A 69741-nucleotide genomic window follows, 5' to 3' on the forward strand; every position below is an offset into this window, starting at 1 on the left:
TTGATCCCTGGGTCAGGAAGATCCCCTGGAGGAAGGCATGGCAACCCACTCCAGTATTCTTGCTGAGAGAATCCCATGGATGGCGGAACCTAGCGGGCTCTATACCATCACAGAGTCCGGCGTGTCTGTGGCTGAGCACGCACGAACTGGCACTTAAACTCTGGGACCTTCCCTGAGGTGATAATGATTCTGAGCTTGCGTCTCACTCTGTAAAACAGGAATATTAATGCCTGCCTTCCTGATTGTGAGGATTAGCAATTGTAGTTGTAAAATGTCAGGTAACTCCGTGGATGGTGCCTAATGTTATTTGAGAAATTTTTTTAACATGAAGGAATTTATTCATTGGAACCTTTTATGATAATCCTCTGAGTTCAGATAATCAGCTGACTTCAAGATTGGGGAAAGTTTTCATTTCTCATCTTTACATTCTCAAACTTCACGAAAATTTAACAGTCTTTGTAACTCAGTGAATGAATATAGGATTATTTAGACTTTCAGAAGGTTTTCATTTCAGCCAAAGATTATGGTTCTAGCTGTCCATGGCATAGTTGCTTTTTGAACACAAAGAAATTGCTTGATCTTATTGACTAGGGAAAGGAAGGTAATCAGCCAGATTGTACCTCTGTGTAACTTACTCTGTGGGATTGAGTTTGTTTAGAGACCACACTGATATGAATTAGGAATTTGGGGTATACTACTACATAGCTAATAAGGGTCTTCAAAGATTTATGTGCTATCAGGAACCACAGCCATGTCTGGCCAAATTTTAGAGTTTTTCTCAATAGAGAGTTACAAAATCTATTGGAAAGGTCCAGTATTAATATCTATCTGGAGACTGCTGCAAACAAATGGCTCTTTAGTTCTTGGTAAGAACAGAGAATATTGGGCCAGATTTCTGGCCCTTAAGAAATGTGGCGTCTGATTCCATTTGGCAGGAAGTTTAATCTGGTATGGAACTTTAGCCAGACTTCTTGGAGAAATGTTTTTTTAAATGCAACACATCCAAAACTTATTGCAAGAAGTGGTATCCATTTAGTCTATCTATTCTATTAATAGTCATTTAAATACTTTGTAAATATTCACAGTGCTGTTTTCAGCAGCATGTAATAAATGCTTGACCTTTTGGTTCCTGGATTTGTGGCCATAAACTTTTATGTAAAATAGGGGGAGATTCATTGTAGTCTGCTGTTCATTTAAATTGCAAGCAGAGAAGCAGTAAGTGCTACAGTTTCCTAACCAACTACCAAACAGTAAGTTTTCTTTTTCCTTGCAAGTTACTGTATAATTCGCCTTTAAGAATATGGCAGTATCTGTAGTATATAGAACACTTGGTTCAAGATTAAACACCTCATTTAGAACAGGAATATATGGAAAAGAATTTCAGACAGGAAGGCAGAGCCGTATAAGAGAAAGCTTGACTTAGGCAGACTGAAAGGAGCCTTCCACTTGGCAAAATGATACCCTAAGGCAGGGCGTGATAACAGTTCACACATATTTGAAAGATGGAAAGACCAAAGGGGAGGAGATTATTTTGCTTGCTCATTAGAAATAATGGGAAGAAATATAGAAGGGAAATTTCAGACAGAATCAGTTGGATTTCCTGACAGTAAAAACTGGTCACGAAAGGAGTGAGAGCTCCAACCACAGAGAAGTTCCTAAACAAATCTGGCAAATCAGAGCATTTCATTAGAAGATGTACCTTAACAGTGGCAGAAAAAGCATCTGAATGGGAGATAATATTTTGTTGACAGTCACTCTTTTGAGGATTTCTCCTCTTCCCATTTATCAAAATATTTCTTCTATGTATCAGAAAGAAGACTTTGACATGTTTTTATATTTACTTGCGTATACCCTGACTTAGAGTACATAAAGGCTGTATATTGTCACCCTGCTTATTTAACTTGTATGCAGAGTACAGCATGAGAAACGCTGGGGTGGACGAAGCACAGCTGGAATCAAGATTGCCAGGAGAAATATCAATAACCTCAGATATGCAGATGATACCACCCTTATGGTAGAAAGTGAAGAGGAACTAAAAAGCCTCTTGATGAAAGTGAAAGAGGAGAGTGAAAAAGTTGGCTTAAAGCTCAACATTCAGAAAACTAAGATCATGACATCTGGTCCCATCAGTTCATGGCAAATAGATGGGGAAACAGTGGAAACAGTGTCAGACTTTATTTTCTTGGGCTCCAAAATCACTGCAGATGGTGATTACAGCCATGAAATTAAAAGACGCTTACTCCATGGAAGGAAAGTTATGACTAACCTAGATAGCATATTCAGAAGCAGAGACATTACTTTGCCAACAAAGGTCCGTTTAGTCAAGGCTATGGTTTTCCCAGTGGTCATGTATGAATGTGAGAGTTGGACTGTGAAGAAAGCTGAGTGCTGAAGAATTGATGCTTTTGAACTGTGGTGTTGGAGAAGACTCTTGAGAGAGAGTCTTCTCAAGAGAGAAGAGAGGCTTCTCAAGACTCTTGAGAAGACTCTTAAGAGTCTCTTGAAGTCCCTTGGACTGCAAGGAGATCCAACCAGTCCATTCTAAAGGAGATCAGTCCTGGGTGTTCTTTGGAAGGACTGATGCTAAAGCTGAAATTCCAATACTTTGGCCACCTGATGCAGAGTTGACTCATTGGAAAAGACTCTGATGCTGGGAGGGATTGGGGGCAGGAGGAGAAGGGGACGACAGAGGATGAGATGGCTGGATGGCATCACTGACTTGATGGACATGAGTTTGGGTAGACTCCGGGAGTTGGTAATGGACAGAGAGGCCTGGTGTGCTGCAATTCATGGGGTTGCAAAGAGTTGGACATGACTGAGTGACTGAACTGAACTGAACTGAACCCTGACTTATTAGATATCTTCAGAAGAAACAGAAATAAATGAGTATTGAGAGGCTTTTAAGTTTCCACAGTGTAAAAGTAGCCTCACTTTTTGTTTGTTCTTTTTTTTTGTTTTTAGTTTGCATTTTATTTAGCTTAAGTTAGTAGAATCTGAAAGCCACCAAGTGGTAGCTGCAATATAAGAGACAACTCTCACTGGAGTTGGGACCTGAAGGCCTAAGTTTGAATTCTGGCTCAAGTACATACTCATTAGTTGGTCACCTGAGCAAGTTAGTTATCCCCGCTGAGCATCAATTTCCTAAAAATTGGGAAATTTTAGGAATAAAGGGGGACAATAATCCCATCATGCTTGGGAAGATTAAGTGAAATGATGTGTGGGAGAATGCTGTTGTAGTGTGAAACAGTTTTAATTTTCTGTTTGTGTTTTTTATTGCTTCTGTGACACATTACCACTAATTTAGTGGCTTAACTTGACACATATTTATTATCCCACAATTCTGTAGCTCAGAAGTCTGGGTGGGTTCAGCCGGTTTCTCTGCTGCAGGTCTTATCAGGCAGAAGCCAAGGTGTTGGCTCCCCTGAGTTCTCATCTGGAGGTTCTGGGAGAGGATCTGCTTCCATGCTCATTCAGGATGTTGGCAGAATTTGGCTGCACGTTGCTGTGGAACTGAAGTACCCGTATCTGTGCTGGCAGCCTGGGATTGTTCTCAGCTTCTAGAGGCTGCCTACATTCCCTTCATCTCTAAAGCTAGTCAAGTCCTTGCATTTCAGGTCTCTCTGATCTCCCCTTCTGCCTCACCTCCTACCTCCAGCGAGGAAAAGTTCTCTGCTTTTAAGAGCTCATGTGATTAGGTTAGAATCATCTGGCTAATCCAGGATAATCTCCTTATTTTAAGGTCTATAACTTTAAAACACATCTGCAAAGTCCTTTTTGTCATATAATTTAACTAGGGATTAGTGTATGGACATCCTTGGTGGTTCATTCTGCCTACTACAATGATGCTATTTTAGGGCTAGAAAGGGGCCTTACAGAACATGAGATGAGGTTCTTGCCCTGGAGGGTTTACAGTCCAGGGGGAAAGAGATGAGAAACATAATATTCAGCAAGATAAGTCCAATAATAAAGAGTTTGCATGGAAAGTTATAGAGCCCAGAAGACTTTTCTGTACCTGACTTGGCTTGTGGTTTTTCTATCATTCCCTGCTTGTCCTTTGATGTTTTTTTATCAAGATCCTTCAGATGGAATCCATATGTACAGAAACCACCATGCAATTTGATTTCTAAATGTCCAGAAAATTAAGCTGCTGCCATAGATCAGTATTTACTCTGCTACTTAATAAGGAAAGATCTTGAGGTTTTGAGTAAGAGGAGTTATTTTCTTCTCTGATGATGAAGTAATATAATACCACTTTATCTCCCCTTACTTTGGTCCTGATTGCCTCTTTGTCCTCATCAGCTCCATCTTGAGAGCCTTCTAGTCCTTCATTGCCAGCTCTCTCTGCCCCTGTGTACATCTTACTCCTCCCCTCTTTGGAGTTTTCTTGTTTTGTATTGTTTTGAATCAGAAGACGCTTACCCAGGCCATGTGGAGGTTTCTGATTAATTCTTGCTACTTGTCCTTCCTGCTTTAACAATATTTCTTGGATGTTTAGTCAGATCTCAGTGATAGTTTTGTAATAATATCAGCTGCCATTTATGGAATGCTGACCATGTGCCAAAGCCTGTGCAGAATCCTGTACTTCCATCTTCTCACTTACTTTAGACATTCTGTGAGGTATAGGTAATATCTTTATTTGAACCCAGCTGGGATTTGAACCCAGATCTAAATCCAAAGCCTGTACTTGACACCAGGCACTGTAGGAATAGCAGGAGCTGAAAAGGAGGGGCAGCATGAAGGCACCAAAGCAGCACAAGCAGATTCAGAAAACTCAAGTCTCAACTTCCACTCTGTCTTTCCGGCCCTTGTGCAGGTTAGAGGATCTGCTTCTAGAACACTAGGATTGTCTCCATTTTCCACTGGAAACACTCAGAGTGGTTCAGACAGATGATCTGAGCTTGTGCCTATGCACTGGGCCACCACAGAGCCTGCGTGAGCCTTACCTTGGCATCCCACTGAACAGCCTACTTCTCTGAGGGGAGGGGATGGGGTAGGTGGGGCATGTGGTGTGCCCTGTGGCTGGAGAATACCTTCCCTACCAGGCTGCAATGATTAAAGTCTTCATGAATTTAACACACTAGGCGCTCAGCATATGTGCTGATTCTCAAGTCCTTCAAGAAGGCAGTCTTTAGTTGATGTGTATTCAAACAGCAGAATCTTGCTGTTCTAGCTCCACTTGAATCTAGGCTTAATGTTGAGAAGACATGAGATGCAGCTCTGTGTTGGCTCCTGTCCAATCCTGTGAATCATACCAACTCTCATAAGTTTAAGCTCTGAGAGAACTGGAATTTGAGGCCAAAGAAGGCAAAAATATTTCCCTTTCCCATTCTTCGGTTCTTGGTGTAATGGAAACAGACAGTCCTGGGTTCAAATCCAGGCTCTACAATTGCCTGCTTAAGTTACCTGCTGATCTCCATCATGGAAAGAACTCCAGTTGTGGGGGAAAGTACACCTGGCCATTTTACGCAATCATTTATCCTTTCTAAGGATGTCTCTGTATCTGTAAACAGAGGCAGGTTCTTGTCTTAGCAGGGTTGTAAAGGTTAGAGAGTAATGCATGTGGTACAATCAGGATCCAGTAGCAGCTGCAGTGAAAGGTCTGGAGCCTTTACATGAGCTGTTCATTCATTCAGGGCTCTGGCAATTGAAGTTGAACAAGTTGTCCCAAGTTTGAGTTACTTATCCTTTCCCCTCTGCAGCAGAAGGGCAGCCAGGTAAGGTAGCTGTGGGTGCTCTGCCACAGGCCAGGGCAGGTATGAGGGAGAGCCTAGTTAGGCAGTGGAAGTGCCAAGTACCACCTAACCTAGCCCCATCGTGTTCTACCGCCAAAGACCCTGGCGCCAAACCGTGTTGCTTCAGCTGCTAGTAGTTAATACTCCTTGACTTGGAAACGTCTTCAGCTCCTGGGAGCAGTATGGTGCCACGAGGGCTCACGGCTCACCCACTTAGTCTCTCTGCGACTGGGATTCCCATGCACCCTAGTCTCAGCCCAATTTATCGTCCTTCAAGGCTCACCAGGCTGTGGGCGCAGGGCCAAGGTGTAGGGGTGGAGGGTTGTTGGGGGGAACTTTTCCAGGAAGGGGCACAGCAGTGTCTTGGCTCGCTGCTCAGTTAGCCACGGCCCAGGACCCCAAGGTAGGAGAGTGAACGGAAAGGTACTCTTGTCTGGAGCTGTTGCAAAATCCTCTCCCCGGAGGGAGGTAGAACTCAGACGCACTTGGTGGAAGGGGCCCGCTCTCTCGCCCGCCCTTCAGGTGCTGGGGCCCGGAGGGGGTCCGGTTCCACTTGGGAAAGCTGGGAACTAGGAAGCGTCGCCCCGCCTTCCCAGTCTCCTAGAGAGGGGTCGGGGCGTGGTACGGCGGCCCCGCCAGGGCGGAGAGGGGTGAGGGGTCTGTGCGGCGCCTCTTCCTCCAGGGGAAGTGGGGCTCAGCCCGGTCCAACGCCGGGAGGGGCAGGCCCTCCCCTGCCCGCGCCTGCCGGGACCCTGTGCCTGTGTCCGGAGGAGGCCGGCGTCCAGCAGATGCACGCGGGGGGGTGGGGGCGGGGGAGAGGCGGGGAGGAGAGAACCCACAACAAAACTTGCGTCGGTCGCCGAGCGCACGGCTGGACTTGAATGGAAGGAGCCCACGCCCGCGGAGCGCAGCCGAGACTCGGGAGAGCGCGGTGGGCCGGCGGGCGCAGCAGGTACCGGGCGCAGGCGGCCGGGTGGGCCGAGGGCCGGGACCTGGCTGGACAGCGGATTCGGACTTCCCGCCCTGGTACGATGGCCCCAGCAGCTGGCCCGGCGGGGCCACGCATCTCGCCCCCTCAGTCGAGCCCTACCCGGAGGGCGCAGCCAAAGAGATCTGCCTCAGGGGCGCGACCCTCCGCGGTCCCGACCCGGCAGGGGCCTGTTCTCATCTCCGGCGGGAGGCTGGTCCCAGCCCCGGCCCCTCCCGCTGCGCACATCTGGAAAGAATCTGCGGGCGGATGGGAGGGGGGAGTGGAAGGGGGCAGGCGACAGGGAACGTAGGGGGCAGGTGGAACGGGGTGGGTAGAGGAGCCCTGTACTTGGAGCCTGGTCGCTGAGTATGCCCGTGTCTTTCCACGTCAGATCATCCCAGGTAGCCCACTCTTCGACCCCTTTACAGACAGAGAAACTGAGGCCTGTAGCGGGGCAGAGATCTGCTCCCAGGACGCGCGGACAGGTGAGGCGGAGCCCGCGCGTCCCTGTCCCAACCCGCTCTGGGCTTGGCTCCTCAGCCCCGCGCCGCGCAGTCTCTGAGCCAGAGCTCTCAGCTGGTGTCTGGTGTCTGTCTGTCTATCCCGCTGCCTCCCCGCTGGGACAGCGGGACTGAGAAGGGGGTTGGGGGATGGCGGCGTAGTGCAGGGTCCGGGGCGAGGTGGGCGCGCCCCGGCGAAGGCGCTCAAAGCTCCTAGGTCCTTAAACCTCCAGGCGGGCCTGGGCGGGGGATGCGATCCGGCATTAAAATACCTGATGCGCCGTCAGGTGGAACAGGGGGCGGCGGCGAGCTGCTGGTGGCCTCCGGGGCTGGGGCTGAGGCTGGGGGTGGGCGGTAGCGGCAGCCTGAAGTTCAGGAGAGGAGCAGACACAAGCGTGCTTGCGGCAATGATCGTCCGGATCCGAGTCTGGGATGCACAGAAGGATGCGCACCCTGCACCTTGCAGAGCATCATGGAAAGATGGAGGGACACACACACTGGAACGTCTACCCTTGGACTTCAAGCTGGTCCGGGAAAGTGATGCTGTGGTCAACCCAGCTACAGAAGGCCCCACTGGGAGCCCCTGGGAGGTCATGTCCCCTTTTAGGGTCCAGGGCCAGCCTTTTCAAGTTAAGAAATGTCAGATTCACATGAATGCTTTCATGAAATCTTGAGGGAGCATCTTTGTCCCTTCTATCTGAGTCTTGGGACAGGGGTGACTTAATGGTTGCACCTTTAGGCCTGGCAGAGTCCTACATAAGAGCTCTGACCATGATCTCCTTAGAACCCTTGATAGCTCCCTATCAGCAACCCCTTAGCAGATTGCCTGATACCCTTGGAAACTTGACTTTCCCTTCCCTGTTTACCCTTAAACACATCTTCCTCTTTACCCTCCCCACATTGTGCCTTTGCTCATGGCTTGCCCTCTGCCTTGAGTGCCTTTTCTTTCCCTTTGTCCACCAGGAGAATCCCTACTCAGTCTTCAGGACCGGCCCAAGGCTCTGAGCAGGAGTCAGAAGACACAAAATCTAATCCTGGCCTTGCCTTTAAAATACTAATGAGTAAACTGAGGAAATCAGACCAGATGATAATATTGTAGCTCTTTCCAAGTCTGCCTTTCACAAATACATTCCTTCATTCAGCAAACATTTCCTGAGCACCTGCTCCTTGCCTAGGGAGTCAGGGAAAGCTCAGCTGAGCCCTGAAGGGTGCTGCGGGAGCATCACAGAACTCCCTAACCCAGCAGGAGTGGCTTCCCAAGGCAAAAGCATTAGAGTAGCAGCTTGCTGGGAGTGGGCAACAGTGGGAGCCTCTTTGTGCTTTAGTTTTCTCCTCTGCAAAGTAGGAAGACTCATTCTTAGTCTTGGGATTTCTGTTGTAGTCAGTAAGATACAGCTTTTGGGGCCCAGCACAGAGCAGATGCTCAGCAAATCTTTACTGAATTTGAGTGGAGGAGGGAGGTGGTGCTGGGGGTTGAGGATTGACCTCCTGATTTGGATCTCCCTTCACCCTCCTTCTTCTAGTCCTGCCTTAACCCCTCATTTAAGCAGTTCTGGGCCTTAAGGTTTGGTTCCCGGGGGGTAGGGGTGGATGGGTGACAGTGGGTTCCAGCTATTTCCACAGTAACAGTAACCCCAAGTATGTTGCACTTGCTGGGTTCCAGCATCAGCTGGGCACGTCTTTTCATTGACTCCTCATGAGGAGCTCTTATCTCATTGCTTAGACTAGTAAACAGAGGCTCAGAGCATGGAAGCGACTCATCCAGGTGCACACAGCAATTCAAATTGGAACAACTCCAACAGACTGAACTGTCCCTCTCGCCCAACAGTGTGAGCTCTGCTCATCAGGACTGCTCACTCTGGGGACTTCCAAAGCCTCGAAAGGCTGTTCTTCCACACACAGCTCCAACATGGCTCAGCACAAAGAAGGGACTTGGGGGCTTATCTTGCTCCACATTCTTAGAGAAACAAAACAAAAAAATTGAGACTCAGATGGGTCAGTGATGTCACCAAAGTCACAAGCAAATGAGGTGGTGGAACTGGAGCTACCCAGGATCCCAAGGCCCTCAGGGTGGCTGGCCAAGCTGGAAGAAGGGGGACATAGAACTGGGGCCACCACTGTCCAAGCCCTGTTACTTCTCCCACTCCCTTGAAACCACCTCTTCCTCTCCATCCTGCAGCTCAGCAGCTCCCTCCGCCTAGACCAATCTTATTATCCCTTGCCTGCAGCACTGCACAGCCTCTATGAGCTCCCCACTGGTCCCTCCATAAGCCTACCTATGCCACACTCCAGTTCTTCAATAACCTCTCATCTCTCCAAAGATAAGGGATACTCTTCCTAATCTGGCTGTCTACTTTTTTCTTGGCTTGGACCATGGCCACTGCTCAGTCCTCCAACCCCCACCAGATACTCTAGTGAGCTTTGTAGAGGTCACGTGAGTGCTCTTGCCCCAGGGCCTGTGCACACACTGACCCCTTTGCTTGTATCACCCATTTCCTTTTGCCTGATAGTCATCCTTCATGGCTAGATAAAGCATTGCTTTTTCTTGAAGTCTTTTTAGCCTCGGACATACTTAGGCCTCCTCTGGGCCCCTGTGGACTCTAGGTTCCCTCTATCACACCTCTGATGACACTGGTATTATAATACTCAATTTACACAAAATGTCTAGACCAGCACTGACCAACAGAAATATGAGAACCACCAATGTAAGCCTTGTGTGTGACATAAAATTTTCTAGAAGTCATGTTAAAAAGAGTAAAATGAAACAGGCAATGCATTTTAAAAAAAATTAATTTATTTTTAACTGGAGGATAATCGCTTTACAATATTGTATTAGTTTCTGCCATATAGCAACATGAATCAGCCATAGTTATAAATACGTGCCCTCCCTCTTGCACCTCCCTCCCACCTCCCACCCTGTCCCACCCTCTAGGTAGTCACAGAGCACTGGGTTTGAGCTCCCGGCGTCATACAGCAAATTCCCACCCTGCTATCTGTCTTACATGTGATATTGTATACGTTTCAATGCTACCCTCTCTATTCATCCCATCCTCTCCTTCCCCCACAGTGTCCACAAGTTTATTCTCTATGTCTGCATCTCCATTCAATTCAGTTCAGTTCAGTTGCTCAGTCACGTCCAACTTTTTGCGACCCCATGAACCACAGTGTGTCAGGCCTCCCTGTCCATCACCAACTCCCAGAGTCCACCCAAACCCATGTCCATCAAGTCGGTGATGCCATCCAACCATCTCATCCTCTGTCATCCCCTTCTCCTCCTGCCCTCAATCTTTCCCAGCATCAGGGTCTTTTCCAATGAGGCAGCTCTTTGTATCAGGGTGCCAAAGTATTGGAGTTTCATCTTCAACATCAGTCCTTCCAATGAACACCCAGGACTGATCTTCTTTAGGATGGACTGGTTGGATCTCCTTGCAGTCCAAGGGACTCTCCACTACTATCCTGCAAATAGGTTCATCAGTACTATCTTTCTAGATTCCACATATATGCATTAATATATGATAGAAACAGGCAAAATTTTAATAATTTAGCTCAAAATGTGCAAATATTGTCATATAATACTATAAAAATAAATGAGATATTTTATGTTATTAATATTAATGATATATTTTACATTTTTTGTACTGTTTGAAATCCATATATACTACATTTTATACTTATAGCACCTCTCAATTTAGTGTAGCCACATTTCAAGTGCTGATAGCCACATGCAGCCACTGTATTGAGCAGTAGCTATGTGAGGTTTTTAAGGGCAGCAGCCATACCTGAGTCACTTGTTTGGGTCCTCAGTGCCCAGCTGTGCTTGGCCCAGGGAAAGGCTCCATGGCTTTGTGGTTAAGACCAAGGCTGGGAACTTGGCCTTGCCACTTAACAGCTGTGTTATATTGGCCAACCCCATTGGGCCTCAGCTGCTTATCTATAGTGTAGTGGTGATAACATTTTTAATCTGGCTCATATGTTAATATAAATTAAATATTTGTATAGATACAGTGTGGAGAAGGCAATGGCACCCCATTCCAGCACTCTTGCCTGGAAAATCCCATGGACAGAGGAGCCTGGTAGGCTGCAGTCCATGGGGTCGCGAAGAGTCGGACACAACTGAGCGACTTCCTTTCACTTTTCACTTTCATGCATTGCAGAAGGAAATGGCAACCCACTCCAGTGTTCTTGCCTTGAGAATCCCCGGGACGGGGGAGCCTGATGGGCTGCTGTCTATGGGGTCGCACAGAGTCGGACACGACTGAAGCGACTTAGCAGCAGCAGCATAGATACAGTGTACAGATCCTTACAGATGCAAAACTGAAGGTGAAGGATGAGAACTAGCTGGTCTAGTGAGTGTATAAGATTTGTGGGGAGGATCCTTCTTGGCCTCCTGCCCTGATTGAATCTGGGGCCTGGGCCTGTGCCCGTACTTCGTCTCCCAGAGTTTGGATCTGCAGTGGGGTCAGACAGGTGGGCAGGCAGGCTAGGGAGACTCAGGTCTAATGCAGATGCTCCAGGGGCTGGAAGCTGTTGAGATAGCTGGGGGGTTATAACGAGCCCTGGGAATAGACGGTCAGTAGACTGGCCAAGGATTTATTGCCCATTTGGTCAGGGCGTGAGGCAGAGGGGTGTGGTAGGGCAGGCAGGGCCAGGCTGTAGCATGCATCCATCACTGCTGCTGATGGAGCCTGGGAGCCGTGTGTGCTTGGGCCCCCTGGTTCTCTGCTGCCTCAGGGGCCTGAGTCTGCCGAGGCCTTGTGGACCTACCTATGGGTCAAGCTAGTCTGGCTGCCGGCCATCTTCTCTCTCCTCACAGCTTTCTTTCTGGGGCCTCATGCCCCTTTTACAGGGCTTACGTAGGCTGGTGGGCAGTGGTTATTTTACTGGGGTCTGCTGCCTCTTGGAGACTAAGGGCATGGACCTTATCTACTTTACCTGTATCCCCTAGGCCTAGCACAGGGCTAGATGGGGCCTCACCTTCAAGAGCTGGCTGAGCCAACAAGTGAGGCTAAGCAGTATCTGAAATACCGCAGCAGCCACGGGGCAGCAGAATTCGCTGAAGAATGGAATGTGCAAATCTTCAGTGAGGAGGTGGGCCTAGCACTGGGCCAGAAAGGCACAATCAGGAGCTATGCACTGGAAGGGGAAGAAGCAGGGGCTTCTGAAGCCGACAGTGTTGTGGTTGGGACATCAACAGTGCCCATGGATTGGATGTTAGTGGTGGAGCTAACTAGCAGGGAGCTAACATTTATTGAGCACTTACTGTGTGCAGTACATGCATCCCACTGACTCTCACAGTCCCCCCAACAGGAGAGCTCTGGGGCCACCCAGTTGGATGGGGAGGAATGTGAGATTTAGAGGGTGGCAAAGCTTGCCCAGAGTCACAGGACTGATGAGGGCCAGAGCAGAGGTCACAGCCCCGGCTCTCTGGCTCAGAGCATGCCTGCTTAACCAGACATCAGTATCACCATCAAGCTCCCTGTTTGCTCAACCCTCCCAGACCCAGCATCTCATCAGAGCTTTCTAACCACTGGGCTGTGATCCCTGGGCTCATGGTGGGAAGAGATCCTCAGGCTGCAGAGTGGGTGCACCTAGGCTTGGACGCCTGTCGTGTACCTGCGTCGTAAGCATCACAATAGTGAGAGCAGCTTCATCATCCAGTGGGTGCCGGGGGCTTTGCATCTGCTTTCTTGCTGATTCCCTCCAGGAGTTCTGAGGTTAGATCTGTTATCTGCATTACAAGATGAGGAACAGGCTCAGCAAGGTCAGAGGCACTGAGCAGTAAAGGGGACCTGACCTGGGTGTGTATGACTCCAGAGTCCGCGTACCAGAGCTACTGCTTGTCCCAACTTACCGCACCCCAGAGATGTTTGCTAAGTGAGTCTCTTACAGGGAACTCCAGGGACCAGCCCAGAGCTAAGCCATGCCCATGGCTGCCTGGATGATGGAACCCCAGCATCTTCCCCAGTGGCCTAAGGCCACCCCTCTACCTGCTCCTTGCTGCCTTAAGGGACCATGCTGGGGAGAGGTCTCTTGCAGGTGGCAGTTGACCAAGAGCACCACAGGTTGCTGGTGAGGGCAGCTGAGGGTGCAAACACCAGAGACAGGACTTGAGTGTTTTTCAGGCAGTAGCTGCTCCATTCACTAATGACTACTCTGTGTGAAGCACACAGGGACAGAGAATGGCTCACAGCTCTGTGTGGGAGAAACACAAAACATCACATTTTCAACTCATGCCAAGCCCTGGGGGAACAAAGTGATACCGAGCCCTGGGGCATCTCATATGCCAGGGGACCTAACACTGGCGTTAGTTCTTGGAGAAACTGCTGATTGCACAAGAGGCAGGGCGGGGAGAGGGGGGCGGGTGGTGGCGGTTCTAGGCAGAAGGAACAGCACATCCCAAGGCCTGGAGGGAGGAACACGAAACAGACAATAAGCAGGGCAGGTGAATGTGGGAGCTGGAGGAGAGGCAGGGCCATGTCCTGAAGATCCTGGAATGGCAATCTGAGGTGCTGGGACACCTCAGACCTGTGGTGTCCCAGACCTGTTGCTGGCCCACCATGACCTGTGGCTGCTCAACGGACAGGCCCCTTCCAGCACTGCCTGTGCCAGGACAGCGAGAGCTCAGCCAAGTCCAAGCCAAGCCCTGCAAGTCCAAGCTCTTCCCAGGCCTCAGCTTTCCTTTCTGTGAAATGAGGGCACAGATCCCTTGAGGCCAGGCCCAGAGAGGGTTCTGGGAGGTTTTGCAGATCTGCTTAAGGACAGGGATTCAGCTCACCTGCCCCCCACTCCCACCCCTGCATCCCCCCTCCCCAGCCGCCAGAGGGCAGAGCTGATAAGGGGGTGTGGATGGGAGGGCGGCAGCCAGCAGAGCTGGTGTGTGCAGAGGACAGGGTCTAGAGGGGCTCTGCCCTGTGGCGTGGAAGGCCCCAGCATGACTTCCATGGGCCCTAGTCCTTTGGCTGCGCTACCTGATAAGTTAAGTCAGCCCCGGTCTCTGGGTGAGTCTGAATTGACCCCTCCTGCAGGCACCATGGCCCAGGGCTGGGCGCTGCTGCTCCTGCTGCTATTGCCGCGGCAGCTGGGAGTGGTGCTCGCCGTGAGGGCCCCAGGATTTGGCCGAAGCGGCGCCCGCAGCCTGAGCCCCGAAGAGAATGAATTCTCGGAGGAGGAGCCGGTGCTAGTCCTGAGCCCTGAGGAGCCGGGACGTGGCCCAGCCACCATCGGCTGTCCTCGAGACTGCGCCTGCTCCCAGGAGGGGGTCGTGGACTGCGGCGGCATCGACCTGCGCGAGTTCCCGGGGGACCTGCCCGAGCACACCAACCACCTGTCCTTGCAGGTGAGGTTGGGACGCTGTGCCAGTGGTCACGGTCACCGGGGGCTGCCCCACACATAGTGGCTCCCATCCTGGAACCACCCCACCCCCACCACAGTCCTTGCCTATGGCCTCCCACCCTCCAGACGCAGGGCGCTAGGGCAGGTCAGACAAAAGGATGGCTCCACCAGGGGCATCCCGGCTCTGACATTCCGGGCACAGAGCCTTGTGATGTTATGACCTGCTTTGTCTCGTGGCAGGGTCTGGGCTGAGGCTGTCTGTAGAGTCAGGACCTGTCTGAGCTCCAACACAGACTTGTCCTCAGCTGACCCTCTGGGAAGACAGGGTACCTCAGACACCATTATGGACCAGGAAAGTGAACACACAGCAGACCCCCAAGGAGCACCCTGGGGGCTCGGGGGGTCTAGTGCTGTCCCCAGCTGAGGCCCAGTCTAGATTTTAGAACCTCCCGAAGTGGGACACAGCATCCCAGATGAGAACTCTGGGGGCATTGATGCGACCATAATCACCTTCATGTATCCCTGAGGGACAGGGAGGGGCTGCTGCGCCTGTTTCCAAAGGAGACCAGGCCCAGAGAAGGACAGTGACCGGCCCATGGTCACACAGCCCCCATGGGTCTGCACTGGCGGTGGTGGGAGCCCAAGACCAAGGGACCTTGAGGGAAAGAGACAAGCCGAGGACAGGACTTATTCTTGGTTCATTCACCAAGTAGCTCCTGTGAACCAGCTCTATGCTTCTGGTCCTGTGTGGGCTGCTGGGCAAGTAGGAAGGTCTCGGACATATATTGCCTGTGAGGTGCTCACTGTCTATCTGGGAGGCAGAGACCTAAACAGGTAGAAGGAATAGACAGAGATTGAAGGACTGGTGCTGTGAGGCCAGAGCAGCTCCTAGTCCAGCCCCCAATCCAACCCAGGAAGGCTTCTGGAGGAGGTGCTACCTGACCCAGGTTTTAAAACATCTCAAGGGGAAGCGGGATCCCCTGGGCCAGGAACCAAAGGTGGGTTTCTGGCTTGGGGAAGGGGGGAATGGGCTGGGGACACCTGTCACTAAGTGGGAACAGTTCTGGAGGGAAGACAGCATTCTAAATTTGAACTGCCTGTGGATATCTGTGTGTGTGTGTGTGTGTGTATATGCCTGCACTCTTAGAAGGGGGGCCTGCACCTCTGCTGTGGATACTGCTGTACCTGCAACACCCACATGTGGGCCTGGCTCAGAGCCCGTACCCAGGGTCTGTCCACCATGGGGCAAAATCCCAACGGAGGGGCCCAACGGAGGGACTGGCTCCTGCGAATGGACTGAGCTGGGTGCAGGCCTCTAATGGGGCAGGAGCCCTGGGCACCCCCCCTTGTGTTGTCTCCTCACCGTCTCCACCTCTCCCCACCTAGAACAACCAGCTGGAGAAGATCTACCCCAGGGAGCTCTCCCGGCTGCATCGGCTAGAGACGCTGAACCTCCAGAACAACCGCCTGACTTCCCGAGGTGAGGGATCGCCCAGGGCTGGGGGCTGGGACCCCAGACAGGAAACTAGGTGCCTATGGGGAAAGCCCCGCCCTGCAGACCCTGGCATGTGGGAAAGAGCAGGCCTGGGCTGGGCTGGCCTCCAGATCCACAGCACGTGCTCCTGTGGTTGCCTAACAGCCACCGCTGGGTGTTTCTGAGACCGGGGAGTCTGATCAAGGGAGAGGCTTCGAGCAGCTCAGACTCCAGCGTCCGAGGAATCACAGAGGCCTTTAGAATCAAAGAGTGTAGAATCCTCAAATTTTAAAAGTTTTTTTTTTTTTCCTGATGATGAAAATAGTTTCTAATTATAGTAGAAAATTTGGAAATATAGAAATTAGAATACAAAAAAACCCACTCATTATCCTGCCACTGCCACCTGAAAAGTGAAAGTGAAAGTCACTCAGTCGTGTCCGACTCTGCAACTCCATGGACTATACAGTCCATGGAATTCTCCAGACCAGAATACTGGAGTGGGTAGCCTTTCCCTTCTCCAGGAGATCTTCCCTACCCAGGGATCGAACCCAGGTCTCCTGTATTTCAGGCAGATTCTTTATCAGCTGAGCCACATGAAGTTCATCACTATTAACATTTTGGTATATTTCTTTCCATTAAAAAAAAAAAAAGCATAATTTATACACCATAAAGTTTATCCAACTCAAAGATATAATCTGATGAGCTTTTATAAGTTTATATGTTGTACAGCCATCACTACAATCCAATCCAGTCTTTTTTCTTTGTGTTTTTAATTCATAGCTGTACCGATAGTATTGATACTATAACTGTTATAATTGCTTTGTTTCACTTAGCTGTTAGCTCAGCAGCATTTCTCATGTTGCTGAAAACTCTCCACGGCCATCATTTGACACAAGGTATTCCACAGAGGGATGCAGCACAGTTTATGTAACTGTTCCCTCTTGTTAGATACTTGGGTGAGTCCCAGCATCTGAGGGTCTGGGAGCTCAGAACTGAGTGTCAGAGGCCGACCTCAGGACTGGAGAAGGGCCAGCCTGGCTGGGCTCCCGGTGACAGCTGGGTTCTGACAGCGCATCTGCCAGATGGGGCAGGAGAGGGCCAGGTGCAGGGCGGGGGTGGGAAGGGGCTCAGAAGCCATTGGCCTGCTCTACCCTGCCTGGGGCTGGGTGTGAAGATTCTCTCTGACCCTCTGGAGCTGTCCCCAGGGGCACACTCCTTCTTGGCAGGTCCTCTGCCCTGTGGCCTGATCTTTTGGGTGCCCATTCCCACCCAGGCTGCCCTGAGAAGGTGAAGAATCAGCCATCTCTCAGCGGACACTTGTCATCTGCTCTTCTGAGCCTGGGCCTCTGAGAGCAGGGTTGGGGGTGGGGTGGCACTGGGCAGGCCTGTTGGGACTGGCTGGGTAGGGGTCAGAGCCGCATCTGCCCCAGGCAGTACCTCCCTGTCCTGGCAGGCGGGGTGGGTGTGGGGTGGTCAGTGCTCACGTGCTCCCCTGTAGCGTCTCCTTCATCCAGGGCTCTGACCGATGCCTGTCCTTTGAAGGGCTCCCGGAGGAGGCATTTGAGCATCTGACCAACCTCAATTACCTGTACCTGGCCAATAACAAGGTGAGGGGCCCGCAGCAGGGCAGGGTGTCTGGGGCTGAGCTCAGGGAACTTTCACCAGGGCCTCTTTGGGGCCAGCTGCTGGGTTCCTACTGGTGCTCAGACACAGTCCAGACCCCACACTTTAACACAGGGCTTCAGAGTGGTCAGATGATGACTGAGGCCAAGGCCTACATCGGTGTAGTGGGGTGAGAGCTCATCCCCACGGGGAGGGGGCATTGGAGGGCTTCCTGGAGGGATAGCATTTGAAGGGCCATGAAGGGTAATGGGATTTCAACCAGAGGCCTCAAGGGGGAGGGCACTGCAGTAAAAGGGACAGCATGAGTGAAGGGACAGAGGCACTCAGCCTCGCAATATTTAGCCTGCCACAGGGCTCTGTCCTGGCCCTTCTCTCCAAACTCCTAAGGTGGCTATCTCCTCCTTGGTCTATAACACCCATCTACATCAAGGCCACGTCCAGAGGTGGTCTCCAGGCTTTCCCCTACTCCCACATGAGACTCAAAGATCCACCTGCCTCCTCAGCATCTCCCTGGATGTTTGATAGAAATAGAACTACCTGCTCCCCATCTCTGGAAGGGGCATCTCCAACCATCTGCAACGCCCGCCACTGGTCAGAGCCATGAATCCAGGAGTGCTTGGCTCACCCACGTCTGCTCTCTCCACAGCTCCCCAAACCCCTGCCCTGCCCACCAGCACAGGACAACCACCTTCTCATCTGTGGCCCTTCTCCTCAGAGCAGCCAGAGGGGTTTTTCAAAATCTTGCCCCACTCTAGCTCTATATTGTCCCTTCCCCACTTAAAACCCTCCCAACGGCTTCACCCTCTGCCCAGGAAGAAACCCACATGTCTCCTTGAGGCCTGCAGACCTGTGTCCCCGGCCCTCCTGGCTTTCTTAACTCATCTCCCCACTGGCTCCCACCCCCCAAACCTGGCAGATCCCCCCCATGGGCCTCTACTCACTGTTCTTGCTGTGTGGGTGCTCTCCCCCACAGATGGCATTTAGAGTGCCGTCATCTATTCTCCAAGCACCCCACAAAGTCGTTCATTGTCTTCAGTCTGTTTGAATTCCTGGCACAGCAGTGATCACTCTCGATGCTTTTATTCCTTGTGTATCATCTTCTCCACTAGGATGTAAGCTTCTGGTGTGGGTGGTGTGGGCAGGGATCTGTGTCTTGTTCCCTAGGACATGTCCAGGGCCCGGAACTCTGCCTGCATATTGCAGATTTCAGGGAGTACTGTTGAATAAGTGAAGGGTGGATACCGTGGACTGAGGCTGGAGAAACGTGGGTGCTCACTGTGCCTGCACAGAGGGCCAGTGTCAGGGGGCAGTGAGGGAAGAGGCCAGGAGAATGGGCAGGCCAGGGGACAAGATGGAGAGATTTGAGTGTCAAGCTCAGGACTATGGGGAGCCATAGACGTTCTGGTTTTGTGTTATTGGAAACTTTAGAAAGATGGCTCTAGTTGCAGAGAGGAGACAAACTGAAGGGACTCAGATGAGCAGCAGGTAGTGTGACTCCATACCGGCCTCTCACCCTCCACTGGTCTTTCTACCCCAACTCTTCCCTTTCCAGCTGACCTTGGCACCCCGCTTCCTGCCAAATGCCCTGATCAGTGTGGACTTCGCTGCCAATTATCTCACCAAGATCTACGGGCTCACCTTTGGTCAGAAGCCAAACTTGAGGTCAGAGGTCAGAGGGGGACCCTGGGCTTAGGTTGGGGAAAGGGGGAAAGCTGAGGCAGAGGTTTCAGGCCCTGAGTGGGGTACAAGCAACCCAGAGAGGAGGGATGGGCAGTGCAGTGCAGCCCTGATGCCCCATGCTCAGGGCTGAGGTGGCAGACACCCAGGGCTGCAGGGGCACAGGGTCTGGAAGGCTGACCCCTAAAGGAGGAGAAGGAGTCAGTCCAGAGGTAAGGACAGAGGGTGATGTCTGGGGAATTGTGGGGAGCAGGTGAGGATATTTCCCTCCTTGCCCAGCCCCTGGGAAGAGAAGCCTCTTCCAATAGGCAGAGCTGCCCTTGCTGAGAGCTGCTCTGGGTGAGGCCCCACAGCACAGGTATGTGAACAGGGGTGGGGTGGGGGTGCTGGGGAGGAGAAGGTGCTGACAGCCTCAGGTGCCACTCTGTTGTCTTCTCTCCTTGTAGTAGGTTAGCTCCATGAGGGCAGGGACTTGTTGGTTCTGTCCACTGCTGTATCTTTAGGATCTGGAACAGTCCTGGCACATAGGGGCACTTACTGTATGCTTGCTGAATGAATGAGGGGTCACCTCCTCTGAATCCAGATCCTGTGCTGGGCACTGGGGACAAAGAGGTGACAGGGACAGGCTCCATTCTCAGGAGGTCCCACAGAGCTCAGAGCCAGCTGTGTGGACAGGCAGGGACTCCAGGGCTGCAACACTTGGGGAACAAGTGAGAACCTTGAAGGTTATGGAGAAGCAGGGACTGGGGATCAGGAAGTCTTGTTTCTTCCACTAACTTGTGGGGTGGTTCCTTCGTCCCCTCGACTATGTAGAGGGAACTGGATTTGGTGGAGTCTGAGGTTGTTGGGATGGGAAGAGGGTGCCCTGGGCCACAGGCTCAACCTGAGCAAGGTCTGGAGGCTCACCAGGTGAGCTGGTGTGGGGATGGTTGAGAGAGAACCTGAGCCTCGCCCCCAGGTCCGTGTATCTGCACAACAACAAGCTGGCGGACGCCGGGCTGCCGGACAACATGTTCAACGGCTCCAGCAATGTTGAGATCCTCATTCTGTCCAGCAACTTCCTGCGCCATGTACCCAAGCACCTGCCACCTGCCCTCTACAAGCTGCACCTCAAGGTGGGAGGGAGAGGGCAGGAAGGAGCACTGCCTGAGCAGGGGGAGAGCCCAGGCCCACATGGGCATAGCCGTGAGGCTTCGGGGCCTCGGCACGAGCTGGGGGGCACCGAATCCACTGCAGACAAGCAGACAGAGACCCAGACACCTGGCCGTCAGTCCCACACTAAGTCATTTAGGCCTGGGCCCTCTCCCCATGGCTCCCCCAGACCCCTCTCCATATCTCATCTCAAGGCTGCGTCCTTGCCCCTTGGCTGTCCCTCATGCCCCCTTTCCCACCCTCCCACCCATCTCTCAGAACAACAAGCTGGAGAAGATCCCACCAGGTGCCTTCAGCGAGCTGAGCAACCTTCGTGAGCTGTACCTGCAGAACAACCACCTGACTGATGAGGGCCTGGACAATGAGACCTTCTGGTGAGCCCCTGCCTGGCCTCCGAGTGAGCTCTGCGCTCAGGAGGCCCCTCCCAGGGCTCACCTGGCCGGGTCCTTGCCCACCCGCCCCTGGCCAGTTTTCTCGGAGAAGGAACTTTAAGGCTTGTGCCTTTACTGATACTTCTGTCCCAAAGAATAGCACTATGTAAGTCCTGCCCAAATTCTAGTAAGGCAAGGAAATGTTTGCAGAGGCTGGATTCTTGGTACAACGTAGAAACTCAAGCATTCTTGTTGAAGGCAGATCTATTTTCAGCTTTTTAGGCCCAGGGTAGCCTAAAAGGACAAAAAGCTTTAAACAGTCTTCAAACAAATCCTGTGTCAGAAACCATGCTAGATCCTTCTTACACCAATGTATCATTGAGTCAAACCACTGAGAGGCTGGGAGAGGACTGAGTTCCCCAGTCAGCTAGTGGCAGAGCTGGGATGAGTTAGAGGGAAGTCTCCTGCCACCTTCCTTGGGAGTAATGCTGGAAACAAGTGCCACGTGGGCTCCTGCCCACCGACCTAATCCCCCGCTTCCCTCCAGGAAGCTCTCCAGCCTGGAGTACCTGGATCTGTCCAGCAACAACCTGTCGCGGGTGCCGGCGGGGCTGCCGCGCAGCCTGGTGCTGCTGCACCTGGAGAAGAACGCCATCCGGAGTGTGGACGCGGACGTGCTGACCCCCATCCGCAGCCTCGAGTACCTGCTGCTGCACAGCAACCAGCTGCGCGCGCAAGGCATCCACCCGCGGGCCTTCCAGGGCCTCAAGCGGCTGCACACGGTGCACCTGTACAACAACGCGCTGGAGCGCGTGCCCAGCGGCCTGCCGCGCCGCGTGCGCACCCTCATGATCCTGCACAACCAGATCACCGGCGTCGGCCGCGACGACTTTGCCACCACCTACCACCTGGAGGAGCTCAACCTCAGCTACAACCGCATCACCAGCCCGCGGGTGCACCGCGACGCCTTCCGCAAGCTGCGTCTGCTGCGCTCACTGGACCTCTCCGGCAACCGGCTGCACACCCTGCCGCCTGGGCTGCCACGCAACGTGCACGTGCTGAAGATCAAGCGCAACGAGCTGGTCGCCCTGGCGCGTGGGGCGCTGGCCGGCATGGCCCAGCTGCGAGAGCTCTACCTCACCGGCAACCGGCTGCGCAACCGGGCCCTGGGACCCCGTGCCTGGACCGACCTCTCTGGTCTGCAGGTAAGGGGCCAGGGCCGTGCCCATTTGGGTACTACTGGTCAGGCTGCCCTGAGCCCACCCATCTGCTGGGCCCGGGTGAGGGGGGAGCAGGAGGGCAGGGCCTCTAGAGAAGGGCCTGCTGGGCAGCCTGGGCATTAGGGTATGGAGCCTGGGCCATGCCAAAGGTCTGGGCTCATGGTACAGCAGCACAGGGCAGAGTTCAGCTGGCAGGCAAGGCAGAGCTTTCCACCTGCAGGGACAGGCTTGAGGAACTCTGTAGGGACAAGGGGAGGTCATGGCTGCAGGTGGGGGGCATTGTCCCAGAGGACTGAAGGACAGGGACAGTTCAGGTGGCATGAGAAAGCGGAGCTCACCCACCTGTGGGCACAGGATAGGTGCCTGGAGAAGGCTGGGCTTGGGGGAGGGGAGGATGGCAGGTGCCTGAGGTGGGTTAACCTCACCAGGCTGTAGAGTCTAGAGGAGTGAACTTGAGGTTTCTGGGACTGACCAGTGGCTGTGGCTCCTGTAGCCACAGCCCGAGACAGGAGGGCTGTCTGGCCATGTGAACTGAGCCTCCTTGGTTATAAGTGAAGCCTCCCGACCCAGTGAAGGGCTGAAAGGGACCTTCATTAGGGAACCTGGGAGGCTCTGCTGTTTTACCAGGTCGCCTCTCCCAAATGTCCTCAGGCCTTGCTCTGCCCTTTTTCGCAGGGCTCTGCTCACTGGGAGGCCTTCCTTCACCGCCTGCCACCTTCCTCTGCTTTGTTGTCTTCATAACCTCTTCCCTCCGACAGTAGGTCATCTGTTTACTTGTTTGTTCCTGCTCTTCCTGCTGGAACACGGCGCAGGCGTTTTAGTCTGTTGTGTGCACTGCTGGACCAGGGCCCTGCTTGTGGGAGGCACACAGTACATGAGTATCAGGGGAGCTGTCAGGGTGGGGATGTCTGAGGGGAGTGCAGGGGAGAGGCCCTGAGAGTGGGAGGCAGGGAGGTGGGGCTGAGCCCCGAGGATGAGAGGTGGGAGGCGGCTGGTCCTCCAGGAGCAGCCAGGGTCTCCCCCACCCAGAGAGCGCTGCTACGTGTCAGACATCAGGGTCCAGCCACCTGCGCCAGTCTCTCTTGTGCCAGTTCTTAAGGGGTCCCAACCCCATTGCCCTCTCCTCCACACCTGCTCCTCCTGCTGCATTGGCTAATTTGCCGAAGGGGGTGACACCCACCTGGGTGTCCATAGGAAATGTGGATGCTGCCCTGCTACCCCCTTTTCCACACCATCTGACCCCCACTGCCCACTGTTACTGAAGCTGCCCAGTCTATCATGACATCTCCCCATCTCTCCACTTCTCTCCATCCTACTGGTCATATCAGAAAGTCAAGTCACCCCCATTTCTTCCTGGACCTCAGCTTCCTAGGAGCATTCTACTCCTATATTCCACATGCAATCAGCAGGTATCTTGAAAAAATAAAAACACAAACGTGCTCACTGTACACCCACCCAGAACCCTTCTGTGGCTCCCCTTTAGAACCCAGACCAGAATCCTGGCCATGACCTTCAGTGCCTGGTCTGCCTCTGCTCCCAGCTGAGCTTCTTGGTTTCCCAGATGCCCTGGACTTTGTTTATACTGTCCCCTTGGCTGGAAGGCCAGTGACACCTACTCATTCATTCATTCTACCAGCTGATACCAAACCCTGACCACATGCAGACCCAGTTCTAGAACTGAGGACCTAGAGGGGAATAAGACAGATCCAGGGTTACTGCCCTCCTAGAGCTTATCGTATACCTAGGACTCAGCTCAATTATCACCTCCTCCAGGAAGCCACCAACGATGGGCAGGTTAAATGGCTGTCTGGGTGAGTCCAGTCAGGAGTGGGGTATTTGGTGAAGATCTTCCTCAGCCTGTTGGATCTTTGCACAAGCAGCTGCTCTCACTGCTCCAGAGCTCCCACCTGTGTTGGCTGCCGTCTGCTCCCCCAACCCTGATTGGGCTGAGTCGGTCCCCTCCCCGGCCCCCGTATCACAGCCCGGTTCCACTGCTGTCATTGTCAGATTGTGGTGTCCATCTCTCCTGCCAGCCTGGCTTCCCGAGCACAGAGGAAGTGTCTCGGTGGATTCCATGTCCCCAGTGTCCACGGGCACTGAGGAGGTCTAGAATGAATGAGGAAGTACTGGATCCGTGGGGAGCAGGGAGTCCTGCTGGTTGAGAAGGTGACAGGGAGGCTCCCTAGGGTGCCTGAATTGTGTGCTCCCCTGAATCTGGAATCTGGATTTATGACCCCCAGTTCCCTGGCCCTGAGCCCCAGCCTGTCAGGGTGAGGAGGGAGCCTGAGATGATGGAAGCCCACCCGTGGCTACACAGGTGTGTATCAGGGCGAGGGTGCTGACAGCCTGAGGTGCAGGCAGTGAGCCATACCCGGGCATGTCCAGGGCTCCTTCCTGCTGCAGCTGTGCTCTGCTCCCTGGGAAAACCACCCCATGTCCCTGGCCACCTGCTTCCTGGACTCTAAGCCTGTGGTGAGTCTGACACTGACCAGTCTGGGGCCTGGTTGCCATGCCAGGGTCACTGTGGGCCTTGAATTCTGGCCCTCAGCCCCTGTCCACATGGCCCTGAGATCTACAAAGGAGCAGCCCCGCCCCCATCCTCATCCGACAAAACTGGGTTGTGATTTAAAGACTGGAGGACACCTAGTCCCTGCCCTTCTGGGGTCTTTAGTCTGAGGGAGGTGACAGGTGTGTTAAGGAGGACGGACTTTAGCACCCAGACACTGTGGCCATGAATTCATGTGGCCGGATGGAAGGAGCAGGGTAGGATATACGCCAATTATAACAAGCATTCGGAGTCACAAGCCCCAGCTTCCAGGCTCTACGGGCCCTATGGCCTGCAATGGATCTCTGAACCTCTCCAAGCCTCTGTTTTCCCATCTGGAAATGGGGAGAGTTATAGAGCCCGCCTCACGGGGTTATGAGATTTAGAATGCTCCGGGTCAGTGGGAGCTTGGCAAGCTGTCAAGTGCTGTATCTGCCCTGCTCATCCCTGCAGCTGCTCGACATTGCCGGGAATCAGCTCACGGAGATCCCTGGGGGGCTCCCAGAGTCGCTGGAGTACCTGTACCTGCAGAATAACAAGATTAGTGCCGTGCCCGCCAATGCCTTTGACTCCACACCCAACCTCAAAGGGATTTTTCTCAGGTAGGAGGCCCTGCCCCTACCCCTCAGGGGGCTGCCCAGCTCCAGCAGAATGGTTAGGGCCCATGGGAACCACTCGCAGGTGGAGGCCAGTGCTTGAAGCACGTCAGTGCTTGAAGCAGTGCTTCCACTGAGCAGAGCACTGGTTACATCAGAGAGCCCCAGTGAGCTCCTGTTCCCTTAGCTCTCAAGGGTGGAGACAGTCCTGGCCAGGCCTGGTGAGGTTCACTGGTTTGTGAAAGGGCTTTGGAAACTTTAAAAAGCAGAACTTGTGGGTGTTCTTGATGTTCCTATGGCAGGAAGGGACCACAGAGAGCATCTTCCCAATTTACAGCTGGGAAAGCTGAGGCTCAGAAAGCACAGTTGACTGCTGTGTTCACAGCTGGACAGGCTGGGCCTGGGCCTCAGACCCAGGATAGCAGATGTTCAGGTCATCGCTGGGTTCTGGGGGTTTAGGATGATTCAGGGGACCCAGCTCCCCAAGGAGAGCAGAACCAGAGTGGTCCTTCCCACCATCCCCCTCCAAGTCAGACAGATCAGAGAAAGGCAGCATGTATACTCCCAGGGGTTTGTGGCCCAGAAGGCTCAGGCTGGGTGACATCAGGGTGCAGTGTGACCTGTGCCTCGGCTCCTGCAGGAGACTGAGGTACAGAGAGTTGAGGGGGCCTGAGATCAGAGCCCAGCCTTCTCCTTCCCAAATGTGTGTCCCCAGCCCACTGTGGCCCTGGCCTTTCCCGTGCCCCTCTACACCCAGCACCAAGGTGACTTCAGGCTGGCCACAAAGCATCCTCAGACCTCCAGGTTAATGCCAATGGGCAGGCAGGGAGGACTTGCCTGTGTCTGCCACCCTCAGATCATAGTAAGAGCATATACAGTGGAGGCCTTCTCTCCTCCTTAAGACGTCACCCTTCCCCGCTGCAGTAGCCACACAATACCTTGAGCGCCCTGTGATGGCCTGGACTCCTAAGCCCCCTTCTTTTGTGCTTACTGCATGTCTTCCTGGAGGGCCCGTCCCTACCACTCCACTTCTGGGCTGGGTCACTGTGGGGACACTGTTTGGCTCATGGCACAGACCTCACTTGGGTGCCCTGAACAGGTTTAACAAGCTGGCTGTGGGCTCCGTGGTGGAGAGTGCCTTCCGGAAGCTGAAGCACCTGCAGGTCTTGGACATAGAGGGCAACTTTGAGTTTGGTGACGTTTCCAAGGACCGGGGCCGGTTGGAGAAGGAAGAGGAGGAGGAGGATGATGACGAGGAGGAGGAAGAAGAAAGGCGATAGGGACTGGGTGAACGGGATCTGACATAGGTGGGTGGTCTGTGTGGGGCGCCCCAGCCTGCTTCACCACATTCCTGCCCCTGACCCCAGTCTAGGGTCTTTCTGCCCATTCTCCACCCTCTGTACCCTGCTTCATTGTTCATTTTGCAAATCTGTTAGAGCTCTCAGTGTGCTCAAGGCCCTGGGTGTGAGGTTGGGGATGACAGCATGCCAGCGGGAGGCTGGCCCGTGCCAGGGCCTCCATCCACAGCGATGCATCCCCGATGGGACACACCCAGGGACTGGGAGGGAGGAAGCAGGGAATGAATATGGGGGCCCACAAGGAGGCTACTGCTGCAACCCAAGCCAGAGATGCTGGAGGTGGGCAGTGAGGATGCAGACAAGCAGATGAGCCTGAAAGAGGTCTGGAGGTGCAGACTTGAGGGCCCAGCTAGTCCTGCTGGACGTGGGGTGAGGGAGAAGACAAGATCCCAGTTCTAGCTTGGAATTCCAGGTGAACGATAGTACTATGGAGGAGCAGGTCTGGTAAGGGGAACTGTGAGTTTGGAGGGCACTGGGGAGCTGCCCAGGGTGGACTGGCTATTTGCATCTGGGGCTCCAGAGTGAGGTCTGGCTGGAGAGGGAGGTCCAGGAATCGTAGGCCTTGAAACAGTCCCCGAGGCCACGAGAGGCTGGGGGAGCTCTCCAGGGAGAGAAGAGGGAGGGGGATTGCCAGCTGGAGGGGAGCAGCGGGAGGAAGGGGACAGAGCACCAGGGGAGGGAGGCAGAGCTGCAGACAGCCCAGGACAGAGAGTCATCACACGCGCACATAGTGCACCAATGTGCACACACTCACACTCATCAGATGCACAAAGCAGACACTCAGACACACACTGCACATGTGCACAGATACACTCGCATGTACTTTACTGTGTATTCACAGATGCAGGACAAGTACACCATTGCATATACTCATGTGTGCACGCGAGTACATACATGCATGCCGCCCCAGGCACATATGCCCTTGTGTGCACATGTGCACACACACATATACACGTGCATGCCTGTTATGCATCCATGCACAGGAAGTGGAAGGAATCAGCTGTGTGAGCATAACAGAGACTGATGGAGCTGAGCATGACCACGGACCCACTGGACTTATCTACAGGGAGGTCAGTTGTGGGGAGCAGTTTCAGGTCCTTGTGGGGAGCAGTTTCAGGGGCAAAGAGGGTGGAGAAAGTGGCTGGAAAGGAGAGGGCTCAGGGATTATAGACAAGTCTGTTGAGAAGTTTGATTGTGAAGAGATGAGTGAGGCTGGTGGTGGGAAGGATGCATGAAGCTCAGCAGGATTCTGTTCACACTGGGCCTTTTTTAAGCAACGGAGCTGGTTTGAATGCCAATGGGGAGAGGCCCATGTTGAGGGAGGAGTTAAAGGCATAAGAGAGGAGAGCTGGGTGTAGCCCCACCTGTGCAAGCAGGAGGAAGGACTGACTTGGGCAGGAGGGTCAGTTCTCCAGAGGCTACAGTCACATGCAGATCAGCGGCTTTGTGGCTGGATGTGAACTCACACCCGCTCGATGCCTTCTGGTTTCTTTGTGCAACAGGTACTCAGCAGACCAGGGTGGGTGTGGAGATGATGGCCAGTTGGATCCTTCCATGGCTGAGGTTTTGGCCAGGAGTGTGAGACAGGAAGGCAAGGAACAAGGAAACTGAGGGTGCTGGCAAGAGAGAGGCTGCCTTGCAGATGCTGGGGCTCAGGCTGGAAAGGGAAAGGGTGCAGATGGGAGGGGTTGGTCTCCTGGGGGAGGAGGTCGGAGGGTGGGCATGGTGGTGAGGAGTAGCCATGAGGGGAGGTTTGGTCAGGAGAGATATCAGAGTAAGCTGAGCTGGGGGTCCAGGGGCCACTGGGTCACTATTAGGATGCTGAATTGAAGTAGGGTCTGAGACAGAGAGAAGTCTGAGTGGGGTTGAGGATCCTGTGGAGGACATAGGGAGGAGGGAACAGGGGTCCAGCTGATGGCAGAGAGAGGGGTGAGTGTGCTGGGCTTGCTACCTGACTGTGGAGGGCGACCCCAGAGGCAGTGCTTGGGAGTCACCTTTCTTGACTCCTGGACCCAGGGGCGTGAAGGCAGAGCCCCTTATCTCCATGCATTGTCCTCGGGCAGAGCCAGGGGCCAGTGACTGGGGTGACTAGCCATTCAGTGGGGTGCTGGGGCCCTCAGGAAGGCACTGTGGGTCCTAGGGTGGAGAGAATCTACCCGTCTGGAGGACGTCGACCACAGTCAGCAGCCCCGGGAGAGGCCAAAGGGGTCCAGAGGTTTCCAGTCCACACCAGGCCCCCAGGAGCACCTCCCAGTGGGCGCCCCCCACTGGCTCTGGACTCCCAGGGCAACTTCCCCTTGGGCCTGCGGTTGCTTGACCCTGCCAGGGCCCCAGCTGTAATCCCCTTGGCCCCGGCTGGGTTTGGTGGGCAGGTCTGCCTTGGCCTCCCCTGACGCGCCCGCGTGTTCTGCAGGACGACGGACCGCTGGAGCCTTTCTGCAGCACGTGCCTGAGCCCTGCGTGCCCCTACTCTGCCTTGCTCACAGACACTCCCAGCACAGCACCCACCAGGCCCCACTCCACACATAGGCTGGACCCAGTCTCCCCTCCCCACCCCTTCCTGCAGTCCATCCACAGCCAGACACCCACACACAGCCAGCTGCATAGCGTCCTCCAAACTTCCCCCTGTCAGCCCCACACTCAATGCTGCCCTCAGTCCCTGAGTCCTACAGACAAGGCAAAGGGTCTGACCAGCCCCAGCACTCATGGGTACCTGCTCCCTGCCCCGTGGACACATGTACACACACACACACACATACACAAGTCACATGCAAATAGCTCTTCTCAGTCTCTGCCACCAACAGCTCTTGCCCCAGCCAGAAATGGCCAGCTCACTGTCTGTCTGTCTGCCCTCTCCGTCTGTCCCTCAGAGAAGACAGAGAGTTATCTCCATGCTGTCTGTGGCCAGGTGCCCGCACCCTCTGGAACTCACAGACTGGGTCTTCCTTTCTCTCCATTTGAGGAAAGGAACCCTCAGGACTGCTGCCTTGGCCCACCGGTCATGCTCCCCAAGGCTGGGGCAGTCATTCCCCTCCAGGCCCTGGCCGGGCCCAGACACAGCTTTGCTGGATGAGCCCCACTGATGCCAGAGGGAAGGTCTGAGGCTGCTGATGTCTTGGGCTGGAGCTCGGCGGAGGTGGCGGGGCTGGGTGGAGCAAGAGCGAAGGGCCCAGCTGCACCGATGAGAGAACTTTTTTATTCTTTGAGCCTGAGGGGAGTTCTGGGTGCCTTTTTTTTTTTTTTTTAATTCTTTTTTAAGGAAAAAAAAATGATAAAAACTTCAAAGCTGATTTTTCTTGTTACAGAAAAACTAATATAAAAGCATTACCCCTGTCTGGCAGCCTGTGGCCGTGTCTGTGTGTGCTTCCTGCCAGGTGCTGGGCTGAGGCCTGGCCGGCCGGGCAGGACCCAAGCACTTCAGCACCTTCTGACCAGCAGGAGTCAGCGCAGAGTGCAGTTCTGGGGGCCCACAGAGTCATCCCATGGAAAGAAGTCCAGGGATGCAGGGTTTAGGTGAAGGTGAGGTGGCCTGGAGGCACGTGCAGCCCCTCAACTTGCTGGGGGTCAACAGGTTGGGCCGGGACCACCACACAAAGCCTGTGAGCCCACTCTGTGCTCCCGAGGGGCTGAGCATCCAGGCAGAGGACCTTCAGGCTTTGGGCTGCTCAGAGTTCCTGGGCACTGAGTGGGCATGACTGATGGGGTCTGTCCCATAGCAGATGCTGGGATGCGAAGGGGGCTGGAGGCAGGCCTGGGAGCTGGAGCAGAACCCTCCTCAGGGCCTTGGTCCCTGCAGGCTTGCCTAGAGGTGGCAGACTGGCCCAGTGTGTCACCGTCACCAGCGGGGCCAGAGCTGGCCAGAAGAAAGCAGCCCCCAGCTCAGAGCAAAGAAGAACGTCTGCCAGGCAGAGCTGCCCCACAGAGGATCACATGTCCCGGAAGTGGTGGCCCCCCACCACTAGAGGTGTGTAAGCATGCTGCTGTTGAGCCCAGTAAAGAGCAGCTTCCTGATCCGTATGGAGCAGAGATGTGCCACAGGAAGAGTTATGATAGCTGGACATTTGATCTGTCATAGGTGATTAGGCCTTAAGGAAGGAAGGATGCTCCCAAGATGGATTCTATAGCCTCTAGCCCTATAGTGGGAGGGGGAGCCTAGGGCCCTTCCCAGACTCTTCAGACTATGACCCTGGGAGGAAGATGGAGGTAGTTCAGGAGTGGAGCCTGGGAGGCAGGTGATTGTTGTCGTTCAGCCGACTCTTGGCGACCCCATGGACTGCAACACGCCAGGCTTCCCCATCCTTCACTGTCTCCTGGAGTTTGCTCAAACTCATGTCTATTGAGTCAATGATGCCGTCCTACCATCTCATTCTCTGCCGCTCCCTTCTCCTCCTGCCTTCAGTCTTTCCCAGCATCAGGGTCTTTTCCAATGAGTCGGCTCTTCGCACCAGGTGGCCAAAGTATTTGGAGCTTCAGCTTCAGCATCAGTCCTTCCACTGAATATTCGACTTGATTACCCTCCTGATTCTCTCATCCCCTCCCCCAGCTTCATGGGCTCCATGGTGCAAAACCCTGGGGCTGTATCTTCTCCCCAAAGTGCATCCAGAGCAGGCTGTGTGGCCAGGGTCCTCTGTGTTCCCTGTGAGCCTCCTAGAGACACTGTGAGGCTGAGGAGAGCGAGGGAAGGAGAGTCTGAAAACTTCTTGGGCACATCCCCTGCTTAAAGCAAAGCATTCACAGATGGGAGCCAGGCTGGCTGAAGAAATGTATTTCTTTTGTGAGGAAGGACCTGAGAGTCCTGCCTGTAGAACCCAGGCTATGAGCAGAGTGGTCTGTCCACACCGTGGTTCCCAGACAGGCCCCTGGGCAGCCCAGCACGTGCTCTGCTTCCTGCATGTAATGGCTCAAGCAGGCCTGTCCTCGCTCTGGACACCAGGACAGGCTCATCCACACTCTGGCTGCCCAGGCAGGCCCATCCACACACTGACAGCCCAGACAGACCTGTCTACACTCCAGCTATGCAGACAAGGCTGTTTACATTCCGGCTTCCTGGACAGCCCCGTCTGTACTCGCACTGCCCAGACAAGCAAGTCTGCGCTTTGCCTGTATTAACCCAATAAAGAAATGCTGGTTTGGGTATGTCACTAAGCCCACAAGCCTTGAAAAACAAAATACCTTTATTTAGTTATCACTGAACTTGAAAACACAGAAAGGAATAGAAAATCTAACTCCTCTTCATCACATGGGCTTTGGGGTGGGGGGTGGGGAGTGCTGACCCCAGGGCCATCTGGGCAGCTTGACTGAAACATCCCAGGTGAGTCTGCATCCCCAGTCCTGGCTGGCTCACCTGTCCAATGGGAGACTAGCCCGGGGGTTTCTAGGGGCCTTGAAGCTCTGGTGAAGACATCTTCATCTCCACATCAGATGAGCTTTATGAGACAGAACCGCTAGGCCAGGAGATGGGACGGGCTGTGGCACGTGGAAGGCAGTGGGTCTCAGCTTTAGGCTGGGCCCGTCCTTGGGGAGAGCTGTTGGTCTGAGGCCACGTGTTATGGGGCTGGGTGGGGGCGGGCCTGGGCTGGGACGCAGCTGGGGCAGAACCAGGACATTGCTATGTCCTCATAAACTGAAAGCAGTGATGGCTCTGGGGCTCCTGGAGGGGGCAGAGCCTCCCTCTCAGCATCTGACCCTGCAGCCATCCCTGTCCTCTGGCAGGGAGTGGCCAGGGCTTGAAAGCCTTGAACTAGAGTCCTAGTCCTGATATCACTTGTTCCGAGACCTGGGGCACGTGTTTTCAGCTCTCAGAGCCTCAACTTTGTGATCCAGAAAGTGGGGACTGTACCCCTGCCTGCCACCTGCACAGGCCAACCCAGTGGAAATGTCACAGTCGGGGCTCAGGCTACGCCTGCCTGTAACTCTCCAGCTGGGACCCCCACGTGCAGTCTTCCCGCTTGCCGTCAAGTGGAGCCCATTCTGGACCCTCAAGGGTGGGGAGATAGTGTGAGTCTGGCCCTTGTGCTCAGGAAAGTAGTGAATTGAGATCCTGCCCTTGGCCCCTAACCCTGGAGGCCTTCCCCAGGCCCCGCAGTTCCTCAGGCTCAGACGTTGGTCTCGAGCTCGCTGATCTCAATGGTGCAGTGGTCCAGACTGGTGGTGGCTGGTTCCTCATCCTGCTCCACCTGGACGGGGACGTGGTGGGGACAGGAGGGGCCCAGGGTCAGCTCTGCGGCCTCAGCCACGCTCTTCACACAGCCATTCTGCTGGGTTGCCACGATCTCCTGGAGGCTCACGGGCTTGGTCTCACAGGGCAGTGGTTTCTGGGGAGAGGAAACAGGTCTTGGCAGCAGCAGGAGGGACTGAGGTTAGACAGTAGGGAGGACTGGACAGGCAAAGGGCTGGGGACAGTCTGATTGGTTTTCCTACAGACATGCTGTGAGACCTTGCTAGGTCATAGGGCCTCTCTGGGCTCCAGTTTCAAGTTGTCCTGCCTCCTGGGACTGTCTTAGGAGAGGGGGCACCTGCCCCCTGGGATCCAGTGTGGGAGTGGACAGCTCCCCTGCCTGAGCCTCAGTGTCCTCCCCACGGAATGGGACAGCCGCTCCAAGTAGTTATTGAAGGAGCCCTGAGGACCATGAAGCTCCCAGCAGACGTGTGAACACTGGCCTTGTTGTCGACAGGACAGGAGGGTGTGGCTCCCTGAGGATGCTGTGTTCACCACCGGCCATGGTGGGTGTTCAACAATCAGCTGTGAGAGGAGTCTGTCACCCGGGTGCCCGTGAGCAGATCAAGGTGTGGAGGGATTGGTGGAAGCCTGCCCCGCTGGTGGGTAGCTGATGTGCTGCCCTGCCCACCACTCCTGGCTGCACCCTTGGGCCTTTGGGCAGCCTGGCTGGAGGGAGACGGTGTGCTCACCTCGGTGCCCGTGTCCTGAGCGAAGTCTTTCCGGCAGACGTGAGCCATGATCCCAGCAGCCAGTGCGTCACCCAGCACATTAATCATGGTGCGGAAACGGTCCCTGGTGGGCCAAGGTGGGCGGTGAGCAGCAGGCCCTCTGTTGTAAGGGGAGCTGGGAGAGGGCGGTGCTCACAGGACGGGTGTCTTCCTGGTCCTCCCGGCCCAGCACCCCCTGGCGGTGCTGAAGTGGGTGATGCAGGCATGTGGCTGTGTGGTGCCTCAGGGCCTGTGTGTCAAAGGGCTTGGGCTAATGCTCTGCTCCCACCCTCCTGAAATTCTTTGTAGTATTTGAACAAGGAATCCCAGGTTTTCACTTTTGAAAACTGGGCCCCACAGATCATGCAGCTGGGCAGGTGTCAATGAGTACCCACTGTGCCAAACCATGACAGCTCCCCAGTCCACTGTGAGCGCCTGCCTCCCAGGGGACAGGAGAGGGTTGGGGGGAACCGCACTCACAGAGCCCAGTCGACAGCGATGATGAGGGTGATGTCGTCGGTGGGAAGGCCCACGGACGTGAGCACGATGACCATGGTGACGAGCCCGGCCTGGGGGATGCCAGCTGCCCCGATGCTGGCTGCGGTGGCTGTGATGCTGCAGGAGAGGGCAGGGAGCATTGTTGGGCCCTGGGCCCAAGGAGGAGGCCAGAATGCCAGAGCCTCTGGGGCCAGCATTGTGGAGCAGGCATTATTAGGAATGCCACAGCAGGGCATTCTTGGGGCAGGGGCATGCCTCTGCCCAAGGTACTGTGGTCCCAGAGGCTGTATCCCTGGCCTCAGCAGAACGTCCTAAGAAGTCTGTGGAAAGCCCTGTGTCTGGGTTGGGAAGATCCCCTGGAGGAGGGCGTGGCAACCCACTCCAGTATTCTTGCCTGGAGAATCCATGGACAGAGGAGCCTGGCGGGCCACTGTCCCTGTAGGAGTCCAGGAAATTGTCCACAGGCTCCCATCATCCACTGGCACTGGGTCCCCAGGGTCAGACTTGTACCCTCAGGCTGGCATGTGAGGCCTTCCCCTTCACCTCTGTCCTCTCTTGGCACCATCCCCCAGCTCCGGCCACACCAGCAGCCCCTCCACTGTCCTCAGTCCCGCCTCTGGCCTCTGCTTGCCCTGTGCCTGCCTGCAGTGCTTCCTGCTATGCATGTCCCCGCTGCAGGCCCTCCTCTGGGCCCTAGCTCCCCAAGTTGCTCAGAGCTCCCCACCTGCAGGGCGGCCCTGGGGAAGGAGCCTGGTGCCCTGAATCATGAGACCCCAGCACTGACTTGCTGTGTGGCCTGGAATGAGCCCCTTGCCCTCTCTGGGCCTCAGAGACCGCATGAGATATGAGACCGCTCAAGACTCCCGAAAGCCCTTCCAGAGCAACCATCCCCCATCCACACTGGGTGCAGGGCGTCAGGACCACACCTGATGGTGATGATCTGGCCGAAGTCCAGCTCATAGTTGTTGACCTGGGCAATGAAGATGGCAGCCACGGCCTCGTAGAGCGCCGTGCCGTCCATGTTGATGGTGGCGCCCACGGGCAGCACAAAGCGGGCAATGCGCCGGTCGATGTGGTTGTTCTCCAGCAGGCACTTAAAGGTGATGGGCAGTGTGGCTGAGCTGTGAATAGAAGGGCCAGTGTCTGCCCATCACCCTCCTCCAGGATGGTCAGGGCCCCCAGGTTGCCAGCTGGTCGGTAACAGAAGCGACCCCCCCAACCCCCAATGCCAGGCAGCTGGCCCATCTAGGGTGAACAGACTGAAGGAGCTTTTAAAATGGTCATGTGGCCAGACTTGCCCAGGCTCAGGGCCTTAGAGACCCCCTGTGCACACTGGTCAGGAAGGCAGTGACCGCCAGCAGAGCATCTGATAGGTGCCAGGTGCTGTGCTTTACACCTCATGGCTTCCTGCTAGGAAGGTTTGAGTTCCTTTAACAGGTAAAGAAATGAAGCCCAGAGGGGAGGAGGGGCTGACGCCATGTCACATGACTATGCAAAGTGGAGATGAAGTGGTCAACAGCAGGGCCCTGGCTGGGGGCACTGACTTAACAGGTTCCAGCTTCCCGCTAGCTTAGTGGCCTTGGCACCTCCTCAACTTGTACGTGCCATAGTTTCCTTGTCCCAGACAATCGGTGCACTATGGAGCTATTAGGATTCAACAAGAGAGCGCTTGGAATAGCGTCTACATATCGTAGGTGGCTTCCCTGGTGGTTCGGGCTTCCCTTATGGCTCAGCTGGTAAAGAATCTGCCTGCAAGGTGGGAGACCTAGATTTGAACCCTGGGTTGGGACGATCCCCCGGAGAAGGGAAAGGCTACCCACTCCAGTATTCTGGCCTGCAGAATTCCATGGACTGCATAGTCCATGGGGTCACAAAGAGTCGGACACGACTGAGCGACTTTCACTTCACTTCCCTGCTGGTTCAGACAGTAAAAAATTTGCCTGCAATGCAGGAGACCCAGGTTCAGTCCCTGGGTGGGGAAGATCCCCTTGAGGAGGGCATGGCAACCCACTCCAGTATTCTCGCCTGGAGAATTCCGTGGACAGAGGAGCCTGGCGGGCTACAGTCCATAGGATCGCAAAGAGTCAGACACGATTTAGTGACTTAGCAAGCACATATCGTAGGTACTCAACCAATGGTAGCCCTGGCTCTTGTAGCTGTGTTGTTACTGAGCTCCCAGGAGCAGAGTTGGGCCTGAAATTCAGGTTTGCATAGCCCCACAGCCCTTACTCCCCACAGGTCACTGCCTGGGAGGCCCAGGTACACTTGCCAGAGCCCCTCATGGGCCCCAGGCATGCTGGGCCCGAGGCTGCTGTTTCTGTAGGAAACGGCGAGGGCTGCTGGTACTGGTGGGGCTTAACCAGCGGCATGGGGGCCAGCAGCTGCTCGGGGCTTCATCTTTCCCTCTCGCCTCCTCCCTCTGCCCTGGATGGGGTTCCCAGACAAGGCTTCTAGGGCTTTTCCTCATTGGTTCTGCTCCTCCCGAGTCCTGCATGAGGTGCTTCTGCTGCCAAGGGTGGGTTATGTGGCTGCCGGGGAAGGAGGTCTGTGCTGGCCCTTATTTCCATTTTACAGACTGGGGGACTGAGGCCTAGGGAAGAGAAGGCAGTAAGGGATGGAGGGAAGAGCCAGACCTTTGAGGCCAGAGACATGGGCTCAGGTTTAGGTGAGTTCCTTCGTATAGAGCTTGGACACTCACTGTGGGGAGAACCACTGTTTCTTCACAGGGTTAGATGCCCAGTAAGTGACCACCTCCTTCCCTCTCCTCGCTCAATAGCAGAGTTTGCATGACTTCATCTCCCTGGGTCTTCTGTACTCAGTTGCGGTTTGGGATGCTTGAGGTCAGGTGTTGCTTCACCAAGCCCAGAATGGCCTTAGTGGGTTATCTCCATTAATCACACCACAACTCTACATGCCAGAGGCCACAGTGATCCCCAGTCTGTATATGAGGAAACTAACCCCACTACCCAGGGAGGTGGAGTGACTTGCCCGCAGTCACAGAGCTAGTGGGTAATGGAATCATGACTCAGATTCCCACTGTCTAGAGACACTGCCAACGTTGTGACAGGGCTACCTGCCAGTGCCAGTAACCAGGCAAAGTCCCTGAAGATCAGAGGGCCTGACTCCAACGGAAGCACCACGTGGCAGTGAAAGGCGGTAGAGACTGCAGACTCATCACTCTTCAGCTCTGCCTGCGCCTGACACGTGGACGCCAACCCCCACGTGGACTGAGTGAGCCCTGGGGATGCAGAGGAGGGCTAGCTGCCATTCGGGAAGGTAGGGGCTCATGCATTTCAAGAATAGGTCTTGTTACCACATCCTCTCCCAAGTTTGTGAAGTAGGTCACATCGACACTTTCCATAGTTCCATGGCTACAGACAAATGATGGCTGGACAGAAGAATAGCTTTCAGCCATGGTCTCCTCCCTGACACCTTCACCGCCCAGGCTACCTGGAGGAGGTGGCCAGTGCGATGAGCAGGGCCTGGAGGATGCCACGGATGAAGACGATGGGGTTCTTTTTGGTGATGAAGAAGTAGAGCAGGGGCAGGATGAAGAGGCCATGGACGACCAGCCCGCACACCACGGTGACTGCATAGAAGCCCAGCTTCTTTCCTACGGTCGTGGGGTTGTCCATCTCCAGGATCTTGCCAGCGATGAGAAACACGATGCCAAAGGGGAAGTACCTGGGGTGGGCAGGGCAGCTGGCTCACCACCAAGCAGGCAAAAACCCTGGGAGGCCCCGGGCACTACATCACTGCCAGGCCTGTCTGCCCTGAGCCTCCCAGGACTCTTGTGAGGATAGAATGTGACTATGTACCTGGGTACCTGGCATACGGTGTCACTAATGCCCCCTTAACCAGTCCAGCCATGCACAGCCTTCACCCTTCTGCCTTCTTCTGCAGGCCCACATTTCAGCCTAGCGATGAGACAGCCTCTATGGCTGACCTTGGCAGGCCTCTGCCTTACCCTATCTCACTGTGCAGGGTTGGACTAGAAGATTCCTAAGGTCTGAACTCTGAGCCAAGGAGTGGCAGCTGGCTGTCACTTCCAGGGTCTCCTTTCTCCAAAAGCTGAGCTAATGAGGCCCCAGGAGATGGGGAAACAGCCTGAGAGGTCAGGAGGATTAGCTCTTGGTTTGCCTCCAGTGGGCCTGTCGGGGCCAGAAGTGGCAGGCCCGGGGCTGGGACTTGGCCTGGGCAGGGCTGGGGGTATCCTCCTGTGCAGCTTTCTGCTCATTCCTATGGGACCACGGGGTCCCTCCAGCTGCCCAGGACAGGGCTGGAAGGGGGTGGAGTAGGTAGGAGTCCACCCTCGACCCCCGCGACGAGGCTCACCACACAGCCACGGCCACGATCTTCATGACAGACTCGTTGAGGCACTGGCAGAAGCTGACCAGCGGGGCCCCGCTGTCACCCATGCGGCCCAGCATGATGCCTGCGGAGGGCGGAGACACGGCAGATGACACCTGGCAGAGGGAGGCAGACCTGCCTGACACCTGCATGAGCCAGCACGTGCTGGGGCTAGGCACTGACAGACCACGGGCACATACAGATCTCAGCGCCTGGCCGACAGCCCAGCAGCCTCTGCCACCCGGCGCTTCCCCCCTGCTTCCCCTCCCTTCCTGGCCTCCCCGCTGGAGAGGGCTGTGACCTCCCCACGGGGCTCCATCTCTTCCTCCTCTCTACCCAGCTGCACGTGCCACCTTCTAAAGGTAAAAATGCTCCCTGCCAACACCCCCAACTGACTTTCCTGCACACAGAGACCGTAACCAACAACCCACCCCTCTCACCCTGGCTCAGGCCCCACTTGGCCTGGCCATGCCTCTAACTCCCGCCTCTGTCTGGCCCCCGCTTTCCCTTCCTCACTCTGTTCCTGCATCCTGCCTTCTTCACATTTTTAGACTACCTCAAGCTCTTGGCTGTGGTGGGGCCTTTGTCCACTCAGTTCCTGATGCCTGAAGCCCTGGTCTGGAGGCCTGCACCTCCCCAACTCCCCCTTGGCAGACTCCCCATTTATTCTCTAACACATCTCTTTCTGATCCCCTCATATCACTTATTATAACAGTCATCCACTGTGTTGTTCTGTCTCCTCCAATAGAAAGTTAACCCATGAGGGCAACTTATCATTGAATGAATGAACAAGGGAATGAATGACAAAGCCTTTTCCAAAGCCCCTGTCACCCTCCCCTTGGGGTTCTGAGCTCATGCAGGTAACCACAGTTAGGTCACTCCTGGAACAGTGACAAGCACCTGCTCTCCCACTGGTGACACAAAAATGGAGAGCATAATACACTCTGTGTCTGCCTTCATGGAGCTGACTGTCGCCGTGTCCAAGAGGTTCATCCACTGACTCAGCCGGTGAGGGGCGGGATCTGGATCCTGGCCTCTGGAACCCCAGGGAAGAGCTCTTTCCCTGCCCAGGATGCTCCGAACCCATGCGGAACAGGGAGCAGCTACCACGGGGGAGGGGAGTGGAGGGGCCCTACCGGGGTGGGCAGGAGAGGCCAGAGAGGCAGGCGACACTGGGCCCAAGTCTGTCCATCTGGCCTGTGGAAGCCTGGCTGAACTCAGAGCCAGGCTCCCCGCTGACTGTCCCTCCCCAGCTATTCCTGTTCCTCATCAAGCTCCCTGTTCCACCCCCAGGCTCTGGCTGGCTTAGAGCAACTGTACATGCGGAGGGTGGCAGTGGGCTTCCTCCCACAAGCAAGACCAAGGCCACCTTAGCATCAGCCACATCCCAACACCAGGGAGAAGACGGGGAAGGAGGCTCAGTGAGGGGAGCAGCTGCATGGTATGCTCACGCACACTCAGGCGGGGGCACACAGAGACATCGACAAGGCAAGAGGACACACGAAAAATAGTCACTGACACGTGGACAGTGACGTGCTCAGTAAACAGTGAAACGAGTTGAAGGCTCTCAAACTTTTCTTTAGTTCTGCTAATAGATGTCCTTTTAGTATGCTCCCAGCCCTAAGAGAGTGGTGATGGCTGGGGAAAAGGAAGAAAGTCCAGGGCGGGGGACAGATTATCAGAGGTGCTGAGGATGCTTCCAAACACTGTCCTCTCATACACCAGGGTCTCTGAGGTCCTGGCCCCTCTGTGTGCCCACCTGGCCTTTTGACCAGGATGAAAAGAGCTCCATTCCCCATTGTCATTCATCTGCCCATCCACCCATCTTTCCCAGTCTACCGAGCACCTGCTCTAACCAGTCACGTGGTGGCTGTGGGGCTACACGGAGACCAAGACCTGTCTCTGCCTGCATGGGATGTACACAGCTGCCACGCAGGCATTGAACAGCCACACTAACAAGTAGGCAGTTGTATTGGGTCAAATGTTTAAGGAATAACACAGGGCATCTGACTGGGGTTAGACTTTTCCCCAGGATGGGATACTAATATTAAGCCCCCTCAAGGATGAGAAAAGTGTAGCGGAGAGCGAGGGGCAGGAGCAGCCTGGCTGAGGGAGGTGCCTTCCAGGGACCGACAGGCAGAGCGGCTGGGGAAGTGAGCCGGCCGAGAGAGGCACCCCTCTCCGAGCCAGTGGAGGCTTTACATGGGGACTCAATGACCCTGTGAGGAGGACACACAAGGACAGGGGACTCTTGGGGCAGTTTTTCCAGAAACCAGGTGAGAGATGACAATGACCTTGGCTGGGGCAGTGGGCAGAAGGAAATGCGGAGGCTGGAGAGATTTCAGAGGCAGACCTGATGGGATTTGGGTGTGAGTTGAAGCAGAAGGCAAAGTAGAAAGTAACCCCCAAGTTCCTTGCCTAAGAAACCAAGAAGATGGGAGAATTAACTTGGGAAGAAAACCCTGTGTAGGAGTTGGAAGCTGGAGAGCGCTCCACTAGGCCCAGGGCTGGGGCTGGGGGAAGGGGCTGATAGGATTTTACAGTGAGGCTCCTGGTGACCCCTGGCATGACCTAGAAGGACGAGGTGGGACTGACAAGCTAGACAGTTGTGGAGTGGTTAGGAATTCCTAGACTCCAAAAAAGAAAAGGACTTCACTGGTAGCTCAGTTGGTAAAGAATCTGCCTGCAATGCAGGAGATGTGGGTTCGATCTTTGGTTGGAAATATCCCCTGAAGAAGGAAATGCAGCCCACTCCAGCAATCTCACCTGGGAAACTCCATGGACAAAGAAGCCTGGTGGGCTACAGTCCACGGGGTGGCAAGAGTTGGACACGACTTAGTGACAAACCACTGCTACCAAAGAAGGAAGAAGGCTGTGTGCATATGTCGGTGGGGGTGGTCAAGGGGGGGACGCTGCCGGCAGAGGCATATCCAGAGGTTTTGTAAGATCTGAAGTTTGCACAGTTTGGTGCCTTCTTCAAGAAAAAGAACACAAAATTTAAAAAAGGAAAAAGGATACAGGCCTTAGAAGGGACCTGTGCAAGTTAAACTTCACCAGCTTCATGATAAGTAGCCTGTGGTGGGCCTTGGGGACCCAGCAAAGGAAAAGGTATGGTCACGGGCCCCCAGAAATGGACAGACAGGTCTGCAGAGAGAGGTGGCCACTGAGAAAGCCCTGTGGTTGAGGGTGGAAGGAAGAATGAGGGCTTTAAACAAACAGCTGCTGGCAAAGTCAGAGGCATGGCCTTCTCAGAGAGAGGACCATCATCCCTGGAGGCAAATAGCACCCAGGGATGGGGAATTCCCAGTGAGGAACAGCAGCTCCAACTCAGGGAGGGCTAGGGACATCCCCTTGTCCCTGGGTAATGGAATAGGGACTTGAGTCACTCCCTCGGAAAAGGAAAGGAAGGAACCTCCTGGAGATGGGGAGACTCCAGGCTATTCAGGTTACTGGACAGGGGATGCAGGGAGGGGTAAACGCAAGGAGGGCCAGGCTTCCTGGGGTGGTGGGCAGCACATACCCATGGTGGCAGAGAAGATGACGATGCCCAGCACGTTCATGCCATCGCTGGTACCAGGCTCTGACTTGTAAACGACTTCTGGAGGGGGTGTCAGGTCCAGGGCGAAGTTCTGCACACCAGAGTCATTCTCCCCCTGGACCCCATAGATGAGGATCCGCCGAGAAGGGGCCTCCTCTGATGCCACTGAGGGGGACTTGACAACGGGGGTGGTCTTGGTGCGATACTGGTGGGCGACACCCCAACCAGGAATGAGTCAGGAGTAAGCGTAATATCAACAACAATAATAATAACACCTTGGAAGCACATCTGTATCCACTCATGAACTATGTGATTGACAGTAACCCTGTGACATAGGCAGGACAGGGATTATTAATATTTTACCAAAAAGCAAAACTGAGATTTGTTCATTCATCCACACACTACCCAGGCACACCTCCCTCCATCCCTCCTCCCCTCTTCCTTCTGTGCATCATCACACCTACCTGTGATAAGTCACTTCAGTCATGTCCGACTCTGTGAGACCCTGTGAACTGTAGCCCACCAGGCTCCTCTGACCATGGAATTCTCCAGGCAAGAATACTGGAGTGGGTTGCCATTCCCTTCTCCAGGGGATCTCCCCAACCCAGGGATCAAATCCGCGTCTCTTATATCTCTTGCACTGACATTCTTTACCACTAGCGCCACCTGGCTGGGACCCTCTCTAACCATCCATCCATCTCTTACACAGATAATCTGCCTGGATAATCCTCCATTCACCTGTTTGTCCTCCTTCAGCCACCCACTATCCATCTGCCTAACAGCCAGCCAGCCCTGCCTCGCACTGAAGGAAACTTGCACCTTCTGTTAGGAAAGCTTAGTTTGCCCCGAGCTTTCTTGAGATGAGACGCCAGCTGGGGAGAGCTACGTCCGCTACCCCTCTTCCTCAGCCCCCAGGACATGGCCAAGTCTTTTCTTCTCATTCCTCAGGTACTATGAGCCCAAACAAGGGCTGCTATCTTCCTACCAGGTATCAATAAAGCAAAGTTTCTGGGGGTGGGTGGAGAAAAGGAACCACTCAGGAAATATACCTAAAATTTCAATGCTTCAGTTCCCTCATCTGTGAAGTGGGGTCTTCATAGTTACTCACCTCATTAGGTTAAATGAGATGATGTATGTAAAGTGCTGACAGTAGTGCCTGGCACATGGTGAGCCTTCTGTAACCATTACTGCTATTACCACTACCACCACCATCACCATCATAACCACCGTCATCATCCCAGTGTTGAACACTCTGTGCCAGGTGCTGATTCTTGAAGGATGGGTAGGAGTTTGCCAAAAGATAGAGGCATTTCAGATGGGGTACAAAGTAGAGCAATGTTCTCTTTCTCTCTCACATCTTCAGTAATTGCTCATCACTGTTGGGATAATATCTAAACTCCCTAGCCTAGCATTCAGGGCCCTTCTCTACTTGGCTCATTTCATAGAAGAAAACACAAGAGGTGAGGGAAGATACAGTGATTAGCTCAGGCTTTCACAGCTCCTTATTTTGGGGCCTCTCCTCCATCTCTCAACCACCTCTTGTGCGTTTTCAGGCTCAATACGGGGCCCACCACAGGGAAGCTCAGGAAATGCTTGTTGGACTGAGTCAACCAACAGACTGACATTTTAGAAGGGAAATTATTAGAAGTGCAAATAAGTATTGGTGTACAGCATTGTTGGAAACTGACCTGACTATTCATAAGCTCCAATTCTTTAGCCACTTGATGTGAAGAGCCAACTCACTGGAAAAGACCCTGATACTGGGACAGACTGAAGGCAGAAGAAGGAGGCAGCAGAGGATAAGATGGTTAGATAGCATCACTAACTCAGTGACATGAATTTGAGTGAACTCTGGGAGACAGTGGAGGACAGAGGAGCCTGGTGTGTTACAGTCCATGGGGTACAGAGTCAGACATCACTTAGTGACTGAATAACAACAAGGCTGTTTTGGTAAACAACCAAAAGGAGAAATAGGCAAATAAATTACAGCCTCGGCTTACATCAGGCTATGACATCATCACTAAGTGTTGTATTTTTTGCTGTTGTTTAGTTGCTCAGTCGTGTCCCACTCTTTGTGACCCCAAGGACAGCAGCACACCAGCCTTCCCTGTCCTTCACCACCTCCTGGAGTTTGCGCAAACTCATTTCCATTGAGTCAGTGATGCCATCCAACCATCTTATCTTCTGTCACCTGCTTCTCCTCCTGCCTTCAATCTTTCCCAGCATCAGGGTCTTTTCCAATGAGGCGGCTCTTTGCATCAGGTGGCCAAAGCATTGAACTTCAGCTTCAGCATCAGTCCTTCCAGTGAATATTCAGGATTGATTTCCTTTAGGATTGACTGCTTTGCTCTCCTTGCAGTTCAAGGGATTCTCAAAAGTCTTCTCCAACATCATAGCTTGAAAGCGTCAATTCTTTGGTACTCAGCCTTCTTTACGGTCCGACTCTCACATCCGTACATGACTTGTATTTTTAAGAAACATTAATAACCATGTAAAGTGCTCATGAAATAATGGGAGTGGGGGAAGAAAGCAAGATGCACGCTGTGTGTGTACTATGATCCTAATTTTATTTTTTAAAACATTTCAACAGAGAAAAAAAGACTAGAAGCATACCATCTACTATCACTATTGTTAGGTCCTGGAACTACAAGTATTTTTATCCTCTGCTTTGGGCTTCCCTGGTAGCTCAGCTGGTAAAGAATCTGCCTGCAACGCAGGAGACCTGGGTTCAATACCTGGGTTGTGAAGACCCCCTGGAAAAGGAAACAGCTACCCACTCCAGTATTCTGGCCTAGAGAATTCCTTGAACAGAGGAATCTGGCAGGCTACAGTCCATGGGGGTCACAAAGAGTTGGACACAACTGAGTGAATTTCACTTATTTATTTTAGTATTTCCCTAATATTTTACAGTGAGTGTTATTACTGTTTTTATTACAGGAAAGGGTTATTTTAAAAAGAAAGAGAAAACAGGCTTTGATGCCAGCAGGTCTGAGTTCACCTACTAGTTCTGCCATTTACTAGTGATTTAACCTTGGGCAAATCCTTTAATCCTCCGGAGTCTCAGTTTCCTCATCCAGGAGATGTTCTGGTCCTAGCCCAGGGGAGGGTTATTGTGAGGACTGAGAGAGACCCTGTGCAAGAGCATGGGCATAACCGAGGGCAGAGCCAGCACTCAGTGGGGGCTTCCTTCTCCCCTCATAATTCTTCCTCGTGAAAAGTCAGAACCCAGGGCAGGCGTACGGCCACAGGAGGCTCAAAAGAACTAGGTCTTCCCCTGACCCCCCGCCCCTCTCCTGTAGCATCCCACCCCCAGAGACAGGGAGACTAACCAGCCAAGCCAGGCCCAGGCTGGCCCTGCCTGCCCACCCTCCATCACCCAGGAACCCACTCACCTGCTTGAATGTGGCTTCCACCAGGTTGGCTGGGAACATGTTCCTGAGAAGAGAACTAGTAATTGAAGAATTCCAGGACAGGAGGGCCCTTGGGGTCACCTGAACACCTCCTTTGGCAGTGGAGGCCTTCCATGACCCGCCCCACCTGCCCCTGCAGCCTTGCCTCTTTCCATCACCCCAAGACTTTACGCTTCAACACCAACTGCATATGGTTTCCCAAATACGCTGTGTACTTTTCCAACTCCAGGCCTTTGACTGCTGTTCCTTCTGCCTGAAATGCCCTGCCTACTTCTCTGGCTGATTCCTACACCAGTCAAGCAGAGACCAAACCTTTTGCAACTGCTCCAGGCAGACTCCTTGGCCCTTCCCCTATAGTTACCTACGCTCCAGCACGCTGCTGGTGGCACTAGTCAGGTGTCTGCCTCCCCATTGACTGGCCTCCTTGAAGGGGGGACTTGGTCATTCATATCTTATCTGTGGCTCCCAACACAGGACCTGGCATATAAATCAGATCATTATTCTTGTTAACATAATCTTCATCTTCTAAAGCAGGAGGGGGTCTTGCCCTACCAGATGTGAAAACATACTATAAGTATGCAACTCTCAAAACAGTGAGATACTGACAACCATCAACAGAAAAATCAATGTAATGGAGCCTATACCTGGAGACAGAACCTGGGACATCTTAGTATTTCATATCCTATAGAAGTTGCTTCACAGATCGGTGAAGAAAGGAAGGACCCATTCTAGAGAACTGCATAGCTGACCAACTATTCAGAAAAAGAAACACCAGGTCTTGGAACTTCCCCGGTGGTCCAGTGGCTGGGAGTTTGCTTTCCAGTGCAAGGGGCACATCAAAGCTGTATATTGTCACCTTGTTTATTTAACTTATATGCAGAATATATTATGCAAAATGCCAGGCTGGATGAATCATAAGCTGGAATAAAGATTGCCAGGAGAAATATCAACAACCTCAGATATGCAGATGATACCACTCTAATGGCAGAAAGAGAAGAGGCACTAAAGAGACTCTTGATGAAAGTGAAAGAGGAGAGTGAAAAAGCCGGCTTAAAACTCAACATTCAAGAAACTAAGATCAAGGCATCTGGTTCCATCACTTCATGGCAAATAAATGGAAAAAATGGAAACAGTGACAGATTTTATTTTCTTGGGAAGTGATTTCAAAATCACTGTGGACGATGACTGCAGCCATGAAATTAAGACACTTGCACCCTGGAAAGAATGTTTTGACAAACATAGACAGTGTATTAAAAAGCAGAGACATCATTTTGCTGACAAAGGTCTGTCTAGTCAAAGCTGTGGTTTTTCCAGTAGTTATATATGGATGTGAAAATTGAATCATAAAGAAGGCTGAGTGTTGAAGAATTTATGCTTTTGAACTATGGTGCTAGAGAAGACTTTTGAGAGTCCCTTGGACTGCAAGGAGATCAAATCAGTCAATCTTAGAGGAAATCAACTCTGAATATTCATTGAAGATGCTGAAGTTGAAGCTCCAATACTTCGGCCACCTGATGTGAAGAGCTGATTCATTGGAAAAGACTCTGATGCTGAGAAAGATTGAGGGCAAGAGGAGAAGGAAGTGACAGAGGATGAGATGGTTGGATGCCATCACCAACTCAATGGACATGAGTTTGAGCAAACTTTGGGAGACAGTTTGAAAGCAGGGAAGCCTGGTGTGCTGCAGTCTATGGGGTCACAAAGAGTCAGACAACCCTTAGCGATTGAACAACAGCATGGATTGCAAGTTCAGTCCCTGGTTGGGGTGCTAGGATGCCATGCATCTCACAGCCAAAAAATCAAAACATGAAACAGAAGTGATACTGTAACAAATTCAATAAAGACTTTAAAAATGGTCCCCTTAAAAAAAAAAAAAAAAAACTTTAAAAATAAACCCTAGATCTTTATGCTGTTGTTTTTGTTTAGTCACTAAGTCATGTTGGATTCTTTGTGACCCCATGGAGCCCACAAAGCTTCTCTGTCCAGGGGATTTTCCAGACAAGAATGCTGGAATGAGTTGCCATTTCCTTCTCCAGGGGATCTTTCCAACCCAGGATCAAATCCATGTCTCCTGCTTGGCAGGCAGATTCTTTACCACTGAGCCACTTGGGAAGCCCTAGATCTTTATGTACACTGCACCAAAATAAATCCCAGATGGCTGAAAGAAATAAATAATTTAGAAAATAAAACCATAAATATCTAGAAAAAATACAGATTAATATTTTATCAGATCTCAGGATGTGGAAGGACTTCTAAGAACAAAATGAGCAATTAAAATAAATCAGTAGATTTTACTTCATTAAAACTAAGAACTCCTAAGTGCAGCTTAGTATCCTGGATTGGATTCTGGAACAGAAAAATAGGACACTAGTGGAAAACTGGTGATATCCAGTGAAGCAATTTAGTTAATACTGTTGTACTAATCTCATGTCTTACTTTTGACAAATGTGCTAGATGTAGGTTACTAACGTCAGGGGAAGTTGAGCAGAGCTGGGAACTCTCTGTACTCTGCAACTTTTCTATAAACCTAAAATCAGGCCAAAATCAAAAGCTAAAAAATTAAGAAGCTCTTTAAGACAGATTACAATACAAATAAAATAATAAAGCAAACAAACTGGGGAAACTATACAACAAAGTGTTACCATCTTCAATCTTTAAAAGAGTTTTTACAATTCTTGGCCTTGTTTCCACGTTCACTCTCTGTGTTTTCTCGCCAGAACATCAGCTCCCTGGAGGGTGGGATCTCTGCTTTGTTCTCTGCTATGTCCCTAGCTCCTGGAAGAGTGCCCAACGCATAACAGGCACTCAGTAAATATTTGCTACATAAATAAATGGACCACAAAAACATTAATACCTCAATAGAAAAATGATCCCCTTCATGGATCACAGACTTGTCATGGCAAAAGGGCTTGCATGACTCTATTAAGCTATGAGCCATGCTGTGCAGGGCCACTAAGATGGATGGTCATAGTGTAGAGTTCTGACAAAACATGGTCCACTGGAGGATGGAATGGCAAACCACTCCAGTATTCCTGATGTGAGAACCCTATGAACAGTATGAAAAGGCAAAAAGATACGAAACTGGAAGATGAGCCCCTCAGGTTGGAAGTTGTCCAATATGCTACTAGGGAAGACTGGAGGGCAATTACTAATAGCTCTAGGAAGAAAGAAGCAGCTGGGCCAAAGCGGAAACAACACTCAGTTATGGGTATGTTTGGTGGTGAAATTAAAGTCCAATGCTATAAAGAACAATATTGCATAGGAACCTGGGATGTTAGGTCCATGAATCAGGGTAAATTGGATGTGGTCAATCTTCCAAACAGGAGATGGAAAGAGTAAACATCGACATCTTAGGAGTCAGTGAACTAAAATGGATGGAAATGGGTGAATTTAGTTCAGGTGACCATTATATCTACTACTGCAGGCAAGAATCTGTTAGAAGAAATGGTGTAGTCCTGATAATCAACAAAAGAAGAGGCTCCAAAGCACTTTCCAAAGACAAACTTGCACACAAAGGTCATAGTCACTGTTTGGTGGTCTGCTGCCCATCTTATCCACTACAGCGTTCTGAATCCTGGAGAAGCCATTACATCTGAGAAGTATGCTCAGCAAATCAATGCGATGCACGGAAAACTGCAATGCCTGCAACCAGCACTTGTCAACAGAATGGGCCCGATTCTTCTCCATGGCAATGCCTGACTGCAAATCACACAACCAATGCTTCAAAAGTTGAATGAGTTGGGCTACAAAGTTTTGCCTCATCTGCCATTTTCACCTAACCTCCTGCCAACCAATTATCACTTCTTTAAGCATCTCAACAACTTTTTGCAAGGAAAATGCTTCCACAACCAGCAGGAGGCAGGAAATGCTTCCCAACAGCTCATTGAATTCTTAAGCATAGATTTTTACACTACAGGAATAAACTTATTTCTCATTGGCAAAAATATGTTGATTGTAATGGTTCCTATTTTAATTAACAAAGATGCGTTTGAGCCTAGTTATAATGGTTTAAAATTCACAGTCTGAAACCACAGTTTTTTTTTGTACCAACCTAATAGAACTAATAGAACTTCTCCCTGGAGAAGGAAATGGCAACCCACTCCAGCACCCTTGCCTGGAGAATCCCAGGGACGGGGGAGCCTGGCAGGCTACAGTCCATGGGGTCGCAAAGAGTCAGACACAACTGAGTGACTTCACTTTCACTTTAATAGAACTAACACCAAAAAAAGATGTCCTTTTCATCGTAGGGGTTTGGAGTGCAAAAGTAGGAAGTCAAGAAATATCTGGAATAATAGACAAGTTTGGCCTTGGAGTACAAAATGAAGCAGGGCAAAGGCTAACAGAGATTTGTCAGGAGAACATGTTGGTCAACCCTTTGGTAAACACCCTTTTCCAATAACACAAGAGATGACTCTACACATGGATATCACCAGATGGTCAATACCAAAATCAAATTGATTATGTTCTTTGCAACTGAAGATGAAGAAGCTCTATACAGTCAGCAAAAACAAGACCTGGAGTTGACTATCACTCAGATCATGAACTCCTTATTGAAAAATTGAGGCTTAAATTGAACAAAATAGGGAAAACCACTAGGCTATTTAGATATGACCTGAATCAAATTCCTTATGATTTTACAGTAGAGCTGATGAATATATTAAAGGGATTAGATCTGGTAGACTGCCTGAAGAACTATGGACCAAGGTTCATAATATTGTACAGGAGGCAATGACCAAAACCATGCCAAAGACAAAGAAATGCGAGAAGGCAAACTGGTTGTTTGAGGAGGCCTTACAAAAAGCTGAGAAAAGAAGAGATGCAAAAGGCAAGGGAGAAAGGGAAAGATTTACCCAATTGAATGCAGACTTCCAGAGAATAGCAAGGAGAGTTAAGAAAGCTTTCTTAAGTGAACAATGCAAAGAAATAGAGGAAAACAATAGAATGGGAAAGACTAGAGTTCTCTTCAAGAAAACTGGATATATCAAGGGAACATTTCATTTAAGTATGGGCACGATAAAGGACAGAAACGGTAAGGATCTAACAGAAGCAGAAGGGAGTAAGAAAAGGTGGCAACAATACACAGAAGAACTGTACAAAAACAGTCTTAATGACCTAGATAACCACAATGGTGTGATCACTCATCTACAGCCAGATATCCTGGAGTGTGAAGTCAAGTGGGCCTTAGGAAGCATTACAACGAACAAAGCTGGTGGAGGTAACGGAATTCCAACTGAGCTACTTAAAATGCTAAAAGATGATGCTGTTAATGTGCTGCCTTCAGTATGTCAACGAATTTGGAAAACTCAGCAGTGGCCAAAGAATTGGAAAAGGTCAGTTTTCATTTGAGTCCCAAAGAAGGGCAATGCCAGAGGATGTTTGGTGACGTGGACTCCCTCGCACGGTTCTGGTAGCAAACTATAAAGCAATTTTCAATTTACAGTGAGGGTTTCTGCCTTTATAATCTGCCTTAGGAATCTATCCTAAGTCAGAGATGCTCACAAGGATTTTTGTTCCTGTGCTAGCACTTCCCTGAACAGCCCAGAGCCTCGTGTTCATGCTGCGTCCTCTACCTGGACCCTCCTTCCTGCTCACTCTTGTTCTTGGCATGTCTCTTCTTTTGCAAGACTCAGCTCAGATATCCATGGAGTTATACATGTGAACACAAGTGTGGGTTTTTTTTCTTGACTTTACACCCCAGCAGTCAGTGTTGAGAAGCAGAAACTATAATTTTTTTTCACTGCTGTTAAAATACAGGTTCAGGGTAACCTGTATTTTATGTGGCGGTTAGAAGAGGACTTACAATGAGCTGCCAAGGCAGAAAACTGGTAGAGAATGGCCATGGTTTTCCCCGCTGATTTCAGCATTGTCACAAGGGAGAGGGAAAGCAGGGTCAGGAGCTGAGATTGCAGAAGCTCACCTGAGGATTTTTTTTCAACAAGTGATAAGCAAATTTCTGCCACCAGAACAATGGCTGCCAGCAAGGGCTTTGGAAATCAAGCAGAGCCAAAGCTCACACTAGGCATGCTGGCCTGAGCACTCGTGACCAGAATGAAGGATGTCCATATTGCGCCAGTGATAACAGTTTGAAAACGTCTCCTGGGTACAGTCCCAGTAGGTTCAAGTGACTAGATGTTTCTCTAATAAAACTTAGAAGGAAAGCCACTGTTGCCTGAGCAGAAACCAAGAGCATTCAAAAGGCCACATGTAAGAAAGCGAATGGAACTTATACCTCATGCGTTCATCTCTTTACAACATCCTTAATAATGGAAATAATTTAAAATATGTGCTGTGGCAGGGATGACTAGCTGTCTACCCAGTCTCCATTCTTTCTTCTCACTAACAGAAACTGAAGGCTGTTACAGGGACCAAGAGGGCCCTGACAATAAGCCCTGTTTCCCAGCCTCTTTCCAGAGGGGTGGTCAGTGCAATGTAAGTGGGAGTGATGGGGTGGCATTTCCTGGAAAAAGTTTGCAAAGATGCTTATGCAGCCAGGACCCTTTGGTCCTTTCCTCCAGCTCATTTCTTTCTGCCCAGAACATGGACATAACAGGTGGAGCTTCAGCAGCCTCACTGCACCATGAGACACTGATGAGAAAAGCCAAATGCTAAATAAACACGCGAAAGCACAAAGGTAGAGGGAGCATGGGCTCCTGGTGATCCTTGCTACCTCTGATCTGCTTATTGGAGAGAAAATACACGTCTTTACATTAGTTAAGCCTCTGCTGCTTCAGGTTTCTCTTAACTAGCAGTCAAAAGCATTTCCTGATGCGTGTGGCTGTATTATTGTCCACAAGCTTATCCTCAGATTTTTTTTAGTGTGTTTAAAAACACTTGGCGGGAGTAAGCTGGGTCTTCTATGGTGCACGGGCTTCTCATTGCTGTAGCTTGTCTTGCTGCGGAGCACAGGCTCTGGGAGCATGGCTTCAGCAGCTGTGACCCAGACTCAGTTGTTGTGGTACATGGGCTTGGTTGCCCCTTGGTATGTAGGGTCCTCCCTGACCAGGGATCAAGCCCGTGTCCCCTAGACCACCAGGGAAGTCCTAGCCTCAGGTTTTCATAAAGAATTATACTTTTGATTATTAAATGAAAATACATACATTTTCTTTTGGCTTTGAAGACCCATCGCAAGCCTTCCTTTTTTCCCCAGGAGACCTGGGTAGACATAAAATTCAGACATAATGTGCCTGGGAGATATTAGTAGGCCAAGACCATACACTCTGCCCCAGGCCTCCCTGCATGTCTCTTGGGGTGAGGCCACGGTCCACCTCACTTAGTATTCCCACGTCCCCAGCCCAAGCTCCAAAGGTGGGAATTATTCCTTTCCAAGCACAGCTCCCAAGAGCTTCATCCAATCCCTGAAGGGGTGACTGGGGGCTATAAATAGAGCCAAGCTGACTTAATCTCTCTGGTGTATTTGAAAGATTAGAAAACAAAGAAGGGGCCCAGCTCTGATTGGTGTTTTGCTTGGGTTTGTCCCAGGAGGCTGCCCTGTGAGCAGACATCAATTTTCTGGAGCCCCCACTTGGAGTTCTAGGAAATGAACTCATGTCTTGGAGACTCATCCAGGGACATGGTCTGTTGTGTTCCTCTGGAAGCATCTCAGAGAGACATAACGTATATCTTCCCACCCTGAAGGATGCTGTGAGCCTTATTTTCCTGTTCAATTGAAGCCCTCATCTTTCTGACTTTGCCTTAGTCATGTCTGCCTCCATTTCCCAGTTCCCTCTTCTGGTCACCCGTACTCTTGTTCTGTTACAGCACTTGGTGGGCATCTGCTCTGGGCCAGAGCAAGGCTGAGACAGCTGCTTTAACTTCCCTGCTGGTGTCTTCATTTTCTGCACAGCCTCTTAGCATCTCAGAGCTAGCAAAGGATGCCGAGAATGGCTATCCAGGGTGCTCTTCCGATCTGTCTGTCCTAAGATGATTGACGGCTGGAATCAGGGACCTTTATTCTCCTGCCTTCCCCACCGCACCCCTCCCTCTGCCCTCCCTCCCCACCACCTCTCAGTCCAACTCTGCCCAGAGAAGTTACTTAATAAAAATGGGCTGAATGGGACCGAAGTGACTACACCTCTTCCCAGGGCATCCCCATGCCTCCAGGCACATCCTGCCCACTCAACACTACCCTGCTCTGATCCATCCTTCCCAAACCCACTGGCCTTCCCCTTCTCAAGTAGAGCAGCCACCCCCTCAGCCTGGAATCAAGGTCTGCAAGGTTGAGCTCTACACCGTCCTGCCAGCCTCGTCTCCCAGAACCTGCCTCCAGAACTTTCTGCCTGTGCCCAGAAGCCTCCTCACTGGCCTCTGGGCCTTTGTGTTTCAGAACCACAGAGCTAGAAGGGATCGTGAAACCCACTGGGGAAAGAGGCCCGGGGAGGGGGCTGGCCCCCAGGAGCCACACAGCAATCCCACAGAGCTAAGATGAGGGTCCCTGCAGGAAGCACGTGACCTTCCCTTGCAGCCCCACTCTCTGACTGAGACATGATGACAGCGATGTCCAACCACCCAGCTTTGCAAAAAACTTGCTCAGGGTTGAAAGCAACTGGGGGAAAAACCTCAAACCAAAAGTATCAATTTTCACCACGTGAAAAGCAGCTGAGAGCAGGGACTCCTGGAACATTTGACTCTGACATGTGTGTCCAATCCAGGGCCCTGAGCCCCTGAGCAGGGGAGGCCGTTGGGGAGGGCGGGGGCTCCCCATGCGCCAAGACTCCTTCTACCACAGGGAAAGGCTGTTTCGAATCATAGGCTCCAAGAAATGATGACTCATAGTCACCAAATCTTAGAAATAGTGGATCTTAGACATGAAACTTCTCGAAATTCCTCTGCCCTTGACTTCCAGGACATCAGCTTTCCTGGTTTTCCTCCTGCTCCAGCAGCTCTGCACAGTCCTCCAGGGTGGCTGTAGGCAAAGACTCACCCAGGCCTCGACACCTCGTGCTTGGCCATTTTCTCCGTGTCAGGGCTCAAACCCGGCCCCAGTGCAACAGATGTCCCCGCCTCCCGCGTATGCAACCAGCAAGCACTCAGCGCCTCCACTGTGTGGGTCTGCTCTAGGCTCCAGGATACAGCAGGATGGTTTTTAAACAACTGGCCCTCCCTGAGCGTACTTTATTCCAGTGAGACAGAAATACACAGATAGGGTAATGTCAGGCACTAAGACAGGCTATGAAGAGAGAGGGGCTGGGAGGGCCCTCTGCAGAGGTGTAAATGGAGCAAGGGAAGGACTATCTTGACAGAGGCAGCAAGGAGGACAAGGTGCTGAGATAGGATCCTAAGGACATTTGGAGGACTGTATGGAGGCCAGCAGGCTGGAGCCAGGAGAGAGTTGGGGTGAAGGTCAGAGGCCCAACCTGTATGTGGTAGGGTGGATCATGATGGGCCCACAGGCCACAGTGAACACTGCGGATTTTGTCAACCTATGACAGGTTGTGAGCAGCTTTTTAAAGGATCCATCTGGCTGCTGTGCTGAGAACAGACTGTAGGGAAGCAGAGAGAAAGCAGTGACTGTACTGGACTCTCAAGCGAGAGGTGATGGTGGTCTGTGTGATGGTGGAAATGGCAGAGGGACAGGAGGCATAAGGTTTAAGATATTACAGAGCTGACAGAATTTGCTGAAAGATTGGATGCAGGATATGAGAGAAAAAGAGACACCAGACTAAGATGGGAGGACTGAGGAAAGGACAGATTATGGGGAAAATCAAGTGTTGAGCTTTGGATGTGCTCATTTTGAGATGCCTTTAGACAAGTGCATGGAAGAATCTGGAGTGCAGGTGAGAGGTTTCTGCTGGAAAAAAAATTTGGCGGTGTCAGTGTACAGAAAGCGTATACCAACGTACTGATGGAATCGCCAGGCAAGTAAAAGTAGCCACAGCAGACTCTGCCTGGATCTCTCTAACTCTTGACCCTGTGGGTGAGAACCACACAGCAGGAACAAACTCCAGGTACTTTTGTGATCCTTACTTCATCACATATCTCAAAGGATTAACAGAACCTGGAGAATGGAGAAGACGGAGGGAGTGGTCACTTGATTGTACTAATGGCCCTTATCCACTGATGCCTTGTCACGCCTGGATACTGAGGTGGCTGAGTGGTAAAGAATCTGCCTGTCGGTGCAGGATGATGCAGGAGACATGGGTTTGATCCCTGGATTGGGAAGATCCCCTGGAGTAGGAAATGGCAACCCACTCCAGTATTCTTGCAGGAAAATTCCATAGACAGAGGAGCCTGGAGGGAGGGCTACAGTCCATGGGGAGACAAAGAGTCAGACAGGGCACAACGACTTTTTTGCCTTGACATTGCTATCTCTTCCCACCCTAAGTCTGAGCATGGCCACATGACTCGTCTTGGCTGATAGAATGTTAGTGGACTCAGCAAAAGTAGAGACTTACAAAAACACTGGCATGTTTCTGTTTCCCTCTCTTGTTCCTCTACCTTCCTCATAAGAACATGCCCAGACTAGTTCTCCCTCGGAACCCCATCGCCACCATGAAATAAATCCAGGCCGGCCTGTAGGAAGATGAGGGAACATGAGGAGCACAGCTAGATCTAAGCCAAGATCATCCATAGCAGCTCTTCCCCAGTGGAGCGGCCAGCTGCCTGCAGACACATGGGCAGGCTCAGCTGAGCCCCGTCCAAGTCCACGGGAACTTCCATCTGACCTGCAGCCATGTGGTTGTTGTTTTAAGGCAGTAGGTCTTTGGATGGTTTCTCACACGGCAACAGCTAACTGATACAGAGGGCAAGGGTTACTCGAGAGAAAAAGAAAGGGAGACAGAGGGATTGTGTGCTGGGCATCTACCCCCATCGGGGACGAGAGGACTGCTTCTCCTTCACTTTAAGTCAAGAGAACTACTCAAAGACCTTGGCTGTGTCCTCTAAGATCTGTGGTATAGGACCTGGTGCCTGACTCATGTCCAAAGGACCTGGGAAAGGCTGAACATCCACAAAGGGTGTGTGTGTGTATGTGTGTGTGTGTGTGTGTGTGTGTGTGTGTGTGTGTTCCACAGGCCAATGTGAACTTTGTGGAAGGGACTCTGCCTAAGAGGATCAGTGGAGTGAGTGGTGGTGAGGTGTCCCCAGACACCAGAGGTCAGGGCTGAGGAGGGCATCCTGAGCAGCCAAATGGTGCAGGGAGTGTCTGAGTCAAGGGGATAACAGGTGAGAGATGCCAGTGATAGAGGGGCACCAAAGAGCTCACAAAGGCTCCCCTGAAGAAATACAATCAGGGAACACCTACCCCAGCGCACTCCACTTCCAGTGAAGGAGGACTTTGCTAGCCATCCCTCTCCCTCTCTGCTGTGCAGTCCCAGAGCTAGCAACAGGGAAGTAGATGGAGCAAGAAAGAAGGAAAAACCTGCTATGACTTTCTTCCACACTCCAATTTCCACGTCTGAATCAGCAAAAGGCTAGGACAGGATCTGTTTTAAATGGAATGAGTTTGGAGTTTTACTGTTAGGTTGGACTGGATTTCTTACTAGGTTTTTTTTTTTGGTTGTGCAGTGTGTCACATGGGATCTTATTTTCCCAACCAGGACTGGAAACTCTGCCCCCTGCATTGGCAGTCGGGAGTCTTAACCACTGGACCTCCAGGCAAGTTCTGGACTGGATTTCTTATATCTGAAATTGGCAAGAAAATGAGAGGGACCAGAAGAAGTCCACAGAGCAAGTTTAATGGGACACCCTGTTGAGCCCAATAAACTGTTTCCAATGTGGTGCTTCCCCGGGCTCGGTCCTAGCCCTGTTGTTCGTACCCACACTGTCCTGGGAGACCCCTTTGCCATCAGGGTCTTTTTAAGGCCTCTATCTGCTGTTCTCCCAATGTCCATCCCTGGCTCAGACTCCCCACAGGATTCAGATCCAGCAGCCAACCACCAGGAGATCCACACCTGCTCCACTCTGTCCTCTGGCCTGGTGACAACGCTGCTGTCCACTCAGGTGCCCAGGCCAGACACCTTCATGCCCTTGAAATCAGCAGCCCCACCCCCTCCACTTCTCCCCCATCTCACCATCTCCTGCTGATTTTACCTCCTGCATGGCCTTCAGTCTTCCATCTTCCCCCAGGCCCGTGGCTACCACCCTGGCCCCGTCCCTTCCTCTGCCTTCCTCTCTGGCCGTGAGCCCCCAATCCTATCCACCAGCACTCTGGAGGGCAGAGTAAGCCTTCTGAATTGGATCATGGCACTCCTATGTCTAAAACCCATTTCCTGTGGCCTTTAGGATAAAATGCAATTTTTGGTCTGGTTCCCAATGCTTTTCATGGTCTGGCCCCAACCGACTCCTCCAACAATGACTGTCCACTTCCCCCTTTACACCTCAGGACCCAGAATGGCCCATGACTTCTCCCTACAACACTATGCCCAGCTCAGGACTTTTGTGCAGCTGTTGCCTTCCTGAGAAATGTCCTTACTGCATCCCCTTTGCCCACCTGCTCATCCCATCCTGATGGGGATGGACAGTTCAGTGTGAGCCTGCAGGGAGCATGGGGTGGAGGGGGCAGAGTGTGGCCTCTGTGGCTGACCCTTTGTGATCACGAGTGATCAATAGAAGACCCTGAGCACCCGTCCCCACCCCCTCTCCCGCTCCTTGGGCGACAGGCAGGGCTGGGTCTGTGGAGTCAGCAGCCCCATCGGGTGTGGCATTCCCAAGCAGGGTGCTGGCCGCGGGGGTTACCGAATGAGGTCCAGCAGGGGGTCGGCTGAGCTCATGATGGGCTTCCCGCTCTGCTCAGTCGTCTCCTTCTGGGCTGCGCCACCCGGATGGATGATGGAGACCATGATGATGCCCACGATGACCGCCACGAAGGTGGTCCACAGGTAGTATGCCACGGTGAGGATGCCCAGGCGGCTGGAGGTCTTGGCATCCAGGGAGGCGAGGCCGGACATCAAGCTGGGAGAGCGGTGGGTGTCAGCGTCTGTGGGTGGGCAGGCCAAGCACTCAGGCGCACCCACTCTCACCCCCTCCTTGCTCTGCCCCGCACCCTCGCAGAGCTCCTGGGAATGAGCCGGCATGGGGATCCTCCCACCCCTAATCCCCTGGCTCCATCGAGCCTCCCTCTGCTCTTTCCCCTTGCCCAGTGTCATCAGCCAAGCCCATTCACGCTTCTAGACTTTCCCACATGCTCTTTCTTTTGTTTTCTGTGCTCTTAGCAGCTCCCTTCAGTTGCCCAACTCCTACCCAGAAGATGAGACTAGGCTCAGTGCCACCTCTCCCCGAGTTAGGACCCCGTTGGGGAGAGTCCCCACAACCCCTGGGCTCCTCTCTCATGACCCTGGTTGTCACTGTCTGTCTCTCTCATCAGATTGAGGACATGTGAGCAGAGGGGCAGGTCTGACTTCTCTGTGTTTCCTTTGTGCCCAGCATGAATTTTCGGTGCTGCCCCAGGCAGGTGGTTAGTGCAGGCTTTTGAATGAACTCATGACTGAGGCTGAATGAGGGAGTGAGTTAGAGCCATGGGCTGGGAGTTGGTGATCTGGCTCTGTGACCCAGGCGTCCATCTTGGACGTCAGGAGCTGCATCTATAAAATGGAGCATGGTTAGATTTTCCCTGAGAGGTGCCACCCTGTGGCCGGCTTGGGTTAGCGCCCTGGCCCAGATTCTCCACGTGGGATGTTGTGAGAAGGGTCTTGTGGGTCTCATTCCTCTTGGCTCCTCCCCACCTCTGCCTGCCACCCAGCAGAGCAGGTCAACCCTGGAGCTATTCTTCTCATGGCTGTTGGGGCGGAGGAGGGGGGCGGGGGGAGGTTGGGGGTGTGGGTGAGGGGGTTGAGGGTGTGGGGGGAGCAGGTGAGGTCATTTAAGGAGATGCTTGCACTTTGCTTTGCTGCCAAAAGGATTTTTCCCCAAAGCCCTTTCATTCTTTCAGATAAAGGAAGTATTTGTCTGTTTTTAATCATGTAAACAAGAGCAGATAATCCCTTCCCATCCACCTCCTCTTATCATTAGAGGCATGTAGCATCAGAGCTGAGCACAGAAAGCCTCTACCCCACTGCAGGCTGTAACCGCTGCCTGTGAGCACCCTGCTCTTTGCTGTAGCAAAGGCCCGCTCCTCTTTTAATACACAGTTTAAAGGTCTCCTCCTCAGGGAAGCCTTCCCTGACCATCAGACAGGGGTAAGACCCCTTTGCCGGGATCCCACTATCCCTGTGCTGTCCCAGTCCCACCTCACTAAACTGTCGACTATTTACTGAAAGCGCCTCCAGGGCTGAGCCTGGGTCCGATTCAATGCTGGGCCTGTGGAGCCAGAACCCACACTCCAGAACTGCTAGAGTGTAGTGTGCTGAGTGAAGGAGTGAATGAATGAATGAGTCAATATTTACAATCTCCATTCATGTCTGTCTGCCAAGATACCATATGTTAGTGATGGGCTTAGGGTGGGTCTTAAATATAAATCCTGAAGGGCTGGTAATGAGATTGAATGGAGAAATGAGGGGCTGCCCTGCAACATTATCCATGAGAGAGATTATCCCCAGACGAGGGCCAGCACATCAGCCCAGGGCCAAATGGGCCTCTGATCGTAACAGACTCCCCCAGAGCCAAGTCCAACTGCTGCAGGCCATAGGGAAGCCCTGGCCCTGAGCCAGGACACTAGTGGCTGGCTGGACCAGAACTCAGTCCCTAGCTCCAGGCCTGTCCTCTTTCACCCATGTAGTTATTTAGTCCTTTAGTGTATGTCCTCGGAGAAGGGCAATGGCAACCCACTCCAGTACTCTTGCCTGGAAGATCCCATGGACGGAGGAGCCTGGTAGGCTGCAATCCATGGGGTCACTAAGAGTTGGACACGGCTGAGTGACTTCACTTTCACTTTTCACTTTCATGCATTGGAAAAAGCAATGGCAACCCACTCCAGTGTTCTTGCCTGGAGAATCCCAGGGACGGGGAGCCTGGTGGGCTGCCATCTCTGGGGTCACACAGAGTCGGACACGACTGAAGTGACTTAGCAGCAGCAGCAGCAGCAGCAGCAGCAGCAGCAGCAGGTTGTTGCTCTTACAAATACTATTCCCTATATACTTTGTTTACTTTCATGTTCTCAGACCTAAGGAATGTTTAGCTTTCCCTTTTCAGACTTCCAGCAAATCCTACTAGATCTGTTGTTAAAGCCTGCCCTCCTCTGTGTTCTCCTTGGGCTGGCGCTCAAGGCCACTCCCACGCCTGAGCTTAGTCCATCTCTTCTGCCCCGCATGTCACCCAACCGAAAATATGACCTGAGCTCTGACCACATTAAGCACCACAGTGTCCCCACACTTTCCAGCCTCTCGGCCTCCCTGTTGGCTTCTGGTGTCCCACTGCCTGGCACCTCTGCCCCCATCTCCAAATCTTCATCTTTCAGTGCCCTCTCCTCCAGGTAGCTCTTCCTTATTTCTCCTAGCTGGAAGTGATCCCTCCCTCCTCCAAATGAAGACAGCATGTCCTTGTCCCCTCACTTGTGGTACTGATGCAAGCATCATGTCCTTGAGTCCACTTCTGTCTCGAGTGTCCAGGTCTGTCTTGTTCCCCACCCCCCTGCCAGAGCGGGAGCTGCTTGAGGGACTGATTCTGATTTCTGTCTGTGGGCACAGGGCATGGCACAGAGTGGACATGCACTGCTGCTGCTGCTGCTGCTAAGTCGCTTCAGTTGTGTCCGACTCTGTGCGACCCCATAGACGGCAGCCCACCAGGCTTCCCCATCCCTGGGATTCTCCAGACAAGAACACTGGAGTGGGTTGCCTTTTCCTTCTTCCATGCATGAAAGTGAAAATGAAAGTGAAGTCGCTCAGTCGTGTCTGACTCTTAGCGACCCCATGGACTGCAGCCTACCAGGCTCCTCCGTCCATGGGATCTTCCAGGCAAGGGTACTGGAGTGGGGTGCCATTGCCTTCTCCAAGAGCAAAAACATGGGGCCATCTTAAATCACTGAGGCAGATTAGATTAAAAGTTACAACCTATCCATGCAATAGGGTTCTATGAAGCCATTGGAAGTGATGGTTTCATTGGAAATGTGTTCCTATTTAATGTCAAGTGGGGAAAACAAAGTATGAGATACTTTACCTTTCTACAGGGTGCCCTGGAGCTTCTGTGGTCCAGATAAACATAGATGTGCTTGAGGGATTGTGCAGGAGAGGGGTGTAGGTGAAAATCAGATCCCAGAAAGAATCAAGGGTCCCTCAGTAGGTCACGCCGAGGAAGAAGAAGTCTCACTCGGGGTTAGTGCCCTCTCAGGAACAGACCAGATGTGGTAAGAAAGGGAGTGCCAGTTCTAGATACAGCCAGAGGGGGGACCCCTGACACGGGGGCTCTGGAGAGGAGAGAGCTAATGGATAAAATGGGAAGAATTCCTTCACCCGGGACCCAAGTGATTCCGCTCTGGAGTCACTCTCCCAGCGCCTAGCATGGAAAAGCTTTCCCTACTGGCTGAAGAGAGGTGGGAGCAGCTGTGAACTGCTGTCAATATGGCAGAGCAGACCCTCGCCTCCCCTCCCCAGGCTGACAGTGAACAGAGCAGACCCTTGCCTCCCCTCCCCAGGCTGACAGTGAACAGAGCAGACCCTCGCCTCCCCTCCCCAGGCTGACAGTGAACAGAGCAGACCCTCGCCTCCCCTCCCCAGGCTGACAGTGAACAGAGCAGACCCTCGCCTCCCCTCCCCAGGCTGACAGTGAACAGAGCAGACCCTCGCCTCCCCTCCCCAGGCTGACAGTGAACAGAGCAGACCCTCGCCTCCCCTCCCCAGGCTGACAGTGAACAGAGCAGACCCTCGCCTCCCCTCCCCAGGCTGACAGTGAACAGAGCAGACCCTCGCCTCCCCTCCCCAGGCTGACAGTGAACAGAGCAGACCCTCGCCTCCCCTCCCCAGGCTGACAGTGAACAGAGCAGACCCTCGCCTCCCCTCCCCAGGCTGGTGCCAGCAGTACTGGGGTGACCACAAGTGACGGCAGAGGCCGAGGAGAACAGGAGCTGAGTGCGGGAGGCCTGGATTTCACACCAGACAGCGGCCACTCCTGGGACTCACAGTCACAGGAAAGGAAGTTCAAGGTCCTGCCGTTCAGCTGGAGGGGGCTCCTTGAGGTGTAGACTTTGAGGCCAAGCCATTAAAGTGGCCTTTCTGAGAACCTACAGGCTGGGGTGGGGTGGTCTTCACAGAGTGTTAGGTCACATGGTCATGCATAGGGAAAAAAAGGAGAAAATTTACCAGTAGCTGTCTTTGGGTGGTGGGATTATGGGCAATTTCTGTTCTGTTTTTATTGTTTTTCCACATTCTCTATTATTTCTAGAATGAGTATGTCTTGCTTGTGCAATGAAAAACACAACCTCAAGTACCAGCAGCCAGAGAGACCATAATTTGTCTAGACTTTAACTGTCCCCAAACACCTGAACGTCTACCTCACTGGATCCTTAATCTCCTGTGTGAGTGTTGCCTGATGGGATGATAAGGTGAACCACTCTGTAATGTTAAATTTTTTAGTAGTCACAGTTAAAAAAAAAAAAAAGTCAAAAGAAACAGGTGATGTTCATTTTTGGTGGAATTAACTTTAATATTTTAATCTAGTATATCCAAAATATTATCATTTCAATGTGTAATCAATAGAAAAAGCTTAGAAAAACTACTTCTGGTTTTAAATTTTTAATTTAAATCAATTAAAAACAAGAAGTTCAGTTTTTCTGTTGCATTTAGCCACATTTCAAAGGTTTAGCAGTCACTTATGACTAGGGACTGCCTTACTGGGCTGCATAGTTTAAGTTACAGATAAGAAAAATAAGGGGGTGGAGATGATTGACCAAGCTGCCCAGCTAGTCAGCTGTAGAGTTAAAATTGGGACAGGGGTTTGGGGTTCAACCCTGTGGGGTTTCCCTTCTCCCACAGTGACTCCCCATGGTACAGATCTGGTTTAACTCCTATGGAAGTAAAAGGCCTTCCAGCTTTGGCTAATCATAATTTCAGTGTGATTTAGTCCATGTAATACCTCTTTAGTTCAGCTCTCAGAGTTCTCAGGTCTCAGAGACCTGCCCCGTGGCCACTGCCCTCAGATTTGTGGTAGTGAGCCCCCCATCTTTGGAGGTATCCAAGTGGAGGCTGGGTGGCCACCTGTTGGAATGCTAGATCAAGGCTTCCAGACTTAGTGGGAAATTCCATGAGGTTGACTTCAAATATTCCTTCTGGCTCTGTGATTTATAGTGAGGGAAGACTAGGTAAACTTGCCTTCCCAAATCCCAGAATGGGGGTGCTCCTGGGAACCTTCACATCCTCAAGGGCCCTGGGAAGAGCTTCAGGAAGCCCAAAAGTCTGGGACTCCCTCCTAAGCCATCTGGCCACCGCGCTGGGCCTGAGATTGTGTTTCAAGAGATTGATGTGATTGGGGAGCTAACTGGACCCTGGGCCCAGCCTGTTGCAATCTGGTGATCTGGTAATTGCTGCACTTGCAGGGGTAGGGAAAGTGAGGTGCTGTTGCCAGACTCCTCCAGGAGGGAGAAAAAGGCTGCTGCTAACCCTCATCTGTTCTCATGCATACCCCTGAGGTGAGTATCGTGACCCTATATAACCAGAAGAGGTACCCACTGCTCCCTGCACACTGCACTGTGGAGGGTGGACAGACTGCTCCGACTGCTGGGGGCCCCGCCCTGTCAGAAGTCCATGGTGGCTCCCTTTGGCCCTCAGGAACTGTCCACACTCCTCCAAGGCCTTAGAATCATTCTTCTCCTGACTGGTACCTCTCTGGCCACCCCATTCTCACTGCTGCTCCTTGAACCACCCTTGCTCTGGTTGTTCCTTAAGCCTGGTACCCCCTACCCCACCCCACGCACACCTCTCCAACCCAACCAGTTTCCAGCTCAGAGCTCACTTCCTCTGCAAAGCCTTCCCTGATTATGGCCATCTCATTCACTTCCCCAGGGCACCCTGTACTTCCCAGTTTGTTCTGGGGCACTCTGCTGGCACACTCACCTCTGATCCCCAGGGACCACCACCTCTGGCACTGGGCAGGCTGGCAGGAACACATGCTGAGTGGCGCAGTGAATAGTGAGGGAACGCTGCTGCCTTGCCCCTGCCCTCCCTGCTTTTTTTCCGGTTCTCTCCTGCTGTCACCCATTTTTCCAGTCTCCAGTCAGTACCTCCTCCTTCTGAGGGCCTCCTGAGCCCGCCAGACCAGGCCAGGCAGCTCCTGGTTGCCTGCACACAGCCCTCACTGTGTGGGAGGCTCGGGCAAGTTCCAGAGCCTCTGTGTGCCTCAGTTCCCACTGGACGATAAAATAGGGATATGCTCAGTCACTCAGTCCAGAGAAGGCAATGGCAACCCACTCTAGTACTCTTGTCTGGAAAATCCCATGGACGGAGGAGCCTGGTGGGCTGCAGTCCATAGGGTTGCACAGAGTTGAACACGACTAAAGTGACTTAGCAGCAGCAGCAGCAGTCACTCAGTCATGTCTGACTCTGTGATCCCATGGACTGTAGCCCACCAGGCTCCTCTATCCATGAAATTTTCCAGGCAACAATACTGAAGTGGGCTGCTTTCCTTTTCCAAAATGGGGGCAGTGATAGTTTACTGTGAGGGTTAGTCTAGGTTTAGAATAGTGACTGGTACGTAGCAAGTAGTCAGCACATTCCAGTTACTAGCATACCTCTGTGCTGTCATCAAATGTTCCATGGCTACCTGCCTGAGCAGACCATGAGCTCCTCTAGGGAAGGGCAGAATCTGGTTCAGTTCTAGGTCCTGAGAGCTCAGGGCCTGGCCTGGCCTGGGTGCAGGTTTGCTGGTGTGTGTGTGTGTGTGTGTGTGTGTGTGTGTGTTAAGCCAGGGTGAAATTCTAGACAAGATTGTGATAGGGGGTGACTTCAGAGCTCTGATGACCATGAGCACCCACTGTGGGTTCTGGAGAACAAGTCACCAGCACCAGCCTCGTTTCCCTTGCCAGGTTTAGCAAAGTGCCCCTGGCACTGTGTGTCCGTGGGACATTGAGGTAGTTGGCACAGGGTCTCCTGAGAACGGTGAGAATGATTATCACAGGCAGAGCCCTCTTTTGAGTGCTGAGAACCCGGGAGGGCCTCTGGAGCTGTGCTTTGGAGCTCTCCCTTTAGCCCTCTCCTTCCCGGTTGTTTTTATCAATGGCTTGGCCAAGGGCACTGACAGTGTGTGGATCAGATTTGAGGAGGATGGGAAGCTGGGAGGAACAGCCAATGTGCTGGATGGGAGAGTTGGAACTAAGCAGAACTCAGGCTAGTTTAGACTGACATGATGAAGATGAACACGGACACATGCAGAGCCATACTTGGCTTCAACACCCCAGAGAGCACAAACACTGGGGCGGAGGAGGGCTGAGCCCCAGCAGCAGCACGCGGAAGGGGGATTTGGGGGGTTTGTTTGCTGCCAGATTGGTGAGTCAATGGGGAATGAGGCTGCTGAAGGGCAGCCTCTGTAGCTAGAAGCCTGGAGGGCTTGCTGAAGAGGCTACAGACCTGCCCTGGACGTTGAGACCCACAGGAAAAGGGACAAAGGAGGGAGGTGTGTGCCCCAGAGAGGGCAGCTGGGGTAGGTGGTGGGGGACAGTGATGCCAGCCTAGAGGGCTGGGGCTGTGGAGCACAGCAAAGCAGACCTGGGAAACACTGGGATCTATGGGAAAAGCCATGGGGAAGCAGAGCTCGGCTCAACCGCAGGAATAACTTTCTAGAAACAGCTGTCCTGCCCTGGAAGGGACCTCCTTGAGAAGTAGTGAGCTCCTAGTCACTGGAGGTGTGCAAGCAACTTGCTCAAATCACATAGTGAGTAGGTAGATTTGAACTAGTGAGTAGATTTGGTTTACCAGCATGACAGCATCCACAATCACAACATCCTGCCCTGGGAAGTTAAAGACAGGAAGGAGCCAAGTCCTTGGGCTCTGGCCTCGGCTGACCTAGTCAGGGAAGCTCTACTAAGCTGGCCCCTGGGTGCAGCTGCAGGCAGTTCACCCAACAGGCAAAAGATGGAGGCACCCGGGGGTCCGTGGGAGTCCCGTCAGCCCTACCAAGTACTCAGGTCTTTTTCCTTCCCCTGAGCAGACCGTAGGCCCGGCAGCTGACAGCAAGTGCCACGTTAGTACTGAATTACACTTCCCAGCTGTCGCGGCCACACCCCCACCCTCAAGCCAAACTTCTTCTGGGACCTAAGGCAGGATGCCTAGGCTCCCACTTGGCTAAGGTCTAGGTCTTCGGGCTCCAGCACCCCCTTCCCAAGGGTGGGAATTACTCTACCATCTTTGTTTGCATACCTCAGAGGACAGAGAACTCACTACCTCCACTGTGAGCTAGTTATACTTATTAGTATGACGTCTGCCTCCAGGGAGGAGAATTTCTACACTGAGCCCAGCCCTACCCCCCTGGAGCCACGCAGACCAAACCTCTTTGGTTCCACTGTAGATTCCATGGGACCAGGGTGGGTGGGAAAGTGGGGACGAAGTTCAGGGCTCATAGTGTGGGAGGCAGGGTGAGAGAGGGGGGAGTAGGGGTGGCAAGAAGACAGACATGGGTCTGAGGGGATGTTGCTGTGTCCCCACCTGCCTTCTGCAGGTTCCTCTTCCCAGGCCCCTAGCCACAAGAAGGGGATGGATTGGGAACTTGCAAATAACAAGCTTGAACTCGGTCAAAAGCAAAAGCTTGGAGGAGCCGCAGTTGCAGCCCTCAAGAGCTCATGTCTGACCATATGTCAGTCTCAACCACTTTGCACTGGGAAGGCTGCATTCCCAAGAGCAGTAAGGGTCCATCCAGTTTCCAGTCCCCTATTCCTTTATTTTCCGTGAAGCAAAGAATGTCAGGGGGAGGGAGCCAATGTTCCTACAGGTAACTGTGACTCAGCTCTATGGTCTCAGGTAGTCACGTCCACCATTAGGAACGGCTTTCCTGGGACAATGTCATAACTGTTATGACCAGCGCCCCCATGCCATGTTTAGGAGGGAGAGAAAGCACCCACCCAGAGGATATGGGAACACAGGTCCCCTGCCTCCCCTCCCTCTACCAGAGGGGCGGCTAGTGTCTAGTCCAGCTGGGCCCACCTGCCCCAGGCTCTGAACTTCCCTCCCCATACAGTGGATGTCCACAAAGGAGAGTAGCAGGAGCTTTTTCAAGACCTCACCCACCTCCCCAGACTCACATAGGTCCCCAGAATGCCCCATGTTGAACACTTGCTCTGCGTGCCGTGGGCTCCTAAAAAGGAAGGAGGAGGGTTTGTGGTCCTCAGGTGGGTGGAGAGACCTGCAGGGTCGACATGCAGGCCAGACCAGGGATCTAGCCCAGCCTGGGAATCAGGCTAGTGTTCCCATAGGAGGTGGCTGCTGAAAAGATCCTTGAAGGATAGGTAGGAGTTCTCTAACTGGAAGGGGGAAAGAGCCTGGGAGTCTGCGATGGGTGATAAAATCTGGAAGTTTTTTGGAGTCACCAAGCTGATGGTCTGACCCCACCCATAGCCCACAGCTGGGCTTTGTTTCCCCTCCTGATGAGTAAGGTGATCAGCTGACTGGGCAAGAGGGCCAAAGAGTGATCCCAGGGCTCCCATCAGAGAGGTCAACAGAGCTCTGCTAAGAACAGTTGCCCCATGGCTTGTGAGGCAGAGTTCAGAAGTGCAGGCTGCCCATTCCTCCTGCCTCCCTCCCACTGAAATGTCTACCCTGGGACTGCCCCCTGCAGACTGGCTCTCAAGCCAGACTTCAATGGCGGCTTGGCCCAGGACCATCTCCAGTAAGTTAGAACGTGGGTGTTTGGGAGTTGTCTGCCAAACTAGAGTTCCTCAGGAAGGGGGAGAAGGGAGGGTTGAGTTTCTTTGGCCAAACAAGACTTCCTCATTCTGAGAAAAATCAGTCTAAAATTCTTACAATAGAAAAGCAATACATATACGTGTGCACACATACACTCACACAATACACGTGTGTAAAGACCTACAGCACACATTCACATACTAACCCACACACCCGTGGATTTCTCTGCTACAATGTGGAGCTAACAAAACATTCTGCCATGTCCAGCATCAGTGAGTCACAAACACATGGATTCAGTTTTCCTTGAATGATGCCTGGTTTAAGACGTTGAAGAATGAGAGGAGAGGAGAGTTTGGCAAAAAAACAAGTGGAGATTTGGAGGCCCTAGCTGGATCCAGATGCTGATTTGACCCACCTCGGGTTCCTTGCATCACTCTTGTCTGGGGATGTGTGAAAACAAGGCTTAGATGACCTCCCAACATTAGAAGCAAAGTCTAACCTCATTGGGGCCAAAATGGTCCCCCTTCCCCATAGCACCTGCTGGGAACTTCTTTGTAAGTTTGCAGATAGCATTGTGTCTATTTTATGGTCGAAGTGAAGAGTGTGGTAAATAACAGATGTTGGGGTAAATCTGAGGGCTTCCTTCATGGCTCAGACAGTGAAGAATCTGCCTGCAATACAGGAGAACCGGGTTTGATCCCTGGGTTGGGAAGATCCCCTGAAGGAGGGCATGGCAACCCACTCCAGTGTTCTTGCCTGGAGAATCCCCATGGACAGAGGGGCCTGGCAGGCTATAGTCCATGGGGTTGCAAAGAGTCCAACATGATGGAGTGACTAAGCACAGCAGTGAGGTATCTTCCAAGAACATAAAGGAACAGAAAGTTGCCAGTATTCTTTGGGTTAAACCATAAATGTAAACTGGGTTAAATAATAAATGTAAAGCGAAAGGGATCAGGGTAGCAACAAGTGATATTACAGGGAGAACATGGGAAAAGAAGGCTCCAAGGCTTGACTTTTCTAATGAAAGAAGGTGTAATTAGCATGGAATCAGTCAGCAGTGGAGCACAGAGAAGACAGCAGAGAGTGGTAGGGTCCTTAGCACTGTCCAAGTACAATGCCATGGCAGGTCCTAACCATCAGACTACTAGTTCCTATGCCAGTGTAACATGAGGCAGAGCTTTCTGAATTTTGTCTGAGGCTTCTGTGTTCCTTGCAGTTGAGTTCGTTTTTAGAAGAATTTTTCAAGTGGCAATTGTAAGGCAAGAAGGCACACGTTGTGCGGGGGAAGGGAGAGACTTGCAGTCTGAGGGAAGTGCCCCTCCTTGAGACCTTAAGATCTGCCAAGTTACGGAAAGGGGCACTAATTTGCACAAGTCTCAGCGGCCTTCCGAGAAAAAAGAGACTAAGACCCCAACCCCTGCTTCTTGCAATTTGAAGTTAGAATCAGGGTTTACTAGGGCACCCATGACCAAGGTCTGTCAGTACTAAAGACCTCCAGGGCTAACTCACCACGGGGGAGAATGGACTGAGGGCTCAACTGCAGTGAGCTAATCTCAGAGCATGACTGAAGTTGTTTTGAAGAACCATGATTGAACTCTCTGGTATGACCCAGGAGCCAGAACTGAGTATCCCTGTGGCTTGAGCAGGTACATGTACCTGCAAAGGGCCATGTTTAGGCTTGAACCAATCCATGCAGGACCTGTGCTCAACAGTAACACTATGTGGAAGGAACCAGAGCAACAGGGCTAGTGGCAAGATCAGATATTTCAGTTCTCTT

At 52.5% G+C, this 69741-nt stretch overlaps 2 protein-coding genes across 6 annotated transcripts; one reads left to right on the forward strand and one right to left on the reverse strand.

The window, feature by feature from the left end:
- The first annotated feature begins 6601 nt into the window (after positions 1 to 6601).
- PODN (podocan) lies at positions 6602 to 29890 on the forward strand. 5 transcript variants are annotated; one of them, XM_086388854.1, is made up of 12 exons: positions 6602 to 6758; positions 7094 to 7187; positions 14228 to 14538; positions 15921 to 16014; positions 17551 to 17615; positions 19184 to 19293; positions 20267 to 20423; positions 20719 to 20834; positions 21379 to 22036; positions 25050 to 25198; positions 26292 to 26499; positions 28964 to 29890. In XM_086388854.1, the coding sequence occupies exons 3-11, from the start codon at positions 14233 to 14235 to the stop codon at positions 26470 to 26472; spliced, it is 1836 nt and encodes a 611-aa protein (XP_086244980.1). In that variant the 5' UTR covers positions 6602 to 6758; positions 7094 to 7187; positions 14228 to 14232; the 3' UTR covers positions 26473 to 26499; positions 28964 to 29890. The 5 variants fall into 5 exon arrangements, with proteins under 5 accessions (XP_086244980.1, XP_086244977.1, XP_086244983.1 ...); XM_086388851.1 differs by having other exon boundaries at positions 6602 to 6684; XM_086388857.1 differs by having other exon boundaries at positions 6602 to 6684; positions 7131 to 7187.
- Positions 29891 to 31706: 1816 nt separating this feature from the next.
- On the reverse strand, positions 31707 to 58161 carry SLC1A7 (solute carrier family 1 member 7). The gene is made up of 9 exons (XM_086388862.1): positions 57946 to 58161; positions 45256 to 45298; positions 41846 to 42068; positions 38311 to 38410; positions 37426 to 37659; positions 34902 to 35096; positions 33958 to 34092; positions 33460 to 33562; positions 31707 to 32864 (listed from the first exon to the last, which is right to left on the reverse strand). Exons 1-9 carry the CDS (start codon positions 58155 to 58157, stop codon positions 32646 to 32648), a joined length of 1464 nt encoding a protein of 487 aa, XP_086244988.1. The 5' UTR covers positions 58158 to 58161; the 3' UTR covers positions 31707 to 32645.
- Between the last annotated feature and the right edge of the window lie 11580 nt (positions 58162 to 69741).

This window comes from Bos grunniens, chromosome 3 (assembly GCF_055505025.1).
Source record: "Bos grunniens cultivar Pamir isolate PY7600 chromosome 3, Bosgru_T2T1.0, whole genome shotgun sequence".
Lineage (NCBI taxonomy): Eukaryota > Metazoa > Chordata > Mammalia > Artiodactyla > Bovidae > Bos > Bos grunniens.

Bases quoted from the DNA above. Each gene is read 5' to 3' on its own strand.
- SLC1A7 (XM_086388862.1), bottom strand. From the start codon at position 58,157: ATGTCCGGCCTCGCCTCCCTGGATGCCAAGACCTCCAGCCGCCTGGGC. The intron at 45,299-57,945 runs GTAACCCCCGCG...TTCTCTTCTCAG, and splicing joins CCCCTGCTGGACCTCATTCG to GAACATGTTCCCAGCCAACC. The intron at 34,093-34,901 runs GTGTGGTCCTGA...CCTCTCCTGCAG, and splicing joins GGCCAGATCATCACCATCAG to CATCACAGCCACCGCAGCCA.
- PODN (XM_086388843.1), top strand. From the start codon at position 6,614: ATGGAAGGAGCCCACGCCCGCGGAGCGCAGCCGAGACTCGGGAGAGCG. The intron at 20,424-20,718 runs GTGGGAGGGAGA...CCCATCTCTCAG, and splicing joins TCTACAAGCTGCACCTCAAG to AACAACAAGCTGGAGAAGAT. The intron at 20,835-21,378 runs GTGAGCCCCTGC...GCTTCCCTCCAG, and splicing joins CTGGACAATGAGACCTTCTG to GAAGCTCTCCAGCCTGGAGT.